Below are 72,089 nucleotides of genomic sequence, written 5' to 3' on the forward strand. Positions count from 1 at the left end.
TTAGGAAGAAAGGAAATAGAAAAAGTTTGATAATACTTTTCTGCCTACTTTTTTAACAATATATTGCCTGGGAGAAAACTCAAGAGAAAAGTTAATTGCATAAAGGCCCTAGTGACTGCAGTGGGAGGGCAGCAGAGACTTGACACTGAAAAAGATGTGGAATGCATTGCCACAGGAAGTCGTTATGGCAAACTATATACTTGCATTTAAAGGGGGCTTAGATGATTTCCTTGCTTTGAAAGACATCCATGGCTACAATTACTAGGTAATGCCTAATGATGTTGATCCAGGGATTTTATCTGATTGCCATCTGGAGTCGGAAAGGAATTTTTCCCTTTTGGGGCTAATTGGACCATGCCTTGTGGGGGTTTTTTCGCCTTCCTCTGGATCAACAGGGATATTTTAGGGAGCAGACTGGTGTTGTACTTTGTTCTCTGGTTGAACTCGATGGACGTATGTCTTTTTTCAACCAAAATAACTATGTAACTTAGGTAAGCCAAAGATCTACCGATGTGCTGGTCTGTGGGTCTGTTAAAAGAAGAATTAGGGGGGACAGCAACAGGAGCTCGGGAGTGAGGCCTTAGTGAAGGAGCAAGGGAATAAGTTCACCTCCCAGTTAGGGTTTAGATGATCGACCATTGTTGAAGTAGAGGGGAATGCCAGTAAAGTAGGAAGGGAAGACTCCATAGAAGGTCCACAGGGGGGCCCTGTGATTTGTAGTCACGGCCTTGTGAACAGCCATGTGTCAAGTGGGCCTGACCACTGGCGAGTGCCACTGTTGGTTAGCAAAATCCTCATGCACTCTTGCATGCATATGCCAGGATTCAAGACAGGAGAGCAAAAAACATGTCTAAACCTGAGAGGAGGGGGAGGCCTGGAGCTGGAGATAGGAGGAAGAGGAGGCTTCAGAGAGTAAGTAAGCCATCTGCTGATTGGGGGAAGAATGCAACAAACCTTAAAGGACCACTATCGCGAAAAAAAGTAGGCAGTTAAAAAATGTGACAGATGACAGGTTTTGGGCCCATCCATCTTTTTAAGGGGGATTCTCAGGGCTTTCTTTGTTTTCAACAGCATTTCCTGAACAACAGTTGCAAAATCTAACTGACATAACAGTGTGCAAGTGAGTAGGGAGGCCGGCTGGTAACTTGCTATTTTGGCAGTTAAACTGCTGTTCAGGAAATGCTGTTGAAAACAAAGAAAGCCCTGAGAATCCCCCTTAAAAAGATGGACTGGCCCAAAACCTGTCATCTGTCACATTTCTTAACTGCCTACTTTTTTCGCGATAGTGGTCCTTTAATGGAGGAGGAGGCCTGGAGCTAGAGATAGGAGGAAGAGAAGGGTTTAGAGGGTTAGTAAGCCATGCATTGATTGGGAAGAGATTGCAACAAACCTGAGATGGGGAGGAGGAAGCCTAGAGCTGGATATAGGAGGAAGAGGAGGCTTTAGAGGGTAATTAAGCCTTCAGCTTATTGAGGAGAGAGTGCAGCAAACCTAAGGGGAGGAGGAAGCCTGGAGCTGGAGATAGGAGGAAGAAGAGGCTTCAGAGGGTAAGTAAGCCATTTAGGAGAGTGTGACAAATGCTGGACTGGCTCATTGCTGCAACTGGTATCTCTCTCATCCCCAGGGCTGGTTCTTGATTTTAGCCTGAGGCAAACTTGTGAGGAACGCGCCCCCTACCGCCGTCTCCCCCACGACTCAACAACCATCCTGGCACTGCCGCCCCGATCATATCCCCATCAGTTCCCATCAGATGTGGAGAGGAGAGGCCGGAGCCACTGCAGGAGCAGGGACGCGTCATTTGGAATCAGCTGGTGTGCTGGAATCATGCCGTGTGGTAAGGCGCTAGAGTCCAGCGAGCTTGAATGCTGCCCATCGGTGGCCATGATGAGGAGGCAGTCACTCTGCGGGGAATACAGGGGAGAAAAAAAAGAAGTGCTGCGAGACAGCTAGGAGGTGTCATGTCCATGTGGGCAGTGGTAAGGCGGGCAGCAGAAGGCCAGGAGCACTCTTCACTCCCTGTTTCTGCCTTTCGCCACCCCCACACTTCTGACACCTGAGTAGTGTTGGGCGAACATCTAGATGTTCGGGTTCGGGCCGAACAGGCCGAACATGGCCGCGATGTTCGGGTGTTCGACCCGAACTCCGAACATAATGGAAGTCAATGGGGACCCGAACTTTTGTGCTTTGTAAAGCCTCCTTACATGCTACATACCCCAAATTTACAGGGTATGTGCACCTTGGGAGTGGGTACAAGAGGGAAAAAAATTTAGCAAAAAGAGCTTATAGTTTTTGAGAAAATTGATTGTAAAGTTTCAAAGGAAAAATTGTCTTTTAAATGCTGAAAATGTCATGTTTCTTTGCACAGGTAACATGGTTTTTACCGCCAGGCAGTCATAAATGTAATAAAGAGAAGAGGTTCCATAAACAGGGACCGGTAACGCTAACCCAGCAGCAGCAGCAGCACACGTGATGGAACAGGAGGAGGCGCAGGAGGAGAAGGCCACGCTTTTTGAGACACAACAACCCAGGCCTTGCATGAGGACAAGAAGCGTGCGGATAGCATGCTTTTTACCGCCATGCAGTCATAAATGTAATAAAGATAAGAGGTTCAATAAACAGGGACCGGTAACGCTAACCCAGCAGCAGCAGCAGCACACGTGATGGAACAGGAGGAGGCGCAGGAGGAGAAGGCCACGCTTTTTGAGACACAACAACCCAGGCCTTGCATGAGGACAAGAAGCGTGCGGATATAGCAGCAATGCTTTTTGCCGCCATGCAGTCATAAATGTAATAAAGAGAAGAGGCTCAATAAACAGGGACCGGTAACGCTAACCCAGCAGCAGCAGCAGCACAGAGCACACGTGACGGAACAGGAGGAGGCGCAGGAGGAGAAGGCCACGCTTTGAGACACAACAACCCAGGCCTTGCATGAGGACAAGAAGCGTGCAGATAGCATGCTTTTTACCGCCATGCAGTCATAAATGTAATAAAGATAAGAGGTTCAATAAACAGGGACCGGTAACGCTAACCCAGCAGCAGCAGCAGCAGCACAGAGCACACATGATGGAACAGGAGGAGGCGCAGGAGGAGAAGGCTACGCTTTGAGACACAACAACCCAGGCCTTGCATGAGGACAAGAAGCGTGCGGATATAGCAATGCTTTTTGCCGCCATGCAGTCATAAATGTAATACAGATGAGAGGTTCAATAAACAGGGACCGGTAACGCTAACCCAGCAGCAGCAGCAGCACAGAGCACACGTGATGGAACAGGAGGAGGCGCAGGAGGAGAAGGCCACGCTTTTTGAGACGCAACCCAGGCCTTGCATGAGGACAAAAAGCGTGCGGATATAGCAATGCTTTTTGCCGCCATGCAGTCATAAATGTAATACAGATGAGAGGTTCAATAAACAGGGACCGGTAACGCTAACCCAGCAGCAGCAGCAGCACAGAGCACACGTGATGGAACAGGAGGAGGCGCAGGAGGAGAAGGCCACGCTTTTTGAGACGCAACCCAGGCCTTGCATGAGGACAAAAAGCGTGCGGATATAGCAATGCTTTTTGCCGCCATGCAGTCATAAATGTAATACAGATGAGAGGTTCCATAAACAGGGACCGGAAACGCTAACCCAGCAGCAGCAGCACACGTGATGGAACAGGAGCAGGCGCAGGAGGAGAAGGCCATGCTTTTTGAGACACAACAACCCAGGCCTTGCATGAGGACAAAAAGCGTGCGGATATAGCAGCAATGCTTTTTGCCGCCATGCAGTCATAAATGTAATACAGATGAGAGGTTCAATAAACAGGGACCGGAAACGCTAAACCATCCCAGATGTTCATTGGTCATGTTACTTGGTTGGGGTCCTGGAGTGTTGCGTAGTCATTTCCAATCCAGGATTGATTCATTTTAATTTGAGTCAGACGGTCTGCATTTTCTGTGGAGAGGCGGATACGTGAACCTTGCAGGCAACGGCATTCTTCAAGCTTCGGGTTATTTTGCTGACCACGTGCTCATGCAACTCAGGCACTGCAGAGCGCGCAAAGTGGTAGCGGCTGGGAACCACGTAACGTGGGATGGCCACTGACATCATGCCCTTGAAGCTGTTTGTCTCCACCACTCGATATGGCAGCATTTCGCAGGCCAGAAGCTTGGCTATGCTGGCTCTTACTGCCATGGCCCGGGGGTCATTTGCTGGCAATTTCCTCTTGCGCTCAAACATCTCCGAGACAGACAACTGAACCGTAGGGCTGCACAACGAAGGGCTGTTGGTTGTTGTGTTTGATGAACACTGGGAGACCTCAAGAGCACTACTCCGGAAAGTGACAGTGTCAGCGTCATCTGATTTTTTGGAATGTTTTGAACCACGCAATGGCTGGGCTACTGCTGCTGCTGAGGCGGGTCTGGTGGTGAGTCTGGTGAACCCAAGGGAGGCAGTGTTGCTGGTGGTACCCTGTCCTGCCGCGTTTGCCCACAGAGTGGGATGTTTGGATAGCATGTGGCGGCTCATGCTGGTGGTGGAGAGGTTGTTAATACTTTTCCCCCTGCTCAGGCGGGTCTTGCACACCTTGCAAATCGCCATGGTAACATCCTCAGTGCAGTCTTCAAAGAAAGCCCAGAATTTGGAGCACCTGCCTTGCTGGCGATTTCTGTTTGCGCCTCTTTTGCCTCTCACTTGAACTTCCACGCTTGTGGTGCCTGAAATTGCGCGCCGCCTACCTTGTGGCACAAGGCGAACTCGTGCAGCAGTGGGTTCTTCAACAGACTCATCTGTGCTGCTGCTACGACGGCGATGTTCTCGTTCACAAACAAAATCTGGGTCTATGTCCACATTGTCCATACCCTCCTCTTCCATCTCCTCAAACTCGTCATATGTCATTGTGGGGGGCCGCCGCCGTGGAGTACAGCTCCCCAGCACAACCGTCAGGGGAAACACCTCTTCCCTTGCCCCTCCCTCTTTCACCGGATTTCTTCCTCATTTCACTTATCCTTACAGTACACGCTGACTGGCAGCAGTACAGTGGCAGTACAGAAATGCTATACAGTGGTGGGTGAGCGGTGTACCACTATTGCCAGCAGCGACACAGAGCACAATGCTATACAGTGGCGGGTGAGCGGTGTACTACTGTTCCCAGCAGACAAAGAGTGGCAGTAAACACAATGCTATATAGTGTGGCTGAGCCGTGTACACAGAGTGGCAGTAAACACAATGCTATATAGTCTGCTATATAGTCACCCCGAACGGGGTGATGTTCTGCAGCACCCGAACAGTGGCGAACACTGTTCGCCCAACACTACTGGGAACGCAGATTTTAGTACCTAAACACACGATACAACATGTTTTCCGGGGTCGGACTCTGAGGCACATACAGATGGTCCCGATCATCATCCTCATCATACAACTCTTCTCCTGAGTCTGACCCACCCACCACCTCTGCCACCCCAACATCCCCAGACACAGTCACAGACCCCTCATCGTCCTCAACATTAACTTGGGATGCTGGCCTGAGCCCGACCTCCTCCTCCACATCAGGCCCCATCATCCCCTCAATGGCAGCCCTCATTAATCGCTCTGGCGCCGGACCGATGGACACAACGTTCTCCTCCGGGGAGGGCTGCTGCTGACCACTGGCTGCTGGGGTGGATGTTATAGCTTGCGTGGGGCGTTGGCTGTTGCTGTTGTTGGGAGTGCTGCTCACAGCGGAGGTCTCTGAGGAACTCATGGTGAGCTCATATAGTGGTTGACGGTGAGTGGAGTATTACTGATCCCAGCAATATACACACTGACTGGCAGAGTACGCAATGCTATATAGTCTGGCTGAGCCGTGTACACAGAGTGGCAGTGAACAATGCTATATAGTCTGGCTGAGCGGTGTACACAGAGTGGCAGTACACACAATGCTATATAGTCTGGCTGAGCCATGTACACAGAGTGGCAGTAAACAATGGTATATAGTCTGGCTGAGCGGTGTACACAGAGTGTCAGTAAACAATGGTATATAGTCTGGCTGAGCGGTGTACACAGAGTGTCAGTAAACAATGGTATATAGTCTGGCTGAGCGGTGTACACAGAGTGTCAGTAAACAATGGTATATAGTCTGGCTGAGCGGTGTACACCGAGTGTCAGTAAACAATGGTATATAGTCTGGCTGAGCGGTGTACACAGAGTGTCAGTAAACAATGGTATATAGTCTGGCTGAGCGGTGTACACAGAGTGTCAGTAAACAATGGTATATAGTCTGGCTGAGCGGTGTACACAGAGTGTCAGTAAACAATGGTATATAGTCTGGCTGAGCGGTGTACACAGAGTGTCAGTAAACAATGGTATATAGTCTGGCTGAGCGGTGTACACAGAGTGTCAGTAAACAATGGTATATAGTCTGGCTGAGCGGTGTACACCGAGTGTCAGTAAACAATGGTATATAGTCTGGCTGAGCGGTGTACACAGAGTGTCAGTAAACAATGGTATATAGTCTGGCTGAGCGGTGTACACAGAGTGTCAGTAAACAATGGTATATAGTCTGGCTGAGCGGTGTACACAGAGTGTCAGTAAACAATGGTATATAGTCTGGCTGAGCGGTGTACACAGAGTGTCAGTAAACAATGGTATATAGTCTGGCTGAGCGGTGTACACAGAGTGTCAGTAAACAATGGTATATAGTCTGGCTGAGCGGTGTACACAGAGTGGCAGTACACACAATGCTATATAGTCTGGCTGAGCGGTGTACACAGAGTGGCAGTACACACAATGCTATAGAGTCTGGCTGAGCGGTGTACACAGAGTGGCAGTACACACAATGCTATGTAGTCTGGCTGAGCGGTGTACACAGAGTGGCAGTAAACACAATGCTATATATAGCGTGGCTGAGCGAGGTGCACAGTGGCAGTACACACAATGCTATATAGTCAGGCTGAGCCGTGTACACAGAGTGGCAGTACACACAATGCTATATAGTGTGGCTGAGCGAGCGGTGTACTACTATTCCCAGCAGACACAGAACAGTAAACACAATGCTATATAGTGTGGGTGAGCGAGCGGTGTACCACTATTCCCAGCAGACACAGAACAGTAAACAGAATGCTATATAGTGTGGCTGAACGAGCGGTGTACCACTATTCCCAGCAGACACAGAACAGTAAACAGAATGCTATATAGTGTGGCTGAGCGAGCGGTGTACCACTATTCCCAGCAGACACAGAACAGTGAACAGAATGCTATATAGTGTGGCTGAGCGAGCGGTGTACTACTATTCCCAGCAGACACAGAACAGTAAACAGAATGCTATATAGTGTGGCTGAGCGAGGTACACAGAGTGGCAGTAAACAGAATGCTATATAGTGTGGCTGAGCGAGCGGTGTACTACTGTTCCCAGCAGCGACACACAATGACTGGGGGGGACCCTGGCTAGCGTGGCTGGAGAGCGAACTACCCTGCCTGCCTACCCAAAGCTAAACCCACAGAGAAATGGCGGAGATATGACGTGGTTCGGGTATTTATTTACCCGAACCACGTGACCGTTCGGCCAATCAGAGCGCGTTCGGGCCCGAACCACGTGACCCGTTCGGCCAATCACAGCGCTAGCCGAACGTTCGGGGAACGTTCGGCCATGCGCTCTTAGTTCGGCCATGTGGCCGAACGGTTTGGCCGAGCACCGTCAGGTGTTCGGCCGAACTCGAACATCACCCGAACAGGGTGATGTTCTGCAGAACCCGAACAGTGGCGAACACTGTTCGCCCATCACTACACCTGAGGAAGCTGCGTCACCCCGCGTTACGGGTGGGATGACCCTGCTCATCCCTTCCAATCTCTGAGGATGCGTGTCCTTACTGATAGGATGCAAGCAGAGGGAGAGGAGACAACAGCAGCATCATGTCGACATGCGGTAACCCTGACTGGTCTTCTAACTGGGGCCTGTCATGATTAACGCTCACAGGGGACTATCACATTAACCATTTGTTTATTATATTACACCATTTCCTAATAAAATAAGTTAAAAAACTAATAATACTAATCCTGATGAATTTTAAAAAATAAAGATAAACTGTTTCCGGATGGCGATGATTGAAATGTACACCCTGTTTGGATGCCGTTATTCCTGCCGAGGCATTGATTCCACTCACCGCCACCACACGTTCTCGCTGCTCTCGTCGATCTTGCCAATCTCCTTGCTGTCTTCCCAACACAGCTCACTTGCCCTCGCCTCCAGGAGCCGGTCAGGAGCCACTTTCATTGGCTCCTGACCCTATCATCAATGTGATTTTGCAGTTATCTTTCTTCATTGCTATGTATACTTGCACCTCAGGTGGACTGGTCGACTTCCTGGTGATAAAGCTTTGCAGTATGAGCAGCTGGACTTTTTTCTTTCTTTTTTCTCTCCTATCTTCAATGTGAGCCATTCTCATTGGCTTACATTAATCACAGGGTCAGGAACCAATGAAAGCGGCTCCTGACCAGCTCGCAGAGCTCTGCTGTCATGGAGACAGCAGAGTGGGTGGCCTGAGGTGATGGGCGATCGGCATAAATAAAGTAGCGGCGATTCAATGCAATGACTCATCAGTATGCACGTTTTTTGGTACCAGCAGTCTCTGGTCCTAAAGAGGACAGTACTAAAGGGGTTAAGAAAAATGTCAGCATGCACTGCCTTTACGAAAACCTTCACCAACACTGGATATGACTCTCTCACTGGCAGAGACCGCAGTTATCCTGTATTTATATCTCAGTGCTTTGCCGCATGCTCGGGGAACGAGCTGATTTCTTGAATTTAGCTGCAGCTTATAGATATGTTTATGCAAAAAGCCGGAGAAGCCAAAGCGAGGCGGGACAAGCTGCGCACAAGATAATTGGTCATTTAGAGGCTTCTCTTTATAAATGAATCCCATTAACGCAAGGAACTGAAGCAGTTTCACGGAGGGAAAAAAAAAGGAAAAATTTTGCGTTCCCATCACCGTAATTACTGGGAATTGGCTATCTGCGACTCACCTGATGAAGTGTCTCGGCAAACCTCACAAAAACCGCCGGGGAGCGATGAGAAGGTGTTAATGCCGTTGGCGGAAATGCGAATCATTTTGATACCTGATGTAAAAAAAAAAATGATAAAAAGTTAAAAAGCTGATAGAAGAGTCATTTAGCAAGAAGCAGATAATTCCGGCAAGGCGGTTACAATCTTTGGAGGCCGGGACTAGTATGGAAAACGGCATGTACTGTCTGCTCCAGGGGCGTACCGCGATCCCGATGGGCCCCCCAGCAAAACCAGGCCCCCCTGCTTAGCCTCCACCACCACTAAGATCAGTGTCTTCTCATAAGAGGGTGGACCGGCCCAGTGACATGGAGGTGGAGAGCAGGGCAGCAACAGCGTCATAAATTACTTTCAGCATCCAGTGAGGAGACATGTCCTCTTCACTCCTCCCTTTACTGTAACAGCTGCTGTGCAGCCAATCTCCCTGCATCTCACATGACATGCTCAGACAGGAGCTGCAGGGAGATTGGCTGTCTGACAGCATATTGCGCTGCTGGATAAAGGTAATGTAGGACCCACCCACCTCCTCCAACACACACACTGATTCCTAACCCCAACCGACTACCCACCGATGCCCAACTGACCTGCTGGCAATATTTTATCGATATCTGCCTTAAATGATTATTGACTACTTAAAGGGGTTCCCTGGTATTTCTAAAAAAAAAGATAAAACTGACATTTACCTGGGGCTTCTATCGGCCCCCTGCAGCTGTCATGTCCCACTCCGTCCTCCTCCGATGCTCAGTTCCCCGTCGCCAGTAACCTGCTAATTTAATCGTCTAACTTGATGAATAGAACTGTGGCTGCACGGCCGTGGCGCGTCATTGAGAGCTTACTGCGCAGACGCAGTACGAAGTTTTCTTGTACTGCGCCGGTGCAGTAAGCTCCCGATGACGCGCGCGGGAGCGAGCATGCTCGCGGCGATGGTGCAGCCGCAGTTCTATTCATCTAGTTAGATGAATAATTAACAGGTTAACAGGCGGTGGGGAACGGAGCATCTGAGGAGGACCAATGGTAGAAATACCAGAGAACCCCTTTAAAGGAACCGGCCTAAATGTGGCCATAATCAAGATAGGAAGTAGTGGATTAGTAGCTAACTATAAACAGAATTTTTATAGGTTAACAGTTTCACATCTGGGAAAAATACGCAACACTCATCAGTACAATTTTATAAAAATATATTGATATAAATAATAGATAAAGCATATACTGTATACACAAGAATATACATCTCTGCAGTTGTTGTCTGTCATTTGAAGTACAATGTCAAAGTTCCTGAAAGTGAACCTCCAGACTAAAAATCTACTCAGCAGCACTGAAAAGGCTTGGTGTTTCTTTAACATTTTCACAGCATCAGAACTTTGTTTTTCTTACCCAAGCCTCATTTTCAGCTGCACAGAAGAAAGCTGCCCAGGCATTTTTCCCCTGATGCTGTGCAAAGCATGATGGGATTTCTGATGTTGTTGTTCTCCTTCTGCTGTTTTGGCGCCAATTTTTTTATTTTTTTTTTATTTTGACTTTGAGATTTGAAGCCTAGGGTGCACAGCTGGGAGGGGTGATCAGGACACAGGCCAGTTGGAACTGTGTCTCATGCTCCCTGTCACCTCCTTTCAAGCAAAAAGATGGCTGCCCCCATGAAATCACAAACATTTGCTTGTTGTTTTAAAACAGGTTGGGTAAGAGATTATATTACCTATCTATTTTAATTAACATAACTAATGTAACTTAATGACAGTATGTTTGTTTAGGCTGAAGTTCCCCTTTAACTGCTTGCCGACCGCGTCACGCTGATGGGCGTGGCCACGGCGGCAGCCCCAGGACCGCCTAAAGGCGATCGGTGTAAAGTCCTTGGGGCTGGCAGTGCAGGAGATTGCATGCAGGCTGTGCACGCATCCCCTGTTAGTGGGCGGAGCTCCGCCTTCAGTCTCCGAGTGGCGATTGCCACTCGGGAGACTGTTAGATGGTGGAATCGCCATCTAATTACATTGTACAGCGCTGTGATCTGCAGCAGCGCTGTACTGGGGACAGCAGTGTGACATGGCTGTCCCCCTGAGGCACCAGAGAGCGATCGGCTCTCATAGGCAAAAGCTTATGACAGCCGATCGCGTGATTGGCCGGCTGGGGAGAGGGAGGGAGGGAAGCAGAAAAAAAATTAAAGAAATAGCCATATTTATTAATAAATAAATAAGAAAAACATTTGCAAAAATAAATAAATAAATAAATAAACACTGGGGGGGGGGGGGGGCAATCAGAACCCACCAACAGAGAGCTCTGTTGGTGGGGGGGAAAGGGGGGGGGGAATCACTTGTGTGCTGTGTTGTGTGGCCCGGCAGCTTGGCCTGAAAGCTGCAGTGGCCCATTTTGTAAAAAATGGACTGGTCTTTAGGGGGGTTTAAGCCCATGGTCCTCAAGAGGTTAAAGGACAATTGGCAGCTTCCATATCCCTCTCGATTCATTTGTCCTTTAAGTGAAACAAGCTCATATCAATATAACAACTCTTCTTCTGTAGATTTTATCCTCCGTCGATAATTGTTGTCTCGAGATTGTACAATGTATGGTGTACACAAATATAGCTTTATCCTTATTGATAGTATATACTGTAGTTTTATTCGTGTATTAAGAACTTTAAGTAGATATAGCTTAATCAAATAAAGCTGGGTAGTTGTCCCTAAGCTTTCAACTGCATTTAAGTAGTAATGTTTACTGATTGGTATATAAAAAAAATGACATTAAAAAAGTTATCTAAAAACCAATGCCTATCCCTAACCGTCTAACTGCCTTCCCTCCAAACCCACCAATATCAACGCCACCTTTGTTGCTATATACAATAAATATCGGTCGCTGGAGAAGTCTGGACACTCCATAGGCACCGATGTTACTGTAATAGCAGCTATTGACACAAGTTTTAGCCCCCGAGGTGCCTGATAAAGTAGTGGGTGGTCAAATTTTTGTTTGTAGCCGCTATTAACATGGTCACCCATGGGCAGCCCAAGTTGCCCTTTGCTCAAATTTCCTATTTCCCCCTCCATACTAACAGACACGTCAATAGCCTACAGAGAACATAGCCCGAACTAGTGTCCCAAGGAATCGCATCCTGATCTCTATTAGGTGGCAGTCCTTGTACATGAGTACAAGGCCTAATACTGGCACAGAAAGTCAAGGTAATTTTCCCAAAAAGGACACAGACAGTAGTAACAACTCCACAGTTGTTCTAATCCTCCAATGCGCCATCCAAAAGTTTAGCGAAAAGTTTTGGCTGGGACTGAACTTTAATTGAGAAGGATTTTGGCAGCACCGCTACGGGACTGAGTGGGGTTTTAGCTGAACGATGGAAATATTAAGGTCACTTTTGTATAATGTGAAAGTTTTGGCTCGCAGAACTCCGACATCTTTCCAAATAAGACTTCAACTCGTGCCATCTGCAAATATTTTTTTTCCCCTCGTTTAAATCTATGGAAAAAAATATTCATTTGCAGTATCGCTGCCGCTCCATCAATTTGTACTATTATCATAATTTGCTGCAGTAATAAGACTATTGGTCTAGTCACTTATCCAATTTAAATTAGACTTCTCTGCTTGCCAGCAGAATCAAGACGCTGCGATGGAGGGGCAGTTCTAAAGAGATTCATTGAGAGACGGCCTGATTTTTAAGGATGAAATCTGTTTTCCTGTCATTAGTGTCTTAAATTGCACTCATCTGTTTTAGCTGTTTAAAAGGAGGAATGGGGGGAAAAAGGAAAAAAAAAGAAAAGAGAGAAGAAAAGGACACTTTTATTCTACGTTTCAAAAAGGAAAATATAGAGCAGAAGTGATGCTAACATTTAATCTTTTAATCCATCGGGCTCCAGATATATTTCACAAGTTACTTCTACATTCACAAGTTACTCTACATTTATACAGTATATAAAGTTTTCTGTTTAGTTATTATGTCAGAAATCACCCTCTAGAGCAGGGGTGTCAAAGTTAAATACAAAGTAGGCCGAAATTGAACACTGGGGCCAAACTCAATGTCTACTGTCCAGTGGCCACCTTCCTCCCTTATAAAGTTTCCAGGTCTCTAATGGTCCCCCTTCAACCCCTATTCAGTTCCCTGGTGTCTAGAGGCCCCCACCCTCCCCTATACAGTTCCCTGGTGTCTAGCGGCCCCCACCCTGCCCTTTACAGTTCACTAGTGTTTAGTGCTTTCCCCCTACCTCCCCCATATGGCTTTCCTGGTGTTCTAGCTCTTCATCTCCAATAACTGCTTTAGTGGTCTAGAGTGGGCCAAACATAATGCAACGTGGGGAAACCACTTGAGGGCCAAATGTAATGGCTCCGAAGGCCGGAGTTTGACATGTATGCTCTAGAGGGAGTGTGTTGTGTTTTTATATAAAACTGACTGACTGATGGTATGATTAAAGGTATGCTCACATTGAATACAGTATGTTGTTCTGATGTGATATGACAACAGATTTCAAAATCTGTTGACAGTGGCTGGATAGTGTCCTGGTTAAAGGGGCACTATGGCGAAAAAATGTAAAATTTTAAATATGTGCAATCATAGACAAATTACTTTTTTTCCAGAGTAGAATGAGCCATAAATTACTTCTCTCCTGTGTTGCTGTCACAGTAGGTAGTAGAAATCTGTTAGAAGTGACAGGTTTTGGACTAGTCCATCTCTTCGTAGGGGATTCTCAGCAAGGCTTTTGTGCTTTATAAAGATATTCCCTAAAAAGTATTTAAACAATGATGCTGGCAAGCCTCCCTGCTCGCGACACAGTTTTTTGGCAGTTGGACAGAGCAACTGCCACTCACTAAGTGATTTGAAAATAAATAAATCCCTGAGAATCCCCTATGAAGAGATGAATTAGTCCAAAATCTGTTGCTTTTGTCACATTTCTACTACCTACTGTAAGTGACAGCAACATAGGAGAAAAGTAATTTATGGCTCATTTTACGCTGGAAAAAAAATTACTTCTTATTTGTCTGTTTGCACATATTTTAAATTTTACAATTTTTGCCATAGTGCCCCTTTAAGTATACTGACTCCTGGCTAGAGTCAGAATGTATTCAGTAAGAAGTCATTGGGCAAGACTCCCTAACACTGCAGGGTGGCCCCTTGGGTGCACCCTTAGTGGCTGCAGCTCTTGAGTGCTTTGAGTCCAACAGGAGAAAAGCACTATATAAATGTTAGAATTATTAAAATTAGCCACTTTTGTTAAAGCGAGCTTTGCAACTCATGGTACCTCATTGCTATTCATTTATAACACGAGCAATAGGGATGGTCAGAAAACCGATTTTCAATTCTATGGAAATTCCAATTTCCAACAATGTCGTTTTCCGAGTCTTTTTTTTTTTTTTGGTCATTTTTTGCATTCTCTGATTGGCCAAATACTTCTGTGTTGACTCTGCTATCTCTCGTTGGTCCAATGCTTCCGAGTTCTGTGATTGGGCTAAAATGACCGAGGTGCGGTAATGTGATATTTCTACAAAAAAAAGATTTCCGTTAAGTCTATTTTTTGGTAATTTTTTTTTGCATTTTCTGGCTAGCCAAATACTTCCAAGTTGATTCTGCATTGATTCTGCATTCTCTGATTGGTCCAATGCTTCCGAGTTCTATGCTTCCGAGTGCTGTACATTGTTCTCTGGTTGAACTCGATGGACGTATGTCTTACTTTGTTCTCTGGTTGAGCTCGATGGACGTATGTCTTTTTTCAACCCAAATAACTATGTGACTATGATTGGGCTAAAAAGACCAGGTTGCGGTAATGCGGTATTTCCATGGAAATCCGATTTCCGTTTTCCAAGTTTCCATCAGGAATGCCAATTTCCCAAGGGAACTGTGAAGCACATGCGATCGCAGGGTAGTGGTGCTCAAATACCCCTTTTTAAAATTCGAGTTTGGTCGAATTCGAATAGTAAATTATTCGAGGTCAGTCGAATATTCGAGTCGAATAATTTTTACTATTCGATTCGACCTCGGACTTCGAGCTCACTATTCGAGTCGGTATTCGAGCTCACTATTCGAGCTGACTATTCGAATTGGCCTTAAATAGCTTCCAACACTTGTTTTGAGGGTGAATGATGCAAGAAACATCTTTTTTTCCAAGTAACAACAGCAAGTGATTATGTGGGGATGTTCCTTTAAAAAAAAATGTGGAAAGAGAAGTTGTGTCCTTAATTTTGTTCAGTAGTGTTACTGTATATACTTGTTCTTCTTCTTCTTTATCTTTCTTCTTCTTCTTCTAGATCTTCTTCTTCTATATCTTCTTCTTCTTCTTCTATATTGTCTTCTTCTTCTTCTTCTTCTTCTTCTTCTTCTTCTTCTTCTTCATCATCATCTTCTTCTTCTTCATCATCTTCTTCATCATCTTCTTCTTCTTCATCATCATCTTCTTCTTCTTCATCTTCATCTTCTTCATCTTCTTCTTCATCTTCATCTTCTTCATCTTCTTCTTCTTCATCTTCTTCTTCTTCTTCTTCTTCTTCATCTTCTTCTTCTTCTTCATCTTCTTCTTCTTCTTCATCTTCTTCTTCTTCTTCTTCATCTTCTTCTTCTTCTTCTTCATCTTCTTCATCATCTTCTTCATCTTCTTCTTCTTCTTCATCTTCTTCTTCTTCATCTTCATCTTCTTCATCTTCTTCATCTTCTTCATCTTCTTCTTCTTTTTCATCATCTTCTTCATCTTCTTCTTCATCTTCTTCTTCATCTTCATCTTCTCCTTCTCCTTCTTTTTCAATATCGTCTTCTTCTTCTTCACGTATTTCTCTTTTCAATTTTTTTTTTAAAGAAATGCAGCTATTTTTGAGCGTAACAAATAGCTGGTGGGCGCACGCATGTTGGAAGCGCCATTGTATGTGCTCCCTGGCAGTGGAAACACAAAGACAGCAGGAGGTAAATTCAGCAGCAGGAGGAGGAGGATGAGTGTGTGGCAGCAGGCAGTCAATGAGGCAGGCAGCTCGCCGTGACATAATAGCCCTGGTACCTAGCGGTGATACCAGGGCTGTAAATAAACACAACAGGAGGTCCCAGACAGCGGTCGTGCAGCCCACATTGTGTCCAATACACAACTGGGACAACACAGTTTTCAACCCGGGCACCTCAGAAAAATTAAACCTTTTTTTTTTTTTAATGGTTTGTTTGGTTTTGGTTTTGCAACCAATATAGCTATTGTTTGACGTAATAGCTGGTGGCAGAGTGGCAGCAGAAGGTAATTCTGTGTACCCTGGCAGTGGGAAACACAGACAGACAGCAACAGCAGCAGGAGGAATGGAGGAGTAATGTGAGCAGCTATTGTTTGACATAATAGCTGGTGGCAGAGTGGCAGCAGAAGGTAAATCATCTGTGTAGTGTACCCTGGCAGTGGGAAACACAGACAGACAGCAGCAGCAGCAGCAGGAGGAGGTATGGAGGAGTAGTGTGAGTGTGGCAGCAGGTAGGCAGCGTGACATAATAGCCCTGGTACCTAGCGGTGATACCAGGGCTGTAAATAAACACAACAGGAGGTCCCAGACAGCGGTCGTGCAGCCCACATTGTGTCCAATACACAACTGGGACAACACAGTTTTCAACCCGGGCACCTCAGAAAAATTAAACCTTTTTTTTTTTTTAATGGTTTGTTTGGTTTTGGTTTTGCAACCAATATAGCTATTGTTTGACGTAATAGCTGGTGGCAGAGTGGCAGCAGAAGAAGGTAATTCTGTGTACCCTGGCAGTGGGAAACACAGACAGACAGCAGCAGCAGGAGGAGGAATGGAGGAGTAGGCGAGCAGCTATTGTTTGACGTAATAGCTGGTGGCAGAGTGGCAGCAGAAGGTAAATCATCTGTGTACCCTGGCAGTGGGAAACACAGACAGACAGCAGCAGCAGCAGCAGCAGGAGGAGGTATGGAGGAGCAGTGTGAGTGTGGCAGCAGGTAGGCAGCGTGACATAATAGCCCTGGTACCTAGCGGTGATACCAGGGCTGTAAATAAACACAACAGGAGGTCCCAGACAGCGGTCGTGCAGCCCACATTGTGTCCAATACACAACTGGGACAACACAGTTTTCAACCCGGGCACCTCAGAAAAATTAAACCTTTTTTTTTTTTTTTTATGGTTTTTTGGTTTTTGGTTTTACAACCAATATAGCTATTGTTTGACGTAATAGCTGGTGGCAGAGTGGCAGCAGAAGAAGGTAATTCTGTGTACCCTGGCAGTGGGAAACACAGACAGACAGCAGCAGCAGGAGGAGGAATGGAGGAGTAGGCGAGCAGCTATTGTTTGACGTAATAGCTGGTGGCAGAGTGGCAGCAGAAGGTAAATCATCTGTGTACCCTGGCAGTGGGAAACACAGACAGACAGCAGCAGCAGGAGGAGGAATGGAGGAGTAGGCGAGCAGCTATTGTTTGACGTAATAGCTGGTGGCAGAGTGGCAGCAGAAGGTAAATCATCTGTGTACCCTGGCAGTGGGAAACACAGACAGACAGCAGCAGCAGCAGCAGGAGGAGGTATGGAGGAGCAGTGTGAGTGTGGCAGCAGGTAGGCAGCGTGACATAATAGCCCTGGTACCTAGCGGTGATACCAGGGCTGTAAATAAACACAACAGGAGGTCCCAGACAGCGGTCGTGCAGCCCACATTGTGTCCAATACACAACTGGAACAACACAGTTTTCAACCCAGGCACCTCAGAAAAATTAAACCTTTTTTTTTTTTAATGGTTTGTTTGGTTTTGGTTTTGCAACCAATATAGCTATTGTTTGACGTAATAGCTGGTGGCAGAGTGGCAGCAGAAGAAGGTAATTCTGTGTACCCTGGCAGTGGGAAACACAGACAGACAGCAGAAGGGCAGTACACAGCAGCCCACTGTAGGTGTAAAATGTGTGGCTGCAGGCGACGTAATAGTCAAAGTGAACCAGGCTGGCTTAGTGAGCAGGAGCCAGGAGGTGGTAAAGGGTGGTAAGGCACATTAACGATGGTTCCGGCAGCCAGTTCATGTCCCCCTCTCGCCGACAACAGGGGCCAGGAACTCGCCTTCCACCCACGCCTGGTTCATCTTGAGAAACGTCAGTCTGTCCACAGACTTGTGAGACAGACGTGAGCGTTTCTCGGTGACCACGCCACCAGCTGCACTGAAGCAGCGCTCGGACAGCACGCTGGAAGGGGGGCAGGACAGCACTTCCAGGGCGTACTGCGCCAGCTCGCTCCAGATCTCCATGCGCTTGACCCAATACTCCATGGGATCAACAGGGGCATCGCTGTCAAGCCCGCTGTACGACCCCATGTAGTCAGCCACCATGCGGGTCAGGCGCTGGCTGTGACCGGAGGAGGATGCTGCTGCATGCATCTCCTCTCTAGTCACTGCTGCCGGAGCCTCTACAGTCCTGTAGAGCTCGTGGCTGAGAGACAGCAGGTCTGTGGGGCGCTTGCTGCTGCTGGATGCAGGCACCTGCTGCTGCCTCTGTGCTGGCTGCTGGACAGTGGGGGTGGAAGGCTGGGGGAAGGCTTCCTCCAAGCGCTCAACAAGGGCCTGCTGCAAGCTCCTTATTTGTTGCGCTGGGTCTCCTCCTGCAGGCGGCAGGAACTGGCTCAACTTCCCCTTGAGGCGTGGGTCCAACATCATGCTGATCCAGATGTCCTCCCTCTGCTTCATCTGGATCACCCTGGGGTCCCTGCGCAGGCACGTCAGCATGTGCGCTGCCATTGGGAAGAGGCGGGCCACGTCTGCTGGCACATCGACGTCAGTGCTGTCCTCATCCTCCTCCTCTGCCGCCTCATCCTCTCTCCACCCCCGCACCAACTCAGCTGCGCTGTGCTGATCCCCCTCATCAGCAGCCAGGTCAGGGACCTCCACCAAGTCCTCCTCCTCCTCCCCCTCAGAGGTGGACTGCGCAGCTGGTTGCCGCTCCTGCTGGTCCAAGGCTGCCGCTCCCTGTTCCAGCAAAGCATCGAGGGCCCTGTTCAGCAGAGAAACCAGGGGCACCCACTCGCAGACCATAGCATGGTCCCTGCTCACCATGTTTGTGGCCTGCAGGAAGGGAGCCAGCACAAAGCACACCTGCTGCATGTGCCTCCAGTCATCATCGGGGACGATGGACGGGATGTTGCTGGTCTTGTCCCTTCTCTGAGCTGCGGAAACAGTGGCCAGGGCAAGGTACTGGTTGACAGCGTGCCTCTGTTCAACCAGACGCTCCAACATCGCCAGGGTGGAGTTCCAGCGAGTCGGAACGTCAAGGATCAGCCGATGGCGTGGCAGATCCAGCTCCTTTTGCACGTCTTCCAGGCTCGCACAGGCTGCAGCCGAGCGCCGGAAGTGACGCACAACATTCCTTGCCGTTTCCAGCAGTTCGCCCATCCCCTGGTAGGTGCGCAGGAACTTCTGCACCACCAGGTTCAGCACGTGGGCAAGACAGGGGATGTGGGTCAGGTTTCCCCTGTCTATTGCGGCAACCAGATTGGCCCCATTGTCGGCCACCACCTCTCCGACTCTGAGGCCTCTGGGGGTCAGCCAAATCCTCTCCTGCTCCTGGAGTTTGGCCAACACATGGGTTGCCGTCAGCTTGGTCTTCCCAAGGCTGACCAAGTGCAGCAGCGCTTGGCAGTGGCGGGCCTTCACGCTGCTGCTGAGGCGGGGGGTTTGGCCAGGTGTGCCGGAGGATGGCAGAGGATCGGAGGAACCTGCTGCAGTTCCCCTGACCCTGCGGGGTGGCACCACCCACTGTGTTGCTGCTGCTGCTGTGCCCGCTGCTGCTCTCCCATCCTCACCCCCTTCCACCAAGCTGACCCAGTGGACAGTGAAGGACAGGTAGCGGCCTGTCCCGAAGCGGCTGCTCCAGGAGTCCATGGTGACGTGGACCCTTTCACCAACCGCGTGCTCCAGCCCTCGCTCCACATTGGCCATCACAAAGCGGTGCAGTGCAGGAATGGCCTTGCGGGCAAAGAAGTGTCTGCTGGGGAGCTGCCAGTCTGGGGCTGCGCAAGCAAGCAGCGCACGAATGTCGCTCCCCTCCTGCACGAGCGTGTACGGCAGGAGTTGGGAGCACATGGCCCGTGCCAGCAAGCCGTTCAGCTGCCGCACGCGACGGCTGCTGGGAGGCAGAGCCCTAACCACCCCCTGGAAGGACTCGCTCAAAAGGCTCTGGCGTGGCCTTTTGCTGACACGGGAATCAGCAGACACAGCAGAGGAGGCCACTGAGGACTGGCTGCCAGAACAGGCCTCAGTGTCGGCGGCAGGAGTTGCAGAGGGGGGAGGAGCAGTGCGTTTCCGCACTCCTGCTGGTGCTGCTGGAGGAGCAGGAGGGCGGGTGGCTGCTGTTGCTGCTGCTGCTGCTGAAGGCTGTGCAGTGATGGGTGTGGTGCCACTGCCAGCACCAGATGCCTTCAGCCTCTGGAACTCCTCATGCTGGTGGAAATGTTTAGCCGCAAGGTGGTTGATGAGCGAGCTGGTGCTGAACTTTAAGGGGTCTGCACCTCTGCTCAACTTCCGCTGACAGTGGTTGCAAGTGGCGTACTTGCTGTACACAGTGGGCATGGTGAAAAAACGCCAGATTGGTGACAGAAACATCCCCCTACGGCATGGAAGCGCTGCTGCCTGTCTCCCTGTGGTGGTTGGGGGGGGGGGCTTGGGTGCGGCTGGTGGTGGTACTGGCTGATGCTGCTGCTGCTGCTGCTGAGCCTGAGACACCAGCAGGCTGTGGGACGCTGCCAATGCTTGCAATGATGCGCCTCCTTGCAAGGCCCACAAGCGCATCCTCCTCCTCCTCCTCAGAGCTGCTGAGGACGACATCCCCTGGAGGTGGTGGCACCCAGTCTCTGTCTGTCACCGGGTCATCATCATCATGCCCCTCCTGAAACATGTCCTGCTGGGATGATGACCCCCCAAACTCCTCTCCTGATGCATGGATGGGACGCTTGACTGTCGCCACAGTCTTGCTGTCCAATCCCTCCTCCCCCAAAGTGCCCATCAGCATCTCCTCCTCAAAATCGCCAACAACAGCAGACAATACCCTGATGGTGCCTGGGGTAAAAAGACTGCTGAGTGACAGGTCGGCGACTGATGGTGAACTGGCCTCCTCCCCAGGCCCTGCTGGGCGGCTGCTGCGAACAGGGGTGGTGGTGGTGGTGGTGGTGGTGGTGAGGGTGGAGGCCTCGGATGCAGAGCTGATGGCGGGCTGCTCATCCTCCGTCATGAGTTGCACCACAGTGTCTGCATCCTTTTCCTCAATGGGACGTTTCCGACCCGGCTGGAGGAAAATGGGAGCAGGTGCTACACGCTGCTGCTGCTGTGTCTCTGCAGCGTGAGTTGCAGATGCTCCTGCTGGGCGGCGCCCAAGGCGTCCACGGCCAGTGGCTATGGGAGGAATGTTAGCCACTGACGCTGCTGCTGCGGAACTGTGCATGGTGGCGCGCCCGCATGCCACAATGCTGCTCCCTCTCCTCCTGATTCCCTTGCTGCCCTTCCCCTTGCCCAAACCGCGCTGGCTGCCACTTCCAGACATCTTCAATGTTTTGGGCGTATAGACAAAAGTTTTTTAAAAGGGCGGGTGAAAAGTGGGGTACTTTAATGGAGTGGGTTGGTTGGTGAGGTGACTGAGTGAGTGTCCCCTAGTACAGTAAGTAAGTAGTAACAGTCAGGAAGTACAACTAGCAGTTACAATAATCAGTAGTAATCACAAGTAAATTTAGTGTGTGTACACTCAGACAGTGAGTGCACGCACGCAGGAGCTAGTAGCCTATGAACACAGTGACTGAGTGTCCTAGACTCCTAGTACAGTAAGAGTAAGTAGTAACAGTAAGTAGAACTAACTAATTACAATAATCAATCAGCGATCAGAAGGAAATAGAGTGTGGGTGGTGTGTGTACACTCAGACAGTGAGTGCACGCACGCAGCAGCTAGTAGCCTATGGACAGTGACTGAGTGTCCTAGACTCCTAGTACAGTAAGAGTAAGTAGTAACAGTAAGTACAACTAACTAATTACGATAATCAATCAGCGATCAGAAGGAAATAGAGTGTGTGTTGTGTGTGTACACTCAGACAGTGAGTGCACGCACGCAGGAGCTAGTAGCCTATGAACAGTGACTGAGTGTCCTAGACTCCTAGTACAGTAAGAGTAAGTAGTAACAGTAAGTAGAACTAACTAATTACAATAATCAATCAGCGATCAGAAGGAAATGGAGTGTGGGTGTGTGTACACTCAGACAGTGAGTGCACGCACGTAGGAGCTAGTAGCCTATGAACACAGTGACTGAGTGTCCTAGACTCCTAGTACAGTAAGAGTAAGTAGTAACAGTAAGTAGAACTAACTAATTACAATAATCAATCAGCGATCAGAAGGAAATGGAGTGTGGGTGTGTGTACACTCAGACAGTGAGTGCACGCACGCAGGAGCTAGTAGCCTATGAACACAGTGACTGAGTGTCCTAGACTCCTAGTACAGTAAGAGTAAGTAGTAACAGTAAGTAGAACTAACTAATTACAATAATCAATCAGCGATCAGAAGGAAATGGAGTGTGGGTGTGTGTACACTCAGACAGTGAGTGCACGCACGCAGGAGCTAGTAGCCTATGAACACAGTGACTGAGTGTCCTAGACTCCTAGTACAGTAAGAGTAAGTAGTAACAGTAAGTAGAACTAACTAATTACAATAATCAATCAGCGATCAGAAGGAAATAGAGTGTGGGTGGTGTGTGTACACTCAGACAGTGAGTGCACGCACGCAGGAGCTAGTAGCCTATGGACAGTGACTGAGTGTCCTAGACTCCTAGTACAGTAAGAGTAATTAGTAACAGTAAGTACAACTAACTAATTACGATAATCAATCAGCGATCAGAAGGAAATAGAGTGTGTGTTGTGTGTGTACACTCAGACAGTGAGTGCACGCACGCAGGAGCTAGTAGCCTATGAACAGTGACTGAGTGTCCTAGACTCCTAGTACAGCAAGAGTAATTAGTAACAGTAAGTAGAACTAACTAATTACAATAATCAATCAGCGATCAGAAGGAAATAGAGTGTGTGTTGTGTGTGTACACTCAGACAGTGAGTGCACGCACGCAGGAGCTAGTAGCCTATGAACACAGTGACTGAGTGTCCTAGACTCCTAGTACAGTAAGAGTAAGTACAACTAACTAATTACGATAATCAATCAGCGATCAGAAGGAAATAGAGTGTGTGTTGTGTGCAGGCATGGTCGGAATAGCCCATTTCCGTTTCCGTCACAATTCCGCATTCCGTCATATAGAAATTCCGTTACCGTTCCATTCCGACGGTATACCGGGGTAATTCCGTTTAAGTCGGAATTCCGCCGGAAAAATTCTCTCTCTCTCTCTCTCTCTCTCTCTCTCTCTCTCTCTCTCTCTCTCTCTCTCTCTCTCTCTCTCTCTCTCTCTCTCTCTCTCTCTCCATCCATCTCATGCAGTAGGGAATTGCAGATTTTCAAAACAGCTTATATACCATAGCTGGGATTTGAACCCAGAACCTAGTGTGTAGTAGGTATGTGTCTTAACCTCTAGACCATGACCCACACTACATGTTATAGCTGGCGGTAGCATAAACCATACTTCCATTATGATCAATTCGATAGAAAAAGTAGCATGATTAAGGATTTGTACTTTTTGAAAAGCATGCCTATATACCATAGCTGGGATTTGAACCAAGGACCTAGTGTATAGTAGGTATCTGTCTTAACCTCTAGACCATGACCCACACTACATGCTAAAGCTGGCGGTAGCATAAACCATACTTCCATTATGATCAATTCGATAGAAAAAGTAGCATGATTAAGGATTTGTACTTTTTGAAAAGCATGCCTATATACCATAGCTGGGATTTGAACCCAGGACCTAGTGTGTAGTAGGTATCTGTCTTAACCTCTAGACCATGACCCACACTGCATAGTGGTAGGTACCTGTCTTACCCACTAGTAAGGGAGAGGCTGCAGCCTCAGGGCGCAGTGTAGGAGGGGGTGCACAATTCATTCAGCTGTCATTCCCAATTGTGTTTGAAGCAGAAAGAAATAAGAAAAGGTGATACATGGCAGCGACTGCAAGCCAGATAAGTAGAGATTAAGGTGTTGGGGGTGGGGGGGGGGGCCCTGGGGCACCTCTTAGTGTAATAGCAATCAGTGTGTGACAGCTGGGGTGGGAGGGATGGGGGGGCGCACTTTGCTGTCTCAGCCTTGGGTGCTGAAGGACCTTGTCCCACCTCTGACCACACTACATGCTAAAGCCTGGCCCTGAGTGTGGTTGATGGTCTAGAGCAGTGGTCCTCAAACTAAGGCCCGCAGGCCGAATGTGGCCCCCTAAGGCTTTCTTACCGGCCCCCCACACAGAAAATGTATTGCTTATAAATGCAGTCAGCTACATCTTTAAATATTGGTGGTCCACATATGGAATAGCAGTGCAGCACCCCCCATCCACATGGAAGCCAGAAAGTACAAATCCTTAATCATGCTACTTTTTCTATCGAATTGATCATAATGGAAGTATGGTTTATGCTACCGCCAGCTTTAGCATGTAGTGTGGGTCATGGTCTAGAGGTTAAGACAGATACCTACTATACACTAGGTCCTTGGTTCAAATCCCAGCTATGGTATATAGGCATGCTTTTCAAAAAGTACAAATCCTTAATCATGCTACTTTTTCTATCGAATTGATCATAATGGAAGTATGGTTTATGCTACCGCCAGCTTTAGCATGTAGTGTGGGTCATGGTCTAGAGGTTAAGACAGATACCTATTATACACTAGGTCCTTGGTTCAAATCCCAGCTATGGTATATAGGCATGCTTTTCAAAAAGTACAAATCCTTAATCATGCTACTTTTTCTATCGAATTGATCATAATGGAAGTATGGTTTAATGGTTTATGCTACCGCCAGCTTTAGCATGTAGTGTGGGTCATGATCTAGAGGTTAAGACAGATACCTACTATACACTAGGTCCTTGGTTCAAATCCCAGCTATGGTATATAGGCATGCTTTTCAAAAAGTACAAATCCTTAATCATGCTACTTTTTCTATCGAATTGATCATAATGGAAGTATGGTTTATGCTACCGCCAGCTTTAGCATGTAGTGTGGGTCATGGTCTAGAGGTTAAGACAGATACCTACTATACACAAGGTCCTTGGTTCAAATCCCAGCTATGGTATATAGGCATGCTTTTCAAAAAGTACAAATCCTTAATCATGCTACTTTTTCTATCGAATTGATCATAATGGAAGTATGGTTTATGCTACCGCCAGCTTTAGCATGTAGTGTGGGTCATGGTCTAGAGGTTAAGACAGATACCTACTATACACAAGGTCCTTGGTTCAAATCCCAGCTATGGTATATAGGCATGCTTTTCAAAAAGTACAAATCCTTAATCATGCTACTTTTTCTATCGAATTGATCATAATGGAAGTATGGTTTAATGGTTTATGCTACCGCCAGCTTTAGCATGTAGTGTGGGTCATGGTCTAGAGGTTAAGACAGATACCTACTATACACTAGGTCCTTGGTTCAAATCCCAGCTATGGTATATAGGCATGCTTTTCAAAAAGTACAAATCCTTAATCATGCTACTTTTTCTATCGAATTGATCATAATGGAAGTATGGTTTATGCTACCGCCAGCTTTAGCATGTAGTGTGGGTCATGGTCTAGAGGTTAAGACAGATACCTACTATACACAAGGTCCTTGGTTCAAATCCCAGCTATGGTATATAGGCATGCTTTTCAAAAAGTACAAATCCTTAATCATGCTACTTTTTCTATCGAATTGATCATAATGGAAGTATGGTTTATGCTACCGCCAGCTTTAGCATGTAGTGTGGGTCATGGTCTAGAGGTTAAGACAGATACCTACTATACACAAGGTCCTTGGTTCAAATCCCAGCTATGGTATATAGGCATGCTTTTCAAAAAGTACAAATCCTTAATCATGCTACTTTTTCTATCGAATTGATCATAATGGAAGTATGGTTTATGCTACCGCCAGCTTTAGCATGTAGTGTGGGTCATGGTCTAGAGGTTAAGACAGATACCTACTATACACAAGGTCCTTGGTTCAAATCCCAGCTATGGTATATAGGCATGCTTTTCAAAAAGTACAAATCCTTAATCATGCTACTTTTTCTATCGAATTGATCATAATGGAAGTATGGTTTAATGGTTTATGCTACCGCCAGCTTCAGCATGTAGTGTGGGTCATGGTCTAGAGGTTAAGACAGATACCTACTATACACTAGGTCCTTGGTTCAAATCCCAGCTATGGTATATAGGCATGCTTTTCAAAAAGTACAAATCCTTAATCATGCTACTTTTTCTATCGAATTGATCATAATGGAAGTATGGTTTATGCTACCGCCAGCTTTAGCATGTAGTGTGGGTCATGGTCTAGAGGTTAAGACAGATACCTACTATACACAAGGTCCTTGGTTCAAATCCCAGCTATGGTATATAGGCATGCTTTTCAAAAAGTACAAATCCTTAATCATGCTACTTTTTCTATCGAATTGATCATAATGGAAGTATGGTTTAATGGTTTATGCTACCGCCAGCTTCAGCATGTAGTGTGGGTCATGGTCTAGAGGTTAAGACAGATACCTACTATACACTAGGTCCTTGGTTCAAATCCCAGCTATGGTATATAGGCATGCTTTTCAAAAAGTACAAATCCTTAATCATGCTACTTTTTCTATCGAATTGATCATAATGGAAGTATGGTTTATGCTACCGCCAGCTTTAGCATGTAGTGTGGGTCATGGTCTAGAGGTTAAGACAGATACCTACTATACACAAGGTCCTTGGTTCAAATCCCAGCTATGGTATATAGGCATGCTTTTCAAAAAGTACAAATCCTTAATCATGCTACTTTTTCTATCGAATTGATCATAATGGAAGTATGGTTTATGCTACCGCCAGCTTTAACATGTAGTGTGGGTCATGGTCTAGAGGTTAAGACACATACCTACTACACACTAGGTTCTGGGTTCAAATCCCAGCTATGGTATATAAGCTGTTTTGAAAATCTGCAATTCCCTACTGCATTGGATGGATGGATGGATGGACGAGGAAGAGGAAGAGAGATTTTTGTACTATTCCGTCGGAATTATAAAATTTCCGCGGAATTCCGTTTGAGAGGTATAGGAATTCCGATTGACTACCGGAATCGGAATTAACCTAATTCCGTCCGGAATCACGGAATTTATAATTTCGCGGAATTTTCCGAGCATCCCTAGTTGTGTGTGTACACTCAGACAGTGAGTGCAGTGCGCACACGCAGGAGCTAGTAGCCTATATGAACAGTGACAGTGAGTGTCCCTACGGGTACAGTAAGAGTAAGTAGTAAGTAAGTACAACTAACTAACAATAATCTATCAGTAATCAGAAGGAAATAGAGTGTGTGTACACACAGACAGTGAGTGAGTGCACACACGCAGGAGCTAGCTAGTAGCCTATAAACAGTGACAGTCAGTGAGTGTCCTACTCCTAGTACAGTATAACTACAATACTATTAGTAAAGGACAGCAGAAATACTGGTATAGATGAGAGAAATAAACAGAGGACAGCTGCCCACAGAGGCAAGGCCCCCCTGAGGCCTAAACCTGTAAGCTTGCAGCAGCTGCCTGTCTCTAATGTAACACACAAGCTACTAACTAAAATACAATGTCTAAATAACTAACAACAATATAGGTGTGTATAGGAGGTGTATGTGAGCAAAAACGCTAGGTAAATGACCACAATAGAGCTCTTGCTAAGCCAAAGCACAAAGGAGCAACTCTCTCTCTGTACAAGTCTCAGGCAAGCACGGAGAAACGGAACATGGCGGCCGCTATTTATAGGGTAGGGGCTGGCCAGGGTCCCCCTCTGTGATTGGCTGCCGTCAGAGGGCCTGGGAGCCCTCTGATTGGCTCTAAGGACATCAATCTGGGCTATGACGCTATTCGAGCTCGGTACCGAGCTCGAATAGCGCCGGGTTGCTCGAATAGCTCGAATAGTGAATGGGCTATTCGAGTGTACTCGGATAGCCCATTCGAATAGCTCCAGCTATTCGGAGCTCGAATACCGAGCTCGAATAGCTGAAAAAGAGCTCGAATATTCGAGCTACTCGAATATTCGAGCTCTGCTGAGCACCACTGTCGCAGGGGCCCCAGAGCTGTGGGGGGCCCCCAACTACTAACCGTTCCTTCCTCCGATACAGGGCACTCTACTTCAGATCAGATGTTTTTGTGGCTACACTTGTTATGAGTGTTTTATGCCCATTGTGAGATGGTCCCCAAGCCCGTAAAGGACAAACAGGTGAGGCAAGGGAAAGGATGTGAACATTTGGGGGGCTCAATCAAAGTTTGGCTGGGGGGGCCCCATGAATTGTAGTTATGCCACTGGCAGCAGATATATGCACATGTAGCCAAAGCATATGTATGGAAATGACCAATATGTTCAATCACGGGACCTAACGCAGTGTTTAGATATACTTTAAACATTTTGGAATCACCATGTGATGCTGGTCCATGTGCTTAGTTTGTCCCCACAAGATGATCATGGTTTGCAAGTGGAGTTTATCCAAATGAAGTTGTTTTTGTAGGGAATGTACCTGTTTGTGCTGAGACCTGTACTGAAGCTGCCACTTCCGGGTCTCGGTGCTTGTTCCCTGCTGTCGGCCCTGCCGGTGACTCACTGTCCACACACACTGATAGGCGGAGGGCCCTCCCCAAAGGTAAACAATAGTCAGCTGACCCGCTCAGCTGACAGGAGCGGTGTCAGCTGACCCCTTACTGATTATGCTTAGCTGTGTGATTGGTTGAGCGGAGGGTGGCCGGCCACTGATTGGAGAATGATTGCTATTTAAATGTGCAGAGTGCTCCCAGTCATTGCCCGTGATAAGCATAGCTTTGGCTAGTTGCTGGGTGCCCACTCTGAATCCTGTGTTGATATCCTGGACCTTGACCTTGGCTTGTATTGGACAACTCTGTTGTATTTAACCTCTGCTTGATTCCTGGTTAACCCTTGCCTGCTGCTTGGACCGACCTCTGCTAAGTTACTGGACTCCCCTTGATTGCTGCCTGTGCCGACCTCTGTAAAGTTACTGGATTTTTCTTGATTGCTGCCTGGACTGACCCTTGCTTGTTTACTGGATACTCCTGTGCTTACTGCTTGGAGTACTTGGTACCCATGGACTTGTCTACTGCTAACACACGACATTGATAGCCTCATTCTTCTGAATTAAGGCAATAACCTGACCCGTGTGTTACTGCTGAACTGTGTTGCTAGCCTCAGTGGTGACCTCTGGTGGTACTCTGGCTTTCTGGACCTCAGCTGCTATACCTTGCACCTGGCCTGGGTGTAACCGAAGTCGGGCAGGTGTTATTTCCTCACCTTCCGGTCAAGCAGGGATGCGCCATATAAGGTGTAGAAGGTGGTGATAGATTGGGGCATAGCAGCTGAAAGAATGCAGGAGATCTGCCAAGCACTACTGTTTTGTTCTTGAAACAGGCTGCTAGTGTTTTCTTTCCAGTATTTCTATCCACCAGTGCCTCCTTTTTAAATTGTTTTTAGTGTATTTTACCCTAGTTGATGTCTCTGCTACACTGATTATTTTCCACCCTTGTTGGTGGGGTGTTACCCCTGCTTCTAGGCAGCTACAGAGAGCTACAGGGGACTATACTTCAGATCAGCTGTTTTTGAAGCTATACTTGTTATGAGTGTGAAGATCATGATGGCCACACTTGTTTTATGACTCCTGTGAGATGGGCTCCAAAGCCCTGGAGGGCACCAAGGGGAGTCAATGGAAGGCTGTGAACACTGGGGGGAACCTCATGAAATTTTTGCTGGAGGGGGCATAAATTGTAGATACGCCACTGCTCTCCATCCGCAGCTTCATTTTTTCCATTTATATTTCCCCCCTTGAGTAGAAGACAAAGATGGTCTGCACTTGTCCACAAGACTTTATTCAAGACGTATCCAGCATCACCAAAGCCCCCTTGGGTAGCAGCTTCTCTTCAAAAGCCCCTTAGTTCAACACTACTCGTGAGCAAAAGAGGTTGTATTCTGAGTGGCAGTTGTAAGAAGGTCCATCCATACCAATAGACATGCACAACTGCTTTCAATAAAAGTCAAGGCAACCATATTGTTGGTGGGTGACAAAAATCACATGAGATAAAATGTGATCTGGCTGGATATTTTTGGATATTTTTCAACTGGAAACAGTCACAACCTGGACAAACAGCAAGTGAATAGCTGCATCTATTTTATGGATGATCCCCTATAAATAAACATTTATGCATGAGCTCAGGTTTGTTTTGTCAGTTCGGCTTGTGCTGAGCAGGAGATGAGATTAAGAGGCTGGAGATCCTGATATACTGGAGCATTTTTTAGCACATAGCCTGGGGCGCTGGCAGGAACATCAGGCTGCACTAGAAGGGCTGTGGAGCCCTAAGAAATAATATAAGCTGTGTAATTCTATAGGAAAGATTCATACTGTCCATTTTATAGTATTCTTCTAATTAATTGCTCTTAAGTGGGGTGAAGACCCGCAGTAGCAAATGGTATTCAGGGAGACAGGAAAAAACTTTCCCGGCAGAACTCGACCCTCCAAGGTGCATAGTAATCTTTTTATTGCATATCAATGGCAGCAGTACACCAGCAGCCATTGATGGTGCTGGTGTACTGCTGCCATTGATATGCAATAAAAAGATTACTATGCACCTTGGAGGGTCGAGTTCTGCCGGGAAAGTTTTTACGTGTTGGATTTATGTGGAGGAGTGATGGACCTCTAATCCGGACAGGACTCCCCAATATATATACCTTTCATCCCAGAGGCGGGCAGATACAATATAGATTGCGATTCAGGGAGACAGGGCAGGCGGCAAGCCTCAATACTGAAGAGGAACATACAGTACTTATATGCTATTACTATTGTCACCTGGAAACATAGATTGGGGAGAGTAATCCAAAGCCACCACACTGTTCCATCTCCAATCTTGTCCACAGGCACATACTGGCCGCCCCCTACGATACTCCAACGACTTGCGCCTGTTCAGATGTGCATTTCTTACTCCCATACATGATTGCAGGACTTTACCAGGGCTGCACCCACTCTCTGGAACTTGCTCCCACCAGCCATCAGACTTGTCCCCTCCTTTAATAGCAAACAACCCTCAAAACTGACCACGCTTCCCCACCACTAGTACAATAATAGGTTCGCTGGGCACCCTCTCAACTGATGCGTCTATTGTCTCTACCGCACCCTTTAGATTTTAAGCCACTGGCAGGGCCCTCCCCTCTAGTGTTTCCAGCTTAACGACTTCCTTTCCCTATGACAAGAAAATACGTCTCTGCACTCTCCTCCCTACAAAATCTTAGCTAACACTGTTTATTTATCTGTGACCTGATAACATCCCTACACAGTTGAAAAGGAATGACAGCAAACCCCTCTCCTCCTCCCAGGGAATCCAATGGCAGAGTTAATCAGTGAACAAGTTTAAAATACACATTCCAAGAGCATACAGTAACAGATTGTATAGATGACTTAAAGGGGCACTATGGCTAAAAATTTTAAAATTTAAAATATGTGCGAACATACAAATAAGAAGTACGTTTTTTCCAGAGTAAAATGAGCCATAAATTACTTTTCTGCTATGTTGCTGTCACTTACAGTAAGTAGTAGAAATCTGACAGAAGCGACAGGTTTTGAACTAGTCCATCTCTTCATAGGGGATTCTCAGGGATTTATTTATTTTCAAAAGCACTTAGTGAATGGCAGTTACTTTGTCCAACTGCCAAAAAAACTGTGTAGCGAGCAGGGAAGCTGGCCAGCATCATTGTTTAAATTCTTTTTAGGGAATATCTTTATAAAGAATAAAAGCTTTGCCGAGAATCCCCTATGAAGAGATGGACTAGTCCAAAACCTGTAACTACTGTCAGATTTCTACTACCTTCTGTAAGTGACAACAGCATAGGAGAAAAGTAATTTATGGCTCATTTTACTCTGGAAAAAACGTACTTCTTATTTGTCTATGTTTGCACATATTTTAAATTTAACATTTTTCGCCATAGTGCCCCTTTAGTTTTTACATCTAATACATTATCAAAACAAATAAACCGTTTAAATAAACAGGAGGGTTAAACAAATAAAATGTGTGGACCTGTTTAAAATTGGATAAATTGTGTATTTTTTCCCCTTTTTTCCTTATTTTCCTTTTAAAATGCATGGAAAATAAGGTAATTACTAAAAACAAATATCAGCCTCAAAAAGCCTAATTTGACTTGAAAAAAAACAATATATAGATCATTTAGTTGTGATAATTATTGATAAAGTTATTGCCAAAGTGATCAGAGCTGAGCTGAACCGGGAAAATGACCAAGGTAGGGAAGTGGTTAATTATGAAATCTCACTGTCTGACATCCCTCTTGTGGACAGACTCAATCTATTTCTACCAAAGACACTGAACTTCTGTTATCAAAGAGTTTTGCATGCATGATCTTGCTTTGTTGTAAGCTCCGTGTATGTCCTAGCTTGTATGTTAACCCATTTATCTACTGTGAAGCGCTACTTGGCACTTAAATACACTATAAATACAATAATAAATAATAATAATAATGTTGCTTTTTACTAAAACAAAACTTAAAGAGGGACTTTAACGTAGATTGAACTTCTTCCCAAACAGTAACCGATACCCCCTTTCCCATAAGAGATCTTTACCCTTTCTCAAACAGATCATCAGGGACATGTAACGATTGGTGTCAGCAAGAGGCACAAATATCTGATTAAGTGGTGATATACAGAATCACCACTAATGCAGATATGTTAGAGTGAAATAGTAAGTATCTTCCTGATGGTAAATCAGCGGAAGGCTCACTAACACGGTAAGTGCCTGAAATGATCTACTCAGACCAGTGTCACACCCCGAACCTTGATTATTGGGGATCCGCAGTATCGCCAATAATACAAGGATAGACCCGATTATATAGCAATCTGCGGAATTGCTAATAATGCGGGTAGATGTAAAGCAGTGGACACACGAACAACATGAAAATATACAAAGCAGTAAATATTCACAAAGTTGTGGAAATATCCACCACACGGCAATTCCTCAGAGGTGTGGTTACCTCTGAATGGGAACCCCGTGTGTGAGATCCCCCAAAGTGGCAGTGGAGGAATCTCGGCCTCTGGCAGTAACGGTCTGCTAGGGCCGGCGTCTCAGGGAGGCAAGCCTCAGATAATAACCCAACAGTAGGAGACGTTCCACTGAAGGGAGCAAGGTCAGACAGAAAGAGGTTCGGCAACAGTACAGGCGGCAACAGTACAGAGACGTGAGACGAGAGAATAGTCAGGAACCAAGCCAATAGTCGTTAACGGTACGGGCTGGCAGAGTACAGAATCAGGAAGCAGAAGAGAAGTCAAGACAGGCACAGAATCATACACAGAGAATCAATAACAATAATAATAATCTCCTAGTCTAGGTGTGAAGTCCTTGGTTTCAACACCTGGGATCTAGTCTAAGGTCTGAGTGCTGACACAGGGTATCGCAAACACAGACAAAGTGTGACTGAAAAGCACTTCCTTATATACTGCCTGGGAGAGAAGTCTCCACCCCAGGCAGCAACCAATCAGAGCAGGCTAAAATGTCAGCTGACCTCCAGGTCAGCTGACACGCTTTCTAAGAGTATAAAGGCGTGTCTGGTGTGCGGCCGCACCCCCTAGAGGCAAGATGGCAGAACCCTGGTGAACAGCATGTTGGTGAGTTTGGAGCAGAGTGCTCGGACGGGTGTGCGCAGCGGATGCGGACGAATTTCCGCATCCCGCGTTAGAAGGTCCGCTTGCCGGATTGGATGCGACCATATTTCCGCAATCCATCCGGCGTTGCAGATTTTTCGTTACAGTACCCCTCCCTCTAGGCGTGGACTCCGGACACGTCCCACCTGGCCTGTCAGGATGGAGCTCATGGAACCGTCTCCTAAGTTTATCAGCATGTAAATCACCTGCTTTGACCCAGGATCTTTCCTCTAGACCGTACCCTCTCCAATGCACCAAATACTGCACTGAACCCTGAACTCGTCTGGAGTCCAAGATCTCCTCAACCTCCCATTCAGGCTCACCATCAACCATGACAGGGTGAGGAGGGGGGGAATCCACCTGAACAGCTGGTTTCAGGAGTGACACATGAAAGGCTTTCCCCACCTTTAGAGACTGCGGTAACCTGACTCTGTAAGTAACACGATTAACCCTTTCGGAAATTGGATATGGTCCAATATACCTGGGCCCCAGTTTCGCGGATGGCTGCCTCAGAGCTATATGACGAGTTGATATCCAAACTCTGTCTCCTGGTTTAAACTCCCACTCCGCAGACCGTCTCTTATCTGCCTGCCTCTTCTGTATGATGAAAGCCTTTTTTAAATTTTCTCCGACATTAGCCCAAATCCTCTTGAAAGATTCCTGCCACTCCTCCAGGACAGGGAATGGAGAGGTCGACACTGGCAAAGGAGAAAATTTGGGAGATTTCCCATTGACAATTTGAAAAGGCGCATAACCAGAGGACTCATTCCTGAGATTGTTATGTGCGAACTCAGCAAATGGTAGAAACTCCGCCCACTGGTGTTGGGCGTCCGCCACATAACATCTCAGGAACTGTTCCAAAGATTGATTGGTCCTCTCTGTCTGGCCGTTGGTCTGTGGATGGTAACCTGATGAAAAGGACAACGACATACCCATCCCCTTACAGAAGGCCCGCCAGAACCTAGAGACAAACTGGACCCCTCTGTCTGAGACAACATTCTCTGGAATGCCGTGTAATTTAAAGATATTTTGAATAAAAAGATCTGCTAATTTTTGAGCAGTAGGGAAACCACTCAAAGGCACAAAGTGGGCCATCTTACTGAACCTGTCTGTGACCACCCATATGACAGTCTTTCCATTGGAATCTGGAAGTTCTCCCACGAAGTCCATGGAAATATGTGTCCATGGCTCCTGAGGGGAGGGCAGAGACTGCAAAGTTCCAACTGGAGCCAGTCGGGAGGGTTTGCTCCTGGCACAGACGGTACAGGTCTTAACAAATTCCTTGCAATCTTGTTGTAGAGATGGCCACCAGACAGATCTACACAACAATTCTTGGGTTCGGGTAATGCCAGGGTGTCCAGCATTCTTGTGTCCATGAAACAACTGCAGCACTTTGGGACGTAAAGTACAAGGGACATACAGAACCCCTCTTGGTTTCCCTTCTGGCACTTCTAATTGAAAAGGACTTAAGAGGCTAGGAAGGTCTTCAACTATCTCAGTGGCTGCCAGGATGATCTCTTTCGACAGAATACTTTCTGAGGAAGGAGATGGAGCAGTTTCAGGTTCAAAACAACGAGAAAGGGCGTCCGCTTTAACGTTCTTACTCCCTGGTGTGAATGTAATTATAAAATTAAAACGGCAGAAAAAGAGAGCCCATCTAGCCTGTCTGGGGGTGAGTCTTTTAGCTTTTTCAATGTACTGTAAATTTTTATGATCCGTGTACACAGTAATTACATGCTCCGCCCCCTCTAACCAGTGGCGCCACTCCTCAAAAGCAAGCTTGATGGCTAATAATTCCCTGTTTCCAACATCATAATTTCTCTGGGCAGGAGAGAATTTTCTGGAAAAAAAAGCACAGGGATGAAGCTTGCCCTGAAGTCCTGAACGTTGAGACAATACTGCTCCTACTCCAACCTCCGAGGCATCCACCTCCACTATAAATGGGTAAGCAACATCTACATGACGTAATATGGGAGCAGAACAGAATGCCTCTTTCAGAGAGGAAAATGCCACAACTGCTTCTTCTGACCAATGAGTGGCATCAGCCCCTTTTTTTGTCAAATTAGTAAGCGGAGACACCACCGAAGAGAACCCCTTGATAAATTTTCTATAATAATTTGCGAATCCCAAGAATCTCTGTAGTGCTTTAAGCCCAGATGGTTGTGGCCAATCCCTTACAGCAGAGACCTTTTTGGGATCCATGGACAACCCTGATGTAGAGATAATGTAACCAAGAAAGGCAATCTCCTTTACCTCAAAAACACATTTCTCTAATTTCGCAAACAATTGATTCTCCCTGAGTCTTTGTAACACATACTTCACATGTTGGCGGTGTTCCGTGATATTTTTAGAAAATATTAAGATATCATCTAAGTAGACGATTACAAAGCGACCCAGTACCTCCCTAAAAATCTCGTTGACGAACTCCTGAAAAACTGCAGGAGCGTTACACAACCCAAAGGGCATCACCAAGTATTCGTAATGCCCCTTGGGAGTGTTGAATGCCGTCTTCCATTCATCTTCCTCCCTGATACGGATCAAATTGTAGGCCCCCCTTAGATCCAACTTAGTGAAAACAGAAGCCCCGGGAACCTGTGTAAATAAATCGTCGATTAGCGGTAGTGGATACCGATTCTTAATCGTGATCTTATTTAGACCCCTGTAGTCAATACAGGGGCGCAAACCACCATCTTTTTTCTGAACGAAAAAGAATCCCGCTCCTGCAGGAGATCTTGAAGGGCGGATGAAACCCTTCTGCAAATTCTCCTGAATGTACTCGTCCATGGCCAATTTTTCCGGGGACGAGAGGTTGTATAGGTGGCCCCTGGGTGGCATGGTTCCTGGTTTCAAATCTATTGGGCAATCAAAAGGTCTATGGGGGGGTAATTGATCTGCTGCCCTAGGACAAAAGACATCAGCATATTCCTGATATTGTGGAGGTACTCCTTCCACTTGAATCTTAGTAGAACACAAAACTACATTCTGTAAACAATGTTGTGTACAATAAGGCGACCAAGTAGTCAACTGCCCATTCCCCCAATCAAACTGAGGAGAATGTAATCGTAACCAGGGCAACCCTAGTATCACCGTAGAGGTAGACATCTTTAAAACGAAAAACTGTATGACCTCCCTGTGCAGAGCTCCCACTTGCAGCGAGAGGGGAGGTGTCTGACACAGTGGGGACTTTCCTTGCAAAGGAGTGTCATCAATCGCTGTAACATATAAATGTCTTCCTACCGGAAGTACAGGGATATTTAAACTTAAAGCAAAGCTTAAATCTAAAAAGTTAGCTGTTGACCCGGAATCTACAAATGCTGTGGTAGGAAAGTTCTTCCCTTCCCAATTTAGGGAACAGGGCAATAAAATTTTTTCTTGTTTTGGAGGTAAAACAATTCCGCTTAGGGTGGTACCCCCTACCACACCTAAGCCGAGGAGTTTCCCGACTTCCTACCACAGTTTTGTGCAATGTGGCCCTTTTCCCCGCAGTACATGCAAAGACCCTCTCTGCGTCTTCTTGACCTTTCCGCCTCCGTGAGGCGCCCGTGGCCTAACTGCATCGGCTCCTCAGTCTCAACTGCTGCCGAGCTACTGGCCCCAGAAGTCCTAGAGTACATGGGGTACCTGCCCTTCTTGTTGTACCTCAGACGCCTATCTATTTTAATAGACAGCGTAATAGCCTCATCTAGATCTTTGGGTTCCGGATGACTAACCATCACGTCAGTTACTGCTTCTGACAACCCATCTAGGTATCTATCCAAGAGTGCATATCGCTCCCATCTAGAGGACACAGCCCACTTCCTAAACTCTGACGCATACTCCTCAGCAGTACTGCGTCCTTGTCTAAGGTTTTTGAGCTTACGTTCGGCCGTGGCGGCACTATCTGGATCATCGTAGATGACCGCCATGGCCTTAAAAAACTCCTGGACAGAAGACAGAGCAGGATGCTCATCAGGTAAGCCATAAGCCCACGTCTGGGAATCTGCATGCAATAGAGTCTTGATAAGAGTGACCTTCTGAGCCTCGGTTCCCGAGGACACAGGTTTCATCTCAAAGTAAGACAGCACTCTGTGACGGAAATTCTGGAAATCTGACCTTGTGCCTGAAAATTTCTCAGGAATGTTCATTTTAGGCTCGCTAAGAGCCGGGGGAGGTAGAACGTTAAGTGGTGATTGCAACCTTTGGACAGTCTCATTTAACTGAGTAATCTGAGCCTGCTGTGCAGTTACAGTAATCTTCAGCTGTTCTAACTCTGCCCTTACAGTCTGAAGCTGGTTTATCACCCCCTCCATCTTACTTCTTTATGGTCTGTGTTTCTGTAACGATTGGTGTCAGCAAGAGGCACAAATATCTGATTAAGTGGTGATATACAGAATCACCACTAATGCAGATATGTTAGAGTGAAATAGTAAGTATCTTCCTGATGGTAAATCAGCGGAAGGCTCACTAACACGGTAAGTGCCTGAAATGATCTACTCAGACCAGTGTCACACCCCGAACCTTGATTATTGGGGATCCGCAGTATCGCCAATAATACAAGGATAGACCCGATTATATAGCAATCTGCGGAATTGCTAATAATGCGGGTAGATGTAAAGCAGTGGACACACGAACAACATGAAAATATACAAAGCAGTAAATATTCACAAAGTTGTGGAAATATCCACCACACGGCAATTCCTCAGAGGTGTGGTTACCTCTGAATGGGAACCCCGTGTGTGAGATCCCCCAAAGTGGCAGTGGAGGAATCTCGGCCTCTGGCAGTAACGGTCTGCTAGGGCCGGCGTCTCAGGGAGGCAAGCCTCAGATAATAACCCAACAGTAGGAGACGTTCCACTGAAGGGAGCAAGGTCAGACAGAAAGAGGTTCGGCAACAGTACAGGCGGCAACAGTACAGAGACGTGAGACGAGAGAATAGTCAGGAACTAAGCCAATAGTCGTTAACGGTACGGGCTGGCAGAGTACAGAATCAGGAAGCAGAAGAGAAGTCAAGACAGGCACAGAATCATACACAGAGAATCAATAACAATAATAATAATCTCCTAGTCTAGGTGTGAAGTCCTTGGTTTCAACACCTGGGATCTAGTCTAAGGTCTGAGTGCTGACACAGGGTATCGCAAACACAGACAAAGTGTGACTGAAAAGCACTTCCTTATATACTGCCTGGGAGAGAAGTCTCCACCCCAGGCAGCAACCAATCAGAGCAGGCTAAAATGTCAGCTGACCTCCAGGTCAGCTGACACGCTTTCTAAGAGTATAAAGGCGTGTCTGGTGTGCGGCCGCACCCCCTAGAGGCAAGATGGCAGAACCCTGGTGAACAGCATGTTGGTGAGTTTGGAGCAGAGTGCTCGGACGGGTGTGCGCAGCGGATGCGGACGAATTTCCGCATCCCGCGTTGGAAGGTCCGCTTGCCGGATTGGATGCGACCATATTTCCGCAATCCATCCGGCGTTGCAGATTTTTCGTTACAGGACATCTGTGGGGCTGATATTGTGGTGAGACCCCTCCCACAGTGTGATGTGAGTGCCATGGCCCGGACAGTTTCCTCCTCTCTGTGAACCCCGGGGCATTGTGGGAAATAATGGCTGTTTCCAACTGCCAAGCAAAACAACGATTTTAGCCCATTCTTCAACACATCCCGCCTTTCAGTTTTTAAGAGGTCGGCAGCCTCTTCTATGAATTCTATACTCATTAACTCTATATCTATTCTTTTTGGTCCCGTTATATTTTTTTGTTAAAAGGAAGGATGGGTCTCTGAAATCTTTTATAAATTATACTAACTTCAACCAAATCATGGTTAAAACCGATACCCATTACCCATGAGCTCTGGTGACAGAACTGTTTCAGACACTTGGGCCAGCCACCTTTTTCAGAAAACTTCATTGATGTGTGTAATTTAATTACAAGGGAGTGAGAAAAATGGGGGACCACTTTCTGGACCCAATTTCACTGTGATGCCCTTTGGGTTGTGTAATTAACAATATATTTTCGGATTTTATAGAGATTTTCTTTGTAGTATGCAACAATATTCTGATTCTACTCTCAAAAAGAGTATTGAAAAGGAAAACATCCGGAAAGTTCTGTGGTGTAAACTCGCAAAATGCCTATTTGAACAGAGCAGCATCTTGTTCTTAGGCTTCATTACAACAACTGGAGTTACTATGATCCCTTAAAAGATAACTGCTATTTTGTAATGGCCAACTCCCATTGATAAGAAAGGTGTCCAAAAATGTATCGGCTTTGACAAATTCTACAAAACATGAATTAAGAATTTTTCTGCCATTGTCTCACCCATCACAAATCCTGACCAAATCTCAGATCCCTGTCCCATGTCTTTTATACCCTGTAGCCTTGTTCTTGCACAAGTTGTCCTTTTCAGAGAGGAATAACAGCATTGTTGATTGTAGCTCCTGGGCATAAAGGCTTAATTTAAAGATTTCTGTTCTTTTCTAGAAGTACCCATTCAAATCTAACAGAGTAACCAAGCAGCTCAGGGTGACCCAAACCACTAGGAATGTATAGGGGGGTAAAAGAGACCGAAAAGCCCTCCTACTAATAAGCAATGCTTGGTGAAATTTGCCTTCTTAAAACAGAAGGAAATTTGCAATAATTCAGCTATAAGTAAACATTTGCGGTTACCCACAATGCACCACTACTGAATATGCAAATTATCCCTTTTTGCACCTGTAAGCATGGCAAGCATCCAGAACCGCTGGTGTATAGCAAGCCTATAGGTTTAAATATTACACAGCCACACCAACCCCACATGTAGACAGCCTATTTCAAGCTTTTGGCCCTCATCGTACATGGCAGGGATTTATATGCCTTTCGTGAATCATCAAAATCTGGAATATTTATAAACATCTCAAAGACTAAAGGCCAGTACTCACCAGAAGTTGGATCAGGTAACCCACAGCAACGCAACCCGACAAACGAGCATTCCCCGATCCATTTTCCAACCGGCGGGAACACACGACGACGACAACAGGCAATAATGGGAGTACAAATGATTGCAGCACTTTGTGCGGGAGGTGGCGGGGATCTTAAAGATCCAATCTGCTGTGAAGGTGGTAATCACCGGCGCACACCACAAAACAAATTGGTTTAATTTTGCACACATACCCACGTTGCACAATCGCAAAAATGATTGCTTGTCGTACAAAAAAATCGACAATTGCTGGGAAAATTGTTTGAAAAATTGCGACGTAGGTGGCTTAAGAGAAAGGCAAGCTAGATGGATACAGTTCATCTCCTATTTCAATTTTCACGTTACATATTATGCAGGGTCCAAGAACATAAAGGCTGTTCTAACATATGTTCATCCTCCCATCTGAAGAAATTCAGTTCTGTCACTACAGGTTTGCTTTACTATAAGTATTTTTTTTTTTGCTTTTGCAGCTTATTAGGCACCAGTTTTTAAAGGGTTTGTTGCATGTGTATGAATCAGCTACCTGGGGCTACCTGGCACTCTTTTGTAAATAGTGTAAATTATAATTTTGCTTCATTACAGCAGATTGTCAAAATGCAGCTTTAGTAAATGTGGCTCAATGAGGCTTAAGTTAGAGACTCAGAGACAAAGAATACTAAAGCTCTGCCCGGGGCTTCCTCCCGCCCCATAAACACGTCTAAGTCCCACGCTGTCCCCCCACGGCCTGCCGTTCAGCCGCGGTGAGCTCCGTTACCAGGCTAAGTCGATGCCAGTCAGGGTCTACTGCACATGAGCAGATCTCCCGCGCATGTGCAGTAGACCCGGACTGATGTCACTGAGCCTGTTACCGGGGCTCACCGCAGCCGAACGGCGGACTGTGGGATAACGGCCTGGGACTTAGACGTGTTTGTGGGGCGGGAGGGAGCCCCGGGTAAGTATTAGAGCTTTTGTACTCTTCGTCTCTGAGTCTCTTTTTAAGCGCCATACTTACTTTCAATAACAGACTTCCAGAAAAATCATTCCAGGAGCAATCATCATACATCCACACTGCTCATCACTCTGTTCTGTTCTATGAAGAGGGGAAGAGGAAAGACAGATGAGAAGTCCCTGCTGCGCTGACTGCAATGGAAGAACAAAAAGTTGGTCATTAGAGCTTAGAGATTCAGCATGATAGATCACTAACCATGCCATTAGTGGGTTGGTTGGTGGGGTGGACTCACACTAGATTTTTTTTTAACAAACTTTCCGTGAACCACTGCTCCAGTAGAAAATCGGGCAATAAAAGTCTATTGTGTGTATAGAAACTGGCTACTCATTTAACCACTTGAGGACCACAGTGGTAAACCCCCCTAAAGACCAGGCTGTGTTTTGCATAATTGGCCACTGCAGCTTTAAGGCCAAGCTGCAGGGCCGCACAACACAGCACACTAGTGATTCTCTCCCCCCTTTTCTCCCCACCAACAGAGCTCTCTGTTGGTAGGGTCTGATCGCCCCCCAGTTTTTTTTACAAATATTTCTCTCTATTTATTTTTATCAAAAATGTGTATTTTTGTGGGTTTTCTTCCCTGTCCCTCCCGCCCACCCCCCGCCAGCCAATCATGGCGATCGCTTGTCATAGGCTTCTACCTATGAGAGAGCCGATCGCTCTCTTGTCCCCCAGGGGGACAGCCGTGTCACTCGGCTGTCCCCAGTACAGCGCTTCTGCTGATCGCAGCGCTGTACACGTAAATAGACGGTGGTTTTGCCGTCTTTACAATCTCCCGAGCAACAATCGCCGCTCGGAGACTGAAGGCGGGGCGGAGCTCTGCCCCCCGAGCAGGAGATGCACGCGCAGCCTGCGTGCGATCTGCAAAACAGAGCTCCAGGACTTGACGCCAATCGGCGTTAGGCGGTCCTGGGGCTGCCACCGCGGCCACGCCCATCGGCGTCAGCCGGTCGGCAAGAAGTTTAACCATTTTACCCCCAGCCATACGGATATCTCCATCCCTTTTTCCATCCTTTCACCCCCAGGGATGGAGATATCCGCACCTCCCGCACTCCCGCCGCTGCCTGCGTTCATGCTCGCTTGTGCGCATGCTCCCGCTCTCGTGCACGCCGCCTCCCCCTCGTCCGGAGATCAATGAACGTGAAAAACCGTTCCCGTTCGTTGATCTAAGCCCCCGCAATGACCAGCTGCTTCTATGAGAAGCAGCGATCATTGTGAAGAAAAAAACAGTTTCCCAGTCTCATAACACTTCCTGCAAGCGTACTTCCTGTACGCTTGCAGGTCGCATAAACAAAAAGTTACTGTGGCCATCTTGTGGTCAAATAGTAAAACTACACCCTAAAGCATTTTTCATATACAAACACATTAGTTTTACACTAAAAATTAACTCATTACTTCCCACACCCAATTTTTTTTTGTAATTAAAAAAAAAACCAATTACAATAAAAAAAATACATAAATAGTTACCTTAGGGACTGAACTTAATAATATTTATGTCAAGAGGGTATAACACTGTTACTTTATATAAACTATGGGCTTGTAATTAGGGATGGACGCAAAACTGAAAAAAATGCACCTTTATTTCCAAATAAAATATTGGCGCCAAACATTGTGATAGGGACATCATTTAAATGGTTTTATAACCCGGACAAATGGGCAAATAAATTTCATGGGTTTTAATTACAGTAGCATGCATTATTTAAAAACTATAATGGCCGAACACTGAAAAATAATGAATTTTTTCCCACATTGTTTCCTTTTTTCCCATTAAAACATATTTAGAATAAAATAATTCTTGGCATAATGGCCCACCTAAAGAAAGCCTAATTGGTGGCGGAAAAAAAAGATATAGTTCATTTCATTGTGATAAGTAATTATAAAGTTATAGACGAATGAATGGAAGGAGCGCTGAAAGGTGAAAATTGCTCTGGTGCTCAAGGGGTAAAACCCCTCAGTGGTGAAGTGGTTAAAAGGAAATTGTTTCCAGTTTTGCAAAAATGACTATTCATTTCTATATTCATCTCTCACTCTCTCTCTCTCTCTTTCTCTTTCTCTTTAGTGTATCTATCCTCTTTCTCGCTTTTTATTTTTCTGCTCCTCTTCCAGGGGCATAACTACAAATCATGGGGTCCTACACCAAAACTATGATGGGCCCCCCAATGATACAACTTTTCCCTTGCCTACCCCTTGTGACCCTCACATCCTGGTGGTTCATCTTACAAAGTTCCTAAAGCAAGTGTGGACATCATAACATTCACACCCATAACAAGTGTAAACACCTGATCTGAATGAAGGATGAACCAAGGAAAGCATCTAAGCCCCCTTTAAATGCAGGTATAGAATGTGCCATAACTACTTCCTGTGGCAATGGATTCCACATCTTAATCACTCTTACTGTAAAGAACCCTTTCCTAAATAAATGGCTAAAACGTTTTCCCTCCATGCGCAGATCATGTCCTCTAGTCCTTTGAGAAGGCCTAGGGACAAAAAGTTCATCGGCCAAGCTATTATATTGCCCTCTGATGTATTTATACATGTTAATTAGATCTCCTCTAAGGCGTCTTTTCTCTAGACTAAATAAACCCAGTTTATCTAACCTTTCTTGATAAGCGAGACCTTCCGTCCCACGTATCAATTTTGTTGCTCGTCTCTGCACCTGCTCTAAAACTGCAATATCTTTTTTGTAATGTGGTGCCCAGAACTGAATTCCATATTCCAGATCTGGCCTTACTAGAGAGTTAAACAGGGGCAATATTATGCTAGCATCTCGAGTTTTTATTTCCCTTTTAATGCATCCCAAAATTTTGTTAGCTTTAGCTGCAGCGGCTTGGCATTGAGTACGATTATTTAACTTGTTGTTGATGAGTACTCCTAAGTCCTTCTCCAAGTTTGATGTCCCCAACTGTATCCCATTTATTTTGTATGGTGCTAGACCATTGGTACGACCAAAATGCATGACTTTACATTTTTCAACATTGAATGTCATCTGCCATTTATGTGCCCATATAGCCATCCTATCCAGATCCTGTTGCAGTATGACACTATCTTCCTGAGAGTTGATGATTCAGCACAATTTTGTGTCATCTGCAAAAATAGCAACATTGCTTACTACTGCATCTACTGGGTCATTAATAAATAAATTAAAGAGCACTGGACCCAGTACAGACCCCTGTGGGACCCCACTGCTTACAGTCACCCATTTTGAGTATGATCCATTGACTACAACTCATTGTTTTCTGTCCATTAGCCAGTTCCCTATCCATGCACACAAACTCTTCCCCAGTCCTTGCATCCTCAACTTTTGCACCAGACTTCTGTGTGGAACAGTGTCGAATGCCTTAGCAAAGTCCAAGTATATCACATCTACAGCATTCCCAATATCCATATTAGCGTTCACTACCTCATAAAAGCTGAGCATTTTAGTCAAACAGGACCTGTCTTTAGTAAACTCATGTTGATGCTGAAAAATAAAATTATTTTCTACTATGAAGTCATGTATAGTATCTCTTAGTAACCCCCTCAAATATTTTGCATACAACTAATGTTAAGCTTACAGGTCTATAATGTCCTGGATCTGTTTTTTTGCCCTTCTTAAATAATGGGAAAACGTGAGCTTTACGCCAATCCACTGGGACTCTGCCAGTTGAAAGAGAGTCACAAAAGATAAGATAAAGGGTTTTATCTATAACTGAACTTAAAGTGGATCCGAGGCGAGCTTTTACACATTGCATAATTGTGTTCCTTTCCTATTGTTTATTGGGCATTCCTCAAGCCAAATACTTTTTTGTTTTTGTTTTAATACTCTAATTCCCAAAAAACTTAAAAAGCCACACCCACAGGTTTTCAGAGAGCCTTGGCAGTAGCAAGGGCTCATGGGAGCTCAGTTTGGCAGGAGGAGGTGTTACTAACCATTGATTTCAGAGGCAGAGGGGAGGAGGGAGGAGGAGAGGGGATTAGGCTGATGGCTCAAGATACAGATAAGCCTGCCTCTGTGTAATGTTCACAAACAACATGGCTGCTATCAATGTATCACAGGAATAAATAATCATATTCTATTAAAACTGTTTGCAGCTAGATTTGTAATCTGTGTAAACCATCTAAACTTTAGATAAGATATACAGACAAGTGTCACAGGAGCACTAGTGGCTGACCGCACTTAGCCTTCTAAACGGTGCCAGCGCACAGATCGTGCGAACTCTGGTCGCAGTCAATGCGCAGGAACCGTTAAGAATTAGCCGCAGACAACTCAGAAGGGAGCCTGTGAGACACGGGTGATTACAACTTCACCCACTGGTTCAGAGTAAACTGCCACCACCGCGGTTACCATGGGACCGTGGAGCCCACTAACTGACTGACTAGTCCTGCAAATAAAACGGTTAAACACACGGTATTCTGTCTAGCCAACAACAAACAAACAGTAGCGTATCTTCAGAGACCCGGGATCAGTTCTGTGTGTGCTGATAAGCAGGGTAGCGGACAGTGAATGACTTGGAGAAAGTCGTTTATTCACGCAATATAAATAATTAATATATACAGACAATTATTAAAATCACAATTATTAAGACAGTAATAGCCAGTATAAAAAATAAAAGAAGGGAGAAAAATACTTAGTTCCTGGAAAGATGTCCTTTTTGTGGGAAAAACAGAGTTCTGGGTTTCAATCAGAGTTCAGACCAGGTGGATGCCAGCATATCCTCAAGCTGGCACCTGATGAGTTCAAGATGTTTTCAGGGTGGAGGACACTGAGTTTGGCTCCTCTGCCATTCTTATGCCCCTGATTCAGTAGGAGGGAGTGAGGGCGGGCCCACACCCCCCCTTAGAACATGAGATGAGTCCTCCCCTTGTCCTGGGGGCCAGAAATCATGCCGTAACCATATATGGGCTCTATCTCACAGAACCGTACAGGTCAGGGCAGATTTATTAATATTTTCAGGTCTGCCTCGATGTACCCAGCAGCCTGATACCAAACATGAGGGGTGAGACCCTTGTGGTATCAGCAGGGCAATTTCAAACTGCCTAACTGGCAGTCCTTACCTCAGGATGTTCTGAAACTTCCTCAGAACCAGCACCGGGGCTCATGCTACACTTCCCCCACGTTTGGCGAAGCTGCCATCTCAGGAACCCCAGAAATATGACAGATCTGGGAAGTTATGGATATGCTATGAGACTCAGGTTATTCCCAGGCAAAGGCTCTTTGAAGTTTGGAGCAGCCAGCTAGGTGTCACCTCCCCTGCTGGGAGGGAGCCAGTGGGTCTGGCTTCCCCCCAACTAGATTGCTTCTGCCATGGTGCTTGTCACCTTATACCTGATGGATGGGCCATCAGCACAGCTTGAAGCCAGGGACTCTCTGGGCCCAGGCTCATTAGCATATCAAAAGAGCCATCCAGCCTTTAGGATGGTGCTCTCTCTCTCTGCTAAGAAAAGGACTTCAGCTGCCCCTACACACTCAACCCAGATTGTATCGATTTGAAGCGCAATCGATGCAGGGAATCGAGTGCGATCGCTTTTTCTTCACGGGCGGTTCCAGGACGCTCCTGCGGCCCCGCAACCGCCCGTGACAACAAGTTATTTATTATAGTTAGTTTTTCATCTCGGATCCGCTTTAATTCCCTTAGGATCCGAGGATGCATGCCATCTGGGCCAGGTGCCTTGTCTATTTTTAATTTATTTAGTCTTGCCTTCACTTCTTCCTGGGTTAAGTATTTAATATTACAGTTGAAAGATTGAGACTCTTCTGCATCTGTAATTTGCAACAGTGATGTTTCCCTTGTTTAAGAACTCTGCCTTACTGCCTTGTTTAATAACTCTGCCTTACCTTGGTCATCCACCGTTGAGTTCCCATCCTCATCCTTTAGGAGTCCAATACAGTGAACCTTTCTTTTTTAGAGTTGATGGAAGCAGGAAATTTGGGCATCCGCAGCCAATGGGCGACTTGGTCTCCCAAAAGGTGTGAATGCAAATATCATTAATACGGTGCCCAAAGCAGAAATGTGGGTGTCCGATAAATTTTGTTTTTAACAATAGAACATTATAGTTTTTGAACTATGTTATTGTTTTGAAACTTGCAATGTTGGAGTTTTTTTTAAATATGTTTACGTTTGTATGTACAAATTTCACATTATTAATTATTTTATCATTTGCATGTTCAAATTTTATGTTTGAAAGGGTGTTTGTGCATGGGAAAGGGGTTAGGATTAGGCACCAAGAAAGGGTGTGTCTTGGGGTAATGGTTAGGGTTAGGTGTCAAGAAAGGGTGTTTGTGTTGTGGGGGTTTAGGCGTGAGGAAGTGTGTTTGGGGGGGTGATCAGGGATAGGCGTCAGGAAGGGTGTTTGTGTGGAAGACGGTTAAGGTTAGGCATCACGAAGGGTGCTTGGGGGGGACGGGGGCGGTTAAACATCAGGAAGGGTGGTTGTGGTCGACAGTTAGAGATAGGCATCAGGAAGGGTGTTTGTGTGGTGGGGGGGTTAGGAGTCAGGAAAGGTGTTTGTATGGGGGACAGTTAGGGTTAGGCATCAGGAAGGGTGTTTGTGTGGTGGGGCGGTGAGGGTTTGGCATCAGGAAGAGTGTTTGTGTGGTGGGGGGTGAGGGTTAGGCATCAGGAAGGGTGTCTGTGTGGGGGACAGTTAAGGATAGGCATCAGGAAGGGTGTTTGTGTGGTGGGGGGTGAGGGTTAGGCATCAGGAAGGGTGTTTGTGACTGGGATAGTTAGGGTTAGGCATCAGGAAAGGTGTTTGTGTGGTGGGAGGTGAGGGTTAGGCACCAGGAAGAGTGTTTGTGTGGTGGGGGGGGTGAGGGTTAGGCATCAGGAAGGGTGTTTGTGACTGGGATAGTTAGGGTTAGGCATCAGGAAAGGTGTTTGTGTGGTGGGGGTGAGGGTTAGGCATCAGGAAGGGTGTTTGTGACTGGGACAGTTAGGGTTAGGCATCAGGAAAGGTGTTTGTGTGGTGGGAGGTGAGGGTTAGGCACCAGGAAGAATGTTTGTGTGGTGCCTGGGTGAGGGTTAGGCATCAGGAAGGGTGTTTGTGTCTGGGACAGTTAGGGTTAGGCATCAGGAAGGGTGTTTGTGTGGTGGGGGGGTGAGGGTTAGGCATCAGAAGGGTATTTGTGTCAGGGACAGTTAGGGTTAGGCATCCGGAAGGGTGTTTGTGTGGTGGGGCGGTGAGGGTTTGGCATCAGGAAGAGTGTTTGTGTGGTGGGGGTGAGGGTTAGGCATCAGGAAGGGTGTCTGTGTGGGGGACAGTTAAGGATAGGCATCAGGAAGAGTGTTTGTGTTGTGGGGCAGCGAGAGTTAGGCATCAGGAAGGGTATTTGTGTCAGGGACAGTTAGGGTTAGGCATCAGGAAGGGTGTTTGAGTGGTGTGGCGGTGAGGGTTAGGCATCAGGAAGAGTGTTTGTGTGGTGGGGCAGTGAGGGTTAGGCATCAGGAAGGGTATTTGTGTCAGGGACAGTTAGGGTTAGGCATCAGGAAGGGTGTTTGGGTGGTGGGGGATGAGGGTTAGGCATCAGGAAGGATGTTTGTGTCGGGGACAGTTAGGGTTAGGCATCAGGAAGAGTGTTTGTGTAGGGTAGGGATGGTCGCTGGATTCCGCGGAATTGTAAATTCCGTGATTCCGGCTGGAATTTGGTGATTCTGGTTCCGATATCACGGAACGGAATTGCAATAGCTCTAAAACGGAATTCCGTGGAATTTAAATACTCACCTAACTAATTCCGGAGGGAGGAGGGTCTCATCTTCCAGGGAATTGTAGTATTTCATTGGCTGGGAATTGAACCCAGGTCTCAGTGTGTGGTGGGTAACTCACTTAACCACTATACCACCACCAACACTACATGCTGAAGCCAGCCTAGCACGTACCATTATGATCAATCCAAGAGAAAAATTAGCTTGCTTAAGGATTTGTAGCATGTCAAAAGCCAACTCACATTGGCTGGGAATTGAACCTAGGTTGGGCTGGGAATTGAACCCAGGTCTGAGTGTGTGGTAGGTAACTCACTTAACCACTATACCACCACCAACACTACATGCTGAAGCCAGCCTAGCATGTACCATTATGATCAATCCCTAGTGTAGGGGACAGTTAGGGTTAGGCATCAGGAAGGGTGTTTGGGTGGTGGGGGGTGAGGGTTAGGCATCAGGAAGGGTGTTTGTGTAGGGGACTGTTAGGGCTAGGTGTCAGGAGGAAGAGTGTTTGTGTAGGGGACTGTTAAGGTTAGGCGTCAAGAAGAGTGTTTGTGTGGGGGACATTTAGGGTTAGGCGTCAGGAAGAGTGTTTGTGTGGGGGACATTTAGGGTTAGGCGTCAGGAAGAGTGTTTGTGTGGGGGACATTTAGGGTTAGGCATCAGAAAAGGTGTTTGTGTGGGGGACAGTTAGGGTTTGGCGTCAGGAAGGATGTTTGTGAGGGGGGAGGGACAGTTAGAGTTAGGGGTCAAGAAGGGTGTTTGTGCTGGAAGGGAATGGTTAGGGTTAGGCATCAGGAAGGGAGTTTGTGCAGGGGGAGGACAGTTAGGGTTACTGGGTTAGGCATCAAGAAAGGGCATTTGTGCCAGGAGGGTGGTTAGGGTTAGGTGTCAGGAAGGATGCTGTGCAGTGGGGGGATGGCGGTTAGGGTTAGTTGTCAAATAGGGTGTGCAGGGCCTCCCCTCCCCCCCCCCCCCATGCACCACTCTTTCTTTAATACTTTAGGTTTAGCGGACACATCAGTAATCCCCCATAGTTTCCATCACACACTATGAAATCACGCACTTGCATGGACAGAGGGGAAATATCTGCCTCCTCTATTGGCATTGTCTCCTGTCTCCTCCATCTGACTCCCATCGCTCCCGTCTTTTTAAATTATTTTCTTACTAGATCAATTAGATTGCTCGGCGGTTGCCAAATCTCCCTCTTATTCTCTGCTGAAATTATGTTTACTCCATCTTCCTGCCATAAAAAATAACTATCAGGAGAGCCAAGCACAACAGAGGCCCAGAAGAAGAAGTGTTGCCCTGCTCCTACGAGGGGGGAGACATTTGTGTTCTTAGCAGCTAATAGGTGGAATATTGTTGGAGATAGGTTAATAGGGAACGTCCTGCTGCAGCCAGCTCTAAGCGAGCAACAATGGCTGGCTTGTCAGCTGCTGGGGAATAGGATGTTAGTGGTATTTCATGCCTTTGTTGAGTCTGAGGACTCCGGCTACTGCACCTAGAAGGGAAATGACTTCCATACCGGCTCCTGTGAGCCAAAACGTTTCAGATTCGGGATCGCTGGACTGGGTCCATATTTATACTCCGAGGAGAAGTGTAAAAGAAGATTTCAAGACATCATCAGCCCGGCAGCCAACTCGCATACGTATGTGGAGGCCTGAGAGCTTTCTGTAGCTTGCAGCTTAATTCCCGGCACAATGTCCTAGACTAGTCCTGTATAGCCCTCAGTCACAAGGCTTGTTTTTTTCAGTCAGCTGGTGTCAAACAAACCACTTTTAACCCTTTAGAAGCCAAATAAAGTAAAACTTTATTCGGCTGCAGGGCCACATTTTTCCTGCTGCTGTGGAAGTGTGTCATACCCAGCCTGACAGGCTCGGCAGGGTATGTGGCGGCACTGCTGCTGGGGAAGTGTGCCTTCCCCAGCCTGGTGCTGGCAGGGGCGTGACTAGAAATCACAGGGCCCCCCTGCAAAACTTTGGATGAGGCCCCCTTCCGTCAAACGCCCCCCTCCCCCTCGAACCAATGTTATTCAATTGGCTAGTGCACATGAATGCGTTTTCACCATGCAGATGAAAACAGACAGCACTGCAGGCATTTCATCTATCAATTACATTAGCTTCTGTGATAAAACGTGCATGTTCCACACATACAGACACACATAAGGCTTGATTCGATTATGCTATGCGTTTAGCGAGTAAAGTGACGCACGTGAAAGTCTACGAGCGTAAAGATTTAAGTGTACGCACTATGGCGGCAAAGTGCGCGCATTAACGCGCGAACACCTTCATTAGCGCAAGCATGTAAATCTTTGCGCGCGTAAATTGCGTCGCCAGCTTTGTGAATCAAGCCCATGGTGTGCAGAAAACGCATACAGATAACTGACAGACGAGTGTGCTCCCAGCCTCAGCTTATTACACTCGCTCTGTCCATCTCTAATGAATCAGAACTGGCTCTGCAGCCTTCTCCAGCTTTACTATGATACAGAGCACTTGGAAGGGGTATGGAGGTTGGGGTCTGGGCCCTGTACACAAGAGCCTGCTGCACACTGAATACAAATCTTTGTCTACAAATCTCTGTATGATTCCTTATCGGTGGCTGAGCAGATGCAGTCACTAGAACAATTGTGCCGAGAGCAGAAAGTTTTTTCTCTCCTTGCCCTTAGTTGTCCGTCTCTTAGGATTGGGCCTCCTGTGGCTTCAGGGTCTCCCTGCAGCTGCATCCCTTGCGGGGTCTATTGTTAAGCCCCTGGCTGCAGGGGTAGTGTGCCTTCCTCAGCATGGCAGGTTCAGCAGGGTAGCTGGCAGCAGGGTTGGGTGGCGGCAGGGAGCTAAAATACATACCTATCTGGACGGCTGGATCAACTTCTTTTTCCTTCACTGTGGCAGCGACGTATTCCTGGCAGGACTCCTTTGTTCTGATCACATGATGATATGACGTGATCGGGATTCTGAAGACCATGTCAACGTTACAGCGCAGTCTCCTGGATCCTGATCATGTCATATCATGTGACTGGATGTGACCGGGACCCAGAAGACCTTCCGAGAGTTCCACTGGAGGAAGAGAAGAAGCCGTTCAGAGCAGGTAAATATAGCTTCATACTCCCATGAATTCATTTGGCTGCACTAAGCAGCCAAACAAATTATACCATCAGAGGTTTACATTGCACAAGCCGCTTCAAACAAAATATCTTGTTTGAAGCTGTCATTAGGTTTAAGTACCTAAGCAGATATTCCTTCATCAGACACTTTCTGCAGTACAGACCTTCAGAGCTGCAGCTTGCGATCTTCCGTAGTGATGAGCACAAGTTTCGCATAATCGCTGGTGGTCACCTGGATTTTTTAGTAAGATGTGATGGGGGCTAGCATCCACCAAGCCCCTAGACCAGTGGTCCTCAAACTATGTCCCGGGGGCCGCTTTCGGCCCACTGAGGCTTTTTCACTGGCCCCTAAACACAAAATTTATAACTTATAGATGTGGCCCATTGCACCTTTAAATATTGGCGGCCCGCAGTGCTGGCACTACCCATCCACATACTGTAGAAGCCAGCGAGGAGTCATTCAATGGCTTCAATTCAATTCAATTAAATTCACTTTATTGTCATTGTGTAACACAACGAAATTACTTTTCATGACAACCCCACGGTGCCTATAGGGAACATAGTGATAGTAACAAGGAAGAGAAGAAATTATACAAGTATGCCAGGTATTACAGATGTTTAAACAATTTGTACACAGTGTTAATTATTTCAGAGAGGATTCAGAGTTTATCAAGTTTATGGCGGATGGGAAAAAGCTGTCTTTCAGTCTGTTTGTGTGTGCGGATTGATCTAAAACGTTTACCTGATGGAAGGAGCTCAAACAGGGCATTTCCAGGGTGAGTGTTGTCCTTGATAATGTTTTTGGCCCTTCTCAAGCTGCGAGTATTATACAAAAGTTCCAGTGATGGTAGTTCAGTGCCAATAATGGCTTCTGCTGTTTTAACAACTCGCTGAAGGGCTTCTCTAGTAGCCTTCGTGCAGCTGTTGTACCAGGCCGTCATGCAATTGGTCAGAACGCTTTCTATAGTGCATCTGTAGAAATTAACCAGCAGCTTCTGTGGGAGGTTAGCGCTCCTTAGTTTTCTCAGAAAGTAGAGGCGTTGTTGTGCCTTGCCAGTTAGAGCTAAAGCATTGTCAGCCCAGGACAGGTTCTCTGCGATGGTGACTCCCAAAAATTTGAAGCTGGAAACTCTCTCCACAGCCTCTGCATTGATCATTAGCGGTAGGTGAGTAGTCTTTTTAGTGGTCCTAAAGTCCAGAATAATTTCTTTGGTCTTCTTTGTATTTAATAACAGGTTGTTAATGTCGCACCATGCAGTCAGGTTCCTAACTTCTTCTCTGTATGCAGCTTCCTCATTGTCTGATATATGCGCAACAACAGTCGTGTCATCTGCAAACTTAACAATTACGTTTGAGGTATGGATAGGCTGGCAGTCCAATCCAATTCTGCATCAGGTGATGCCAACTGGACAGCAGGTTCAGGTTATTACCTGGGTATGCTTCTCTGTCTGGTGCACAAAGACATTCTTAGGGCACCGCATGACTCAATGGCTGCTGCTGGGAGTTTGCCTCTGTGCATGATTGGGGGAAATCAATACCTATTAATATTAATCAATATCAATATTCAATGTAATGTTTTTCAGCATTATTTTATGAATGTTCCAGCCCCTCAGGAGTCTGAAGTATGTTGACCCGGCCATTGACCGAGAAAGTTTTTTGGGTACCCCTGCCCTAGACTCTCTTCGGGCCCTATGCAACTGCTTATAATTTGCTTGTGGATGATCTGGCTCTGGTCTAAAAGTAGCCACACCTCACGCAATTTTGTGGGCCAATCGAGGAAAATTGGTGCCGCAACATTTTTGCCCGATCGATGTCTACATCATTTCAGGCAGAAAAGATTGATGGGACATTGAAAAATATCGGTCCTTAGTGCTTGATCGGGTGCGCAGTGCAATGTTCAATATCATGACATACCCCATGGACCCCAGCCGGGAGTGCTTCAGATCATGTGACCAGATTTCCAAACACGGGGCTTTTAGTTGTAGCAGCAGGATTTGATGTCAAAGTTGGCATTTGTGGAACTTTTTTTTACAACTTTTTCAGAAGTTACATTTATGCCTGCGCCTGAAGAAGACAAAATAATTGTTTTTGTGTTTTATTGTATCTAGTGAACAAGGAGAGGTTATTCTCTGAAACAGAAGTTATTGTATTCATCCAGCAACTTGGCGGCTGTTAATTTAATTCCCTGCAATGCAACTACAGAGAAAAACCAAAGGTCAATTAAAAAGCAGGCAAATAAGATTTCTTGGAAGCCCTATGCACAAAAAATATGCTGTTTCCATGGTTGCAAAGATGTAAAATTTGAGTAACTCTTTTTTTTGGTGAGAGAGAGGTGGAGGGAAAATGAAAAATAGCTGCTCAATGAAGTAGAAAGGTCGTTCTCAAAAGCATTAAAGGGAACCCAAGCAGTGGCTAAAATTAAGAGTACACTTACCTGGGGCTTCTTCCAGCTCACCATAGGCGGCCAGGTCCCCTGGCGTCCTCCGGCGTCACCCGGGCCGGGTGTCGGGCCAGCTCTTCCTGGTTAATGACGCAATGCACGGAAAACCCGCACATGCGCAGACCTGTCACGCCAGCCGCCCTGATGAAGCGAAGCGGCCGGCGTGATGACGCATCGCGTCATTAACCAGGAAGACGCCGGGGGACCTCGCCGCCTACGGTGAGCTGGAAGAAGCCCCAGGTAAGTGTACTCTTTTAACTTTAGCCACTGCTCGGGGTCCCTTTAAATGAAAGTAAACCTGAGATGTCAGTAAAGAAAGATATGATACTTACCCGGGGCTTCCTCCAGCCCCATAAGCAACGCTGAGACCCTTACCACCATCCGTTCTCCTGCTAGCGGACCCGGTAACTGTCTCAGCCATGCCAGTCGGGCTCTTCTGCGCATGCACAGAGAGGCCACACATGCACAGAAGAGACCGACTGGAGCGACTGAGCCAGATTACCGGGACTGATAGCCAGAGATTGGAGGCACTCTGGACTAGGACGGCAATAGATTCAGCGGTGCTCATGAGGCTGGAGAAAGCCCCGGATAAGCGGATTCTTTACTAACATTTCAGCTGCACTTTAAGCATTAATCCCCCTGCCGGTAATCCCAAGCTGAGCTCGGGGTAGCTGTCGGAGGCTCAATGCAAGTCAATGGAGGGCAGCGGGAGCATTTACTCACCTCCCGGGTGATCTAGACGTCGGAAGCCAGTCTTCTTCCTGTCCTCGGAGGCTCTGAATCACTCTGGTTAGATCGCCGTCATTAATCTCAGCAAAGTGTTACAGTGCCACCCGAAGGACGAGGAAAAATTGCAGCACTGGAGCCCAGGGAGGTGAGTGAGTGCTGGTGCTGCTGCTGGCATTCTGGCAGCATGATTGTTTCCTGATTTTAGGGTCTGAAATGTTCAGAAAAGACCCTAAAATCTGGAAATAACTTTGTTTCTCTTAGGGCTCGTTTCCACTATCGCGAATCCACATGCGTCCAACGCATGTGGATTCGCACATGTAATGCAAGTGGATGGGCCTGTTTCCACTGTAGCGTTGTTGAGGTGCGTTTTTTTCAGCGGTGAAAAAACGCACAAAAGAGCCGTAGAATTCGCCTGCGAGTGGAATGCATGTGAATCGCCGCTAATGTATTTAATAGGAAATTCGCATGCTGTTGACGGCCGTTTCGCTATGCGCTTCAACGGAGGTTGCACAGTGCAGCCTCCATAGAAGCGCATAGCGCGAAACGGCCGTCAGGCTCTCCTTCCCTCTGCACCCACCACCATGCCACAACCATCCACTACAGGGTATGTATCTCCACCATGTTGTTTTCATGTATGCATGCAGTTACATGTCGCCTACTGTGGAACAATAAATTGTGATTGACAGCAGTGCCGGCGCTTTTCCTCTTTCCTACCGATGCAGACACACTGCTACCTGAGCACGCTGGAGATTCACCCATCCGTACCTGACTGTGTGGATTGAGCCATCTCCTTTCCCTCCCACCCATACAGGAGTCCACTGACTGCAGTGCCAGCGTCTTTCACACCTTTACCTCTCACAACATGCGAATTTTTCAACGCATCGCATCGCGATTTCGCAACGCAATAGTGGAAATGAGCCCTTATACAAGCCTTTTTGGCTGCACAGAAGAAAACTGCCCGGGCTTTTTTCCCCTGATGCTGTGCAAAGCATGATGGGATTTCTGATGTTGTTGTTCTCGTTCTGCTGTTTTGGTGCAATTTTTTTTTTTTACATTTTGAATTTGACATTTGAAGCCTAGCGTGTGCAGCTGGGAGGGGTAATCAGGACACAGGACAGTTGGAACTGTGTCTCCTGCCCCTTATACAATACAATACAATACAATAACATTTCTATAGCGCTTTTCTCCCATAGGACTCCCCTTGTCACCTCCTTTCAACCAAAAAGATGGCTGTCCCCATGACAAAGATGGCAGCCCCCATGAATCACAAACATTTGCTTGTTCTTTTAAAACAGGGTGGGTAAGAGATTATATTACCTATCTATTCTAATGAACATAACTAATGTAACTTGATAACAGTATGTTTGTTTAGGCTGAAGTTCCCCTTTAAGACCACTCTACGCACGCCCATGGGCGTGGTCTAGGCGGCAGCCCTAGGACCACCTAACTCCAATTGGCGTCAAGTCCTGGGGCTGCACTTTGCAGGAGATCGCGCGCAGGCTGTGCGCGCATCTCCTGCTCGGGGGGCGGATCTCTGCCCCCTCTTCAGTCTTCGAGCGGCGATCGCCGCTCAGAAGACTGTTAGACGGCGTAATAGCCGTCTAGCTACATGTACAGTGCTGCGATCGGCAGCAGCGATGTACTGGGGACAGCCGTGTGACACAGCTGCCCCCTCCATAGGCTGGAAAGTGATTGGCTGTCATAGGCTGAAGCCTATGACAGCTGATCACCCTGATTGGCTGGCGGTGAGAGGGAGGGAGGAAGCAGGGGAGCAGAAATAAAAAAAAGTGCCATTTTTATTAAAAAAAACAAAGGAAATAAATATTTATATATAAAAAAAAATAAACAAATGTGGAGCGATCAGACCCCACCAACAGAGAGCTCTGTTGGTGGGGGGAAAAGGGGGAGGGGTCACTCGTGTGCTGTGTTGTGCGCTCCAGCAGCTTGGCCTTAAAGCTGCAGGGGCCAATTAAGGAAAAAACAGGGTGGTCTTTAGGGGGGTTAAACACTGAGGTCCTCAAGTGGTTAAAGAGAACCTGTACTAAAAAAAAAAACATCCCCTGGGGGATACTTACCTCAGGAGGGGGAAGCCTCAGGGTTCCAATGAGGCTTCATCATCCCCTGTAGCTGCATGGAATCCAGTGCTAACTCCCCCGACAAGCTTGACAAGCAATGATATATCTACCTCTCCGCGATCCTGCGCAGGTCGCACTTGTGGCTCTTCGTTTGGGCTAGGCGGAAATAGCCGAACCCGATCGTATACGCCTTACTGCGCAGGGGCAAAGAACTCGCTCCTGCGCAGTAGAGCGGATCCGATCGGGTTCGGCTATTTCTGCCTTAACCCGAACGGAGAGCGGCTAGTGGGCCTGCCAGGATCGCGGAGAGGTAAATATATACCTCATCGCAGTTCGGGGGTTGCAGCGCTGGATTTCTGTGACACTGAAGGACGGGGGAAGCCCCTCCCGAGGTAAGTATTCCCCAGAGGGTTTTTTTTACATTACAGATTTTCTTTAAGGGACCACTTTTACGAAAAATTACAACATTTTAAATGTATACAAACAAAATGTACATCTGTTCCTGAGTAAAATGCACTATACATTTGTTTTTGTTTTTTCCTGTGTTGCTGCTGTCACTTACAGTGGGTTGTAAAAGTCTGAGAGATTTGACATTTTTTTTATCAGTCCATCTACTCATGGAGGATTCCTAGCACTCACTGAACAACAGTTACTCAATGCGCTAGACAGCCAAACAAGATATTTCAACAGAGGTTTAGAATGTTCCAGAAGCATTCAAATGAACATTTTCATTGGGTTAATGACATTGAAGTTTATAAAGGCTCGGATACCACTAAACATGACTCAACATAATTCTTCTTACTATACTATAGACTGCTCAAAAAATAAAGGGAACACTTAAAGTGAACCAGAAACGAAGCACCCTCATGTATTTCATCATATATATCAGTGGGAACATTAGAGAAAACACCTACCCTGCTCTCTGTTTCATCCTTCACTGCTCAGCCTGCTTGTTATCAGCCCTGATAAAATACACAACTGAGCATTCAGCCTGGCTTTGCTCAGGAATCATTATTGCTGAGTCATTATAGCAGAGCCAGCAGGGGGCAGGCATGGGCTTGAAAAGACATTAGAGAAGACAGACTCAGCTATAATGATTCCTGAGCAAAGCCAGAATGAATGTACAGTCTGGGATTTTATCAGGGCTGATAACAAGCAGGCTGAGCAGTGAAGGATAAAAGAGAGTAGGGTAGGTGTTTTCTCTAATGTCCCCACTGATATATATGGTAAAATACATGAGAGTGCTTCGTCTCTGGTTCACTTTAAATAACACAATGTAACTCCAAGTCAATCACACTTCTGTGAAATCAAACTGACCACTAAGGTAGCATCACTGATAAAAAAATCAATTTCACATGCTGTTGTGCAAAAGGAATAGACAACGGAAATTATAGGCAAGTAGCAAGACATCCCCAATAAAGGAGTGGTTCTGGCTGATGTTTTGGTCACTTTTGAATGCTGGCGGTGCTTTCACTCTAGTGGTAGCATGAGAAGGAGTCTACAACCCACACAAGTGGCACAGGTAGTGCAGCTCATCCAGCATGGCACATCAATGCGAGCTGTGGCAAGACAGTTTGCTGTGTCTGTCAGTAAGGCCCGGATTTACATCACAGGAGCCTATAGGCACAGATGTCCTGGCATCCTAGACTTCGCCCTCCATGAACCTACATACCCCTGGCAACAAACTGCACCGCAAGTGTGCTAGCTGGCCCATCTGTCTCTTCTCCCTTGCTTACCATGCCCATCACAGGTAGCTACAGGTGCCCTTTAGTATTAGGTAGACAGAGGAACTTTAGTATTAGGTAGCTAAAGGTGCCCCTGACTGAAGGGAGGAAGCAGGAAATTTGGGCGCATGAGGCAGGTGGACAAAAAGGGCGCCGCCATTCACTCCCATAATAAATATCGTTTAATGGGTGCCCAACAGGAAAAAAGGGCGCCGGAGAAAAATAACGTTTTAAAAGCGGCGCCCGGAAACTTTTAATGTTTTATAACTGCTTCTCATGATTACACATTATTTAATGATTTATAATTTTTTAAACATTATTTTCAAACGAAAAACAGTACAATATTTTTTTAAAACATTATTTTTAAACAAAAATAGCACAATATTTTTTTAAAACGTTATTAATGCTTATCACAGGGGGGGTCTTAGGATTAGGCACCACCAGGGGGTCTTAGGTTTAGGCACCACCAGGGGGCTCTTAGGTTTAGGCACCACCAGGTGGGTCTTAGGTTTAGGCACCACCAGGGGGGTCTTAGGGTTAGGCACCACCAGGGGGGTCTTAGGTTTAGGCACCACCAGGGGGGTTTTAGGTTTAGGCACCACCAGGGGGGTCTAGGGGTTAGGGGTAGGTACAGGGAGGGTTCTGTGTGAGAGTAGGGTTAGGTATAGCTTTAGTAACATTCTTATTAATGTTTTATAAAACGTTATTATAAATTTCATTTTTTAAACAGGGAAGATTAACGTTTTTACAATTGATGTCATACAGATTATTTAATGATTTATAACTTTATAAAACATTATTTTTAAACGAAATATAGCACAATTTTTTTAAATGTTATTCATGCTTATCGTTTAAAACCCTGCGCCCTTTTTTCCCGACGCCCTTTTTTAACGTACACCTGAAGGGAGGTCTCCTCAGTGGAATGCTGAGAGCCGGGTGAATAATGTCTTATTTACACTCTGATCAGGACTCTGAATCAGTGGCGTAGCTAAGGAGCTATGGGCCCCCGGTGGAAGTTTTACATGGGGCCCCCTCAAGCACTCTATACATAACAATTGATGCGGCGCACCAAAACCTGCCAAGGACAACCACAGTGTCAGAGGTGCAAGAAGGGGATGGGGAACAGTTTGTTAATCATTATTATCATTCAAAGTATCTATAGAAGTGATTATTACCAGCACAGGACCAATAGAGAGCTAATACTGTGATAGAGGGTGGACCCTTTGGGGCCCCTCTGGCCCAAGGGCCCCGATGCGGTCGCTACCGCTGCACCCCCTATTGCTACGCCCCTGCTCTGAATAGTGAACGAAGGAGAGAGACGCCTTTCCATCATCAGGAGCCTGTAGGCCGGTGCCTACCGTGCTTTATGGTAAATCCAGCCCTGCTGTCAGTGTAGTGTCCAGAGCATGGTGGCGTGACCAGGGGACAGGCCAGTACATCAGGAGATGTGGAGGAGGCCGTAGTAGGGGGTACATTTGAATTAGCCGCTTGTTGAATTGGGCGCAATTATCGTGATTGTTATATAGCGGCTATACGTCTGTTTATTGTTCGAACTATTTATCGCTTATGTCGCTGTAATGGAGGGGGGGAGCCTGAGCAGCAGTCACAGGGAGGGCAGCCCGACCTCTCCCTTCCTATATAGCGGCTATATGTGTATGTTTACCGCCCGAAACATTTATAGGTTATCTCGCTGTAAAGGATGGGGGGAGCCACAGAGAGGGCAGCCCGACCTCTCCCTCCCCTTCTCTCCCCGCGCCGCCCTCCGTGCTCCCTTCTAGGACTCAAGAGTAATGCGCACCGACACAGGGAAGCGATGTAAATACCTGCCTCACCTCCAATTGTCGCTCACTTGCCGCCGGTCTACTCTCTGCATAGCCGCTGTACACAGCAGCGGCTATGCAGAGAGTAGACCGGCGGCGAGTGAGCGACAATTGGAGGTGAGGCAGGTATTTACATCACTTCCCTGTGTCGGTGCGCATTACTCTTGAGTCCTAGAAGGGAGCACGGAGGGCGGCGCGGGGAGAGAAGGGGAGGGAGAGGTTGGGCTGCCCTCTCTGTGGCTCCCCCCATCCTTTACAGCGAGATAACCTATAAATATTTCGGGCGGTAAACATACACATATAGCCGCTATATAGGAAGGGAGAGGTCGGGCTGCCCTGCGCCCATAGTACTATGCAGTCTGCGCCTGCAAGAAGTTTTATAGCCAAAAATTGCATTGAAGGAATAGCCGCGCCTAATTCATGCAGCGCTTTAATCGCTGTATTCGATAGGAGGGGAACAACTGCTACCTCTGCCATTGTGCAAGGAGGAACAGGAGGAGCACTGCCAGAGCCCTGCAAAATGACCTCCAGCGAGCCACAAATGTGCATGTGTCTGCTGAAACGATCAGAAACAGACTCCATGAGGGTGGTACCAGGGCTTGATGTCCACAGGTGGGGGTTGTGCTTACAGCCCAACATGGTGCGTGACGTTTGGCATTTGCCAGAGAACACCAAGATTAGCAAATTTTCCACTGGCGCCCTGTGCCCATCACAGATGAAAGTAGGTTCACACTGAGCACGTGTGACAGACGGGACAGAGTCTGTAGCGCCATGGAGTTCTGCTGCCTGCAACATCCTCCAGCAGGACCTGTTTTTCTGTGGGTCAGTCATGATGTGGGATGGCGTTTCTTTGGGGGTCTGCACAGTCCTCCATGTGCTCCCCAGAGGTAGCCTGACTGCCATTAGGTACCTAGATGAGATCCTCAAACCCCTTGTGAGACCATATGCTAGTGATGTTGGCCCTGCAAGACAATACTAGACCTCATGTGGCTGGAATGTGTCAGCAGTTCCTGCAAGGCTTTGATGTTATGGACTGGCCCGCCCATTCCCCAGACCTGAATCCAATTGAGCACATCTGGGACATCACCTCTCGCTCCATCCACCAATGCCACATTGCACCACAGACTGTTCAGGAGTTGGTAGATGCTTTAGTTCAGGTTTGGGAGGAGAATGAGATCCCTCAGGAGACCATCCGCCACCTCATAAGGAGCATGCCCAGGCATTTTAAGGAGGTCATACATGTACCTGGAGGCCACACACACTACTGAGCCTCATTTTTTACTTGTTTTAAAGACATTGGCCTTGATGCACTAAGACAAATAGCATGCCTTATAAAAGTTAGCACGCCTTATCAAAGTTAACACGCCTTATAAGAGTAAAACAAAAGTTTGCTTTCCTAAAACAGAAAGAATTTGCGATAATTCAGGTTGTAGTGAGCTCGAGATGTCTCCCAGGCACCACTGCTGAATATATGCAAATTAACCATTGTACCCTTAGAAGCTAAACACACCTCCAGAACCGCTGGAATGCAATGATGTGTCAGCTTGTTAATATGTATGTTACTTATAAGAGTAACATAGCGAGCACTACGAAAACACAGGGGCTCAGGGCAGGACGAGTGGAGCTCTCGTCATTGCCAATTAGCAGGCATACGTTCGCTATGCTACTCTGATAAGGCGTGTTAACTTTGATAAGGTGTGCTATTTGTCTTAGTGAATCAAGCCCATTACATCCAAGTTGGATCAGCCTGTAGTGTTTTTTTTCCAATTTAATTTTGAGTGTGACTCAAAATTCAGACCTCCATGGGTTGATAAATTTGATTTCCATTGATATTTTTTGTGCAATTTTGTTGTCAGCACAATCAACTATGTAAAGAATTAAGTATTTAACCACTTTACCCCCGCGCGTACGGATTTCTCCGCCCCTTTTTCCATCCTTTCACCCCCAGGGACGGAGAAATCCGTACTCTGCGCACTCCCGCCGCTGTCCGCGCTCCCGCTCGTAAACACGCCGCCCGCCGCTAGTAAAAACGCCGCCGCCCGCTCGCCCAGAGATCAACGAACGGGAAAATCCATTCCCGTTCGTTGATCTCAGCCCCGCAATGATCTGCTGCCGCTCGGCTGAGCAGCGCGATCATTGTGAAAAAATAACAAAGTCCCAGCCACTTTCTACTTCCTGCAAGCGTCCGGAAGGACGCTTGCAGGTCGCATGAAACAAATTTGTAATGTTGCCATCTTGTGGCCAAATAGTAAAACTACACCCTAACCCTTTTTTACACACAAATAAACTTGTTTTACACAAAAAATTAACTCCTTACCTCCCACACTCCCCAATTATTTTTTTTTTGTAATTAAAAAAAAAAAAAAAATTTACAATTTAAAAAAAATACATAAATAGTTACCTTAGGGACTGAACTTTTTAAATATTTATGTCAAGAGGGTATAACACTGTTACTTTATAAACTATGGGCTTGTAATTAGGGATGGATGCAAAACTGAAAAAATGCACCTTTATTTCCAACTAAAATATTGGCGGCAAACATTGTGATAGGGACATAATTTAAACGGTTTTATAACCAGGATAAATAGGCATATACATTTAATGGGTTTTAATTACAGTAGCATGCATTATTTAAAAACTATAAAGGCCGAAAACTGAAAAGTAATCAATTTTTTCCCACATTTTTTCCTATTTTCCCATTAAAACACATTTAGAATAAAATTATTCTTGGCATAATGTCCCACCTAAAGAAAGCCTAATTGGTGGCGAAAAAAACAAGATATAGTTCATTTCATTGCGATAAGTAATGATAAAATTATAGACGAATGAATGGAAGGAGCGCTGAAAGGTGAAAATTGCTCTGGTGGTCAGGGGGTAAAACCCCTCAGTTGGGAAGTGGTTAATAAGAATATTTCAATCAGATCTAGGATGCCTTATTTTTGCATTCTCTTTATTTTTTTGAGCAGTGTACTTGTAAGTTCTGTTATCCTGTAAGGGGTACTGGTAGTATCATTCCTCTCCAGTGCAGGCCGCATTATGCAGTAGATATGTGTGTTATTGAGCGATATACGCAGCAGCTCAGTGAGTTGTTACATAAGGAGATTTGTGTTCTGTATTCTCGGAGCGAGAGATATCGTGTTTCTCTGTCAGCCCACACACACGTCAAAGTCTTTGAGCTGCCTGACACATATTCTGTTTACTTCTTGTAGTCTTACTGTCAGCATCAGTTTAACTTTGTGTTTTTTGATCACACATCTCCGGATCTCTGTGCAGGAAGCTCCGATGTGTCAGCGGATGACTACTAGAGGGAAGGAATACAGAGTTTCAGACTTCCCTGATGTCGGGTCGGGTAAATGCTTCACAAACATCGTTTTTGTCGGCCCGCTGGACTTGGCATCCCTTCATAAATGTCAGGTTGGCAAACATGGTAGGGATGGTTGGAAATGTAGATTTCAAATTCCGTTGAAAATCCCATTTCTGAAACCCGATTTCTGAATTCCAAGTCTTGAGATTGGCCTATCACCTGAAATGTTCGGAAATACTCGGTAGTACTGGACCAATCAAGATCTAAATCAGGTCTCTTGCACACTGCAAATCGCAAATCAGATTCCGATTTGAGAATTTCGATTTTCTCTGCATGCTGCCAATACAAGAAGAAAAATTCAGAAAAAATGCAGCATGGAGGACCGATTCAAAATCAGAATCACTTGTAAAATCGCGTCAAAAGCGCAAATCGGAATCGCATGTAGTGTGCAAGTGGCCTTAAAAATTCAGGAATCCGCCTGGAGTCCTGGTGGACCCTGTTGGTGGTGGCGGAGAAGGCAGTCAAGCGGCCTGCAGCCAGAGATGCTGTGTGGAGACCGACTTAGTCTTGGGGCAGGCAGTCACACAGCATGCAGGCAGAGATGCTGTGTGTGGGGACTGACTTAGTCTTCGGGCAGGCCTGAGCGTGCTTTGCAGACCAGGCATCTGTGGTCAGATGGACCCTTGACCCAACGCTGTGTGCCAGAGATGTCACCACTTGCCTTTCAACATCACGGTACAGTTTAGGTATCCCCTTTATTGAGAAAAAATTGCGGCCTGGTATCTTCCACTGCGGTGTGTGGCCTTGCTTTTGTGTGCTGCTTTTCCTCAGGTGGTCATCCCATTGCAGTTTGTGCTTTGTAATCATATGCCTTTGTAAGGTAGTTGTCCCTATGCGGGTCTTGGTCTTTCCACGGCTCAATTTTCGGTGGCAGAGAGTACAGATGGCATTGCTCTCATCTGAGGCAGACACACAAAAAAATTTCCACACCGCTGAGCCCTGGGGTGATGGCACTTTGGTGGTGGCGGCCGACTGAGTGTTAAGTGGTATGCCAGAATCAGAGCAAGAGGAGGAAGATATGTCACGCTGCCGTGCGGAAGCTGAGGAAGATGAGGTGTTCTGTGTTAAATAGTCTGCTAGGTCCTGAAAATATTGGGGGTTGATGGCACGTGCCTTCTTCTGAACACTGTATTTTGGTCAAGGGCCACACGAAATCACGACAGTGCGACCTCGAACAGACCTGCCAGGTGGCCTGCCTCTGGCTCTGCCTTTTGTTTTGTCCATATTGGGGGGATGAAGTGAAAGGTATGCACTGACTTGACTAATACAATGTACGGTTAAACAGGTGCAGTGAACAGATTGCAGTGACTGGTATTACAAATGTGCAGCTGCCTGTCACACACACACACGGACTGCAATGACAGGTGCAATGACTGGTGGTATTAACAATGCGTGCGCTCATGTAGGTATAGGTAGGTAGGTGCACTGAACAGTGAACAGGTGCCTGTCACACACACAGGTAGTCACTGAATGTGCTGGGCCTGGCAGTGGCACAGTAGGAATTAAGGTGCCAAAGGCCAGCTGCGACTGACTGACAGGGCTGTATATAATGCAAGTGGGCCACAAAAAAAACAAAAAATGGATCACAAGAACAACAGTAGCTCTCAAAAGAGATGTTGAGGGGTGCTTTTTTAGCAATAAGAATCAGCAAGGAGCAAGCTAACAAGCCTACAAGAGCCTAACTAAGCTTTCCCTATAGCTCTCTCTGCAGCAGCAGCAGCAGCTCTTCCTTCTCTAATTACTGCAGGCACACGAGTGGGTCCAATGCCTGACGTTGCCTGCCTTTTATAGGGGGGGGGGGGGCTCCAGGAGGGAGTGTAGCCTGATTGGCTACAATGTGCCTGCTGACTGTGATGTAGAGGGTCAAAGTTGACCCTAATGATGCTCTATGGGGGCGAATCGAACTTCCGGAAAAGTTTGCAGTTCTCTACATCTGCACATAACAGATGTATTGTACTGTCCACGTTTTCATTTCAGTGAATACTATATTGTAAATAAAGAGAATCCTGTTTCTGGCATTTGCCATTTTGATTCCCTTTGACTGAAGCCAATCCTGATCCATACTTTTTCTTTTCTCCTAGAATCTGCTCTGTCATAGCTGCTTGCTTTGTAAACATGTGAGCACAGCAAGATCAGATTCCAGCCTTGTGTCTAGAGATGTCGCGAACCTCCGATTTTCGGTTCGCGAACTTTCGCGGAAGATTCGGTTCGCGTAAAAGTTCACGAACCGCAATAGACTTCAATGGGGAGGCGAACTTTGAAAAATAGAAAAAGTTATGCTGGCCAGAAAAGTGATGGAAAACATGTTTCAAGGGGTCTAACACCTGGAGGGGGGCATGGATGAGTGGGATAGACACCAAAAGCCCCGGGGAAAAAATCTGGATTTGACGCAAAGCAGCGTTTTAAGGGCAGAAATTTGAATGCTAAATTGCAGGCCTAAAGTGCTTTCAAACATCTTGCATGTGTATACATCAATCAGGGAGTGTAATTAGAGTTCTGCTTCACACTGACACACCAAACTCACTGTGTAACGCACCGCAAACAGCTGTTTGCGTAGTGACGACCGTGCTGGACTGGTGCGCACCATGGCCAGAGTGCAGGCCGTGGCAGTTTTCCAGCCCATATGGCTGTGGTAGTTCAATGATAGAACAAGAGTGACTGTCCAGCTGATCGAATTTGGTCTGTCCACAATGAAGCAACGACCTTATTATCTTCTTGTATGTAGGTAGGCATAGGTAGGAGTCCCAGTATAGGTAGGTAGGCATAGGTAGGTGCCTCAGTAGTTAGCTAGGCATAGGTAGGAGACCCAGTATAGGTAGGTAGGCATAGGTAGGAAGGCATAGGTAGGTGCCTCAGTAGTTAGCTAGGCATAGGTAGGAGACCCAGTATAGGTAGGTAGGTATAGGTAGGTGTCCCAGTGGTTAGCTAGGCATAGGTAGGAGACCCAGTATAGGTAGGTAGGCATAAGTAGGAGTCCCAGTATAGGTAGGTAGGCATAGGTAGGTTTCCCAGTAATTAGCTAGGCATAGGTAGGACCGTAGGAGACCCAGTATAGGTAGGTAGGCATAGGTAGGAGTCCCAGTACAGGTAGGTAGGCATAGGTAGGAGTCCCAGTATAGGTAGGTAGGCATAGGTAGGTGTCCCAGAAGTTAGCTAGGCATAGGTAGGAGTCCCAGTATAGGTAGGTAGGCATAGGTAGGTCCCCTAGTATAGGTAGGTAGGTAGGTGTCCCCGTATAGGTAAGTAGGTGCCCCAGTAGTTAGGTAGGCATAGGTAGGTGTCCCAGTATAGATAGTTAGGCATAGGTAGGTGTCCCAGTAGTTAGGTAGGCATAGGTAGGTGTCCCAGTAGTTAGGTAGGCATAGGTTGGTGTCCCAGTATAGATAGTTAGGCATGGCCTGGCTGGCACAGTAATAACAATTACCAAGGTCCAGCTGCAACAGATAGGGCTGTATAATGTCAGTGTCAGTAAGCAACACACACAAAAAAAACACATCAGGAAAACAGCTCTCAAAAGAGAGCTGAGGGGTGCTATTTTAGCAATAACAATCATCCAGGTGCAAGCCAAGACGAAGAGCCTAACTAATCTTTCCCTAGGAGAAAAAATCTGCAGCAGCTCTCCCTAGTCTGTCTATTTGCAGCAGGCACACGAGTGAGTGTCATGGCCAGCGAGCCTGCCTTATATAAGGGAGGGTGGGGCTCCAGGGCTTAGTGTAACCTGAATGGCTACAATGTGCCTGCTGACTGTGATGCAGAGGGTCAAAGTTGACCCTTATAGTGCATTATGGGGCGAATCGAACTTCCGCAAAAGTTCGCCTGGTCCAGGCGAACGCAAACCCCCAAAGTTCGCCTGGAACCGTTCGCCAGCGAACCGTTCGCTACATCTCTACTTGTGTCACACTGAACTGCCCCCAGCTAATCAGTGAGGAGCAGAAATGTGGGAGGGGTGATGACAAGCTTTCTTCTCATTAGCAATGTACCAAATGGAGCCAGGTTGACAGATGAGATTTATTACAGCAAACATATTTCTGATTAGATTGTGGTGCTTGCACTGCAGGGTGAGGTACCAAGCTGCATAATGAACACAGAGCAGTGGGTAAATGGAATTTGATTTTGTGGCTGACAATCCCTCTTTAAAGTAAACCTGTAATAAAGAAAACCTCACTTGAGGGGTACTTACTTCGGGAGGGGGAAGCCTCTTGATCCTAATGAGGCTTTCCCCATCCTCCTAAGCCTTGGCGATCCAGCGCTGGCAGCCCCTGAACAGCACACATGTCAATTTTTAGCATCTGTGCAGTAATAGCTTTCCAGTGGGCTCCAACGGAGATGGTAGGTCCTCCCAATCGGGCTTGGCTGTTTCCTTCAGAGGCCATCGGACAGCGGTTACTGCCTGCGCAGGAGTGCAGATGGTAAGTTTTGCTGCGCACTTCAGACGCTACTGCTAGGGATGGATTTACCATAAGGCACTGTAGGCACGTGCCTATAGGCGCCTGATGATGGAAAGGCGGCTCACTCCCTTCCCAGAGCGCCTCCTTCCCTATGCAGAGTCCCTAGCATAGCATAAATGAGAGGTTATATACACCCGACTCTCAGCATTCCACTGACCAGATCTCCTTTCATTCAGAGGTAGCTCTAGATACTGATACCTGTAGCTACCTATGTCCGGCAAAGGAAGTAAGGGAGAAGTGACAGCTGGGATAGCCATCACACATGTGGTGCGGTTCTGCAGGGCTTTGTAGGTTCATGGAGGGTGAAATCTAGGGTGCCAAGATATCTGTGCCTATAGGCTCCAGTAATGTAAATCCGGGCCTGGCTACTGCGCCCACAAGTTCAGGGGCTGCAAGCAATGAATCCCTGAGGCTGAAGGGCACGAGGGAAGCCTCAATAGGATCCAGAGGCTTCTTCCTGCCGAGATAAGAACCCCCAAGGTACAGGTACAGATTCCCTTTTAATAGAACATGGGCAAACATAACCACAAATGTAGTGCAGGGCTCTGGGTATGAGGACATTAAAGAGTACCTGTAACGACAAAACGTCTCCTGGGGGGTACTCACCTCGGGTGGGGGAAGCCTCCGGATCCTAATGAGGCTTCCCATGCCGTCCTCCATCCCTCAGGGGTCTCGCTGCAGCCCTCCGTGCAGCGGTGACATCAATATTTACCTTCCCGGCTCCTGCGCAGGCGCTCTGACGGCTGTCGGCTCCGAAGTAGGCGGAAATACCCGATCGTCGTCGGGTCTGCTCTACTGCGCAGGCGCAAGTTTCCTGCGCCTGCGCAGTAGAGCGGACCCGACGGAGATTTCCGTGCCGAAAGCCGCCACAGCGCCCCCGCTGGAGCCAGCAAAGGTAAATATTGAAGCTACAGTCGGCTCTGTCGCCGGCTGTTCGGAGGGCTGCAGCGAGACCCCCGTGGGACAGAGGACGGCGTGGGAAGCCTCATTAGGATCCGGAGGCTTCCCCCACCCGAGGTGAGTGCCCCCCCCAGGGGAGGTTTTTGATGTTACAGAGTCTCTTTAAGACCATCAGTTCAGACCGTCACATCAAAAAACAAGGTGTGGGGGTTTTACTGTGGCTGCTGACAGGTGGAATAATCATTGTCACTTAAGTTTACTGAACGGTGTGTGTTTTAAAGATTCAGGGCCCTTTCACACTAGAGGGCTTTTTCGGCGTATTAACGTCACGGCCATAGTTGGCGTTTTCCAAGGTAAAATGAAAGTCCATAGACTTTCATTTTACGTTTCACACTTAACACTGCATTTTGCAGCATTGCGTTTTGAAGTTCCCAGGAGCTTTTTTAGGGCTGACCGCAGTGTTTCTCATTACAATTGATAGTAATGTGTTGGCGTTAAAAAGCCTTCAAAACGCCTGCAGCCAAAAAGTAGCGTTTTAGTCTTTTACCGCTGACTGTAGTGTGAAAGAGCCCTCAGTGCAGTGCGTTCATTGACAGGCATGATTCTGCATCCTCTTCAGATGTTAATGAATAGACCTAATTGCCCTGATTTCACCTTATTTGTATAATACCTCTTTAACGCCCAGCAAGCAAAGCAAGGAAAGTTGAGCAAGAACAAGTTATTTAATTTTTTTCCCCATTCTGTTGAATGTTATTATTTTTCTTGATAGAGACATATTCCGTAGCCCTGTACAACGTGCAAAACATACAACAATGTGCAGCATAGATGCATGAAAATTTCCAGGCTTGGAGTGTGGCGGATATTAAAGGACAACTGTTAACTTTAAAGAGAACCCGAGGTGGGTCTCTGACATCAATATTAGGACACAGGGGCACATTCGGCATACAATGCCCAGCCTCTGTGTCCTTACATTGTCCCCCCAGCCCCCCCCCTGCTCTGCTGTCCCCCCTTATAAAAACCGGCAGGCTAGCGACACACAGATTGTCGCTAGTTGGCTGTTTACATTCAAGCTGCCGCTCAACGCTGCTCCCCCGCCTCCTGTATAGCGCTGCTCCCTGCTTGCGTCCCTTCCCTCTCCGCCTCCGTAAGCTTCCTCCAATCGGCTTACAGAGGCAGGGAGGGAAGGGACGCAGGCGGGGAGCCGCACTGTAGAGGAGGTGGGGGAGCAGCGCTGAATGGCAGCTGAATGGCAGCTTTGCTTGCTGGGTGTTGAAGGGGTATTATACAAATAAGGTGAACAGCCGACTAGCGACAATCAGTGTGTCGCTAACCTGGTGGTTTTTATATTGGGGGACAGCAGAGCGCAGGGGGGGCCTGGGGGCACACTATAAGGACACAGAGGCTGGTGATAGTATGCAGAATGTGCCTTTGTGTCACAATATTGATTGCAGAAACCCACCTCGGGTTCTCTTTAAGCAATACCAGTTCCAGGGCCCATATGGCAGCCTCCATATCCCTCTTTTCCGCATTCCGGCGGAAAAATGAAAGTAATCGCAATTGAAACCTCGTTTATGCTAAATGGTAGCTGTTCCACTGGTCATTTTTTTTTTTTTTTTGGCAGCAGGAGGTGCCGCTTAAGCCATGGGACCTAGCGGTGGTCCCATGGCAGTCGTTTTGGCGCTGCAGGAGGTGTCGCTTAAGCCATGGGACCTAGCAGTGGTCGCATGGCAGTGGTTTTGGCGCCACAGCAGGTGTCACGTAAGCCATGGGACCTAGCGGTGGTCCCATGGCGGTTGTTTTGGCACCGCAGGAGGTGTCGCTTAAGCCATGTGACCTAGCGGTGGTCCCATGGCGGTGGTTTTGGCGCCGCAGGAGGTGTCGCGTAAGCTTTTGGACCTGGTGGTGGTTCCATGGCGGTCATTTGGGCGCCGCAAGAGGTGTCGCGTAAACTTTGGGACCTGGCAGTGGTTCCATGGCGGTTGTTTGGGCACCGCAGGAGGTGTCGCGTAAGCTATGGGACCTGGCGGTGGTTCCATGGCGGTTGTTTTGGCGCCGCAGGAGGTGTTGCGTAGGCTATTGGGCCTATACAAAATGGTTGGGATAACTGAGATAACTAGGGAGCTGGTTGCTAACATAGGATTGATTGGTTTTTGTTAAGACTGTAATTGGTGC

Source organism: Hyperolius riggenbachi, chromosome 5, assembly GCF_040937935.1.
Source record: "Hyperolius riggenbachi isolate aHypRig1 chromosome 5, aHypRig1.pri, whole genome shotgun sequence".
NCBI lineage: Eukaryota > Metazoa > Chordata > Amphibia > Anura > Hyperoliidae > Hyperolius > Hyperolius riggenbachi.